Consider the following 72,089-nt stretch of genomic DNA (forward strand, 5'->3'; position numbering starts at 1 on the left):
CTCTCCCTCACTCTATCTGCATCTCTCCCTTATCACCCTCTCTCTCTCCAAATTTCTCTCTTTATGTATTTCTTCTTCCCTTCCTCTCTCTCCCTCCCTCTCTCCTTATCTCTAAGTCCTCTCTCTTTTCCTTCCTCTTTCTCCCTTTCTCTCCCACCTCCCTATGTCTCTCTTCCCTCCAACTCTATCACTATATCCCTCCCTATCTCTTTCTTTCTCTCCCCTTCTCTCCCCCCTCCAACTCTATCACTATATCCCTCCCTATCTCTTTCTTTCTCTCCCCTTCTCTCCCCCCTCCATCTTTGTGTCTCCCTCTCTCTCTCTTTTCCTTCTCTCCCACTCTCTCTCCTCTTATTCTCTCTCTCTTCCCTCCTCTTCTTTCCCACTCACTCTCTCTCGATCTCTCCTTTGTCACTCCTTCTCTCTCTCCACCTCTATCTCTATGTCTTTGTTCTTCCCTCTCTCTCTCTCTCCCCTTTAACTCCATATCTCTCTCCCTCACTATCTCCTTCTCTCTCTCAAGTTCTATTTCTTTTTATCTCCCACCTCGCTCTATCTTTCCCTGCATCTCTCTCTCTCTCTACCCTCCAACTCTATCACTATCTTCCTCCCTATCTCCTTATCTTTCTTCCCCCCTCTCCCCCTCCATCTCTATTTCCATCTCTCTTCCCTTTCTCTCCTTCTCTCTCCCCTCTCCTTCTCTATGCCTTCCTCTTCTCCTCTCTCCCTCCCTCTCTCTCGATCTCTCCCTTGTCACTCCCTCTCTCTATATATCTATCTCTTTATGTATTTGTTCTTCCCTCCCTATCTCCCCCTCTCCAACTCCATCTCTCTCTCCCTCCCTCTCTCATTCTCTCCCTCCCTTCCTCTCTCTCCCCATTCCCCTCTCTCTCTCCACCCTCCACTCTGTCACTATCTCCCCCTTCTCACCTTCTCTCTCTCTTTCTCTCCCTCTCTCCATATGATCTAGAATTGTCACTCTATCTACTCAATGATATGTAATGTCTAATATATTTTACATTTTAACTTTTTATTGTGATATTAGTTATGATTTTTGGGCATGTGGTATTGATAAGCCATGGTATTGTAACAAAACCTACTTACAAATTACTAATATTCATGATAAAGGGAAGATGGATTCCATGGTTAAGAAACTTATTATATTGTAATTTTATTGTAAGTATTAATTTTTTACATGCTCATTAATAAAACTTAAATATGGTTATGGAACCATTATTAGTCCCTGTCAAGGCAGGACTCTAACAATCGATTTGTCTATTGACCATTATTAATTTAGAATTGACCAATAAAGTATAATATTTAATTTTGAAATATATATATAAAATATTTAAAAAAAAACATTTGAATGGGCCATAACTTATTGCAACCTTTGCACAATATAATGCCACGTGGATAACTAACTTGCATATTTTATGCCATAATTTATGGATATGGTTGCAATTATATTCATGCATGATTTTTAGATATTTGTGTAGTGATTTTTTATTCTTAAGCTTTGTAAGAAAACCATCAAAAAATAAAATACTCAAGCAAATAACATATTTACCATTCTCCTCTAAGGGAGCAGAGAATGGCTGCTGATTTCTGTGGTCGCCTAAACAAACTCAGAACACTTACTATGGACTGGTCAAAAAGGAAAAAAGTGAGAGATGAACAGACCCTGAAGGATATAGAAGAATAGATTGCCTACCTAACGGATGAAAAGGGGCTTGGGTTCCTCTCAAATGATACAAAGCTTCAACTTGTAAATCTAGAAACACAGAAAGCAAAGATCTTATTAGAAAAAGAAGAACTTTGGAGGCTTAGAAGCAGAGCTATTTGGCTCCAAGCTGGCGATGGAAACACAAAGTTTTTTCATAATTTTGCCAATGGTAGAAAGGCTACAAATACCATTTGGCAGTTGCCAAGGGATCAGGATGGATGGGCCTCCACTCACCCCCAGTTAGCTAGGCTGGGGATATCACATTTCAAAAATCAGTTTACAGCTCCCGCTGCCATCACCCTCCCTGATATAATTAATCTGGCTGGCCATTTCCCTAGTTTTGTGGATCCTGATGAATCTGAAGATCTTCTAAAACCGGTCACTATGGGGGAGCTTGAGAGCACCCTAAAATGGTTTAAGAAGGACAAAAGTCCAGGCCCGGATGGATGGCCTGTCGAATTCTACACTGCATTTCTTGATATTCTGGGGCAGGACCTACTGGCGGTCATTGAAGAAAGTAGGATTTCTGGCCATATCTATCCCCCTCTAAACTTCACCTACTTAGCTCTGATCCCTAAATCAGACTCCCCTGCCTCTTTCAATGACTTCCGGCCAATCTCTCTTTGCAACTGTCTATACAAAATTATATCCAAAATCATCGCCAATCGTTTAAAGCCCATCTTATCCAATCACATATCCCAGGAGCAATTTGCTTTTCTTCACCATAGACATATCCAGGATGCTATTGGCTCAGCCCAGGAAGCCCTTCACTCAATAAAACTCAAGAAGCTCAAAGGACTGACTCTCAAAATAGATTTATCAAAAGCTTTCGACAAAGTCAGTTGGTTATACATAAGAATGATCATTACTCATTTGGGCTTTCCCCCGGCTTTCTCAAACTGGATAATGGGATGCATCTCCTCTGTATCATTTGCTATCCTCATCAATGGGTCAGCCACTCCCTCCTTTCATGTTAATAGGGGCATAAGACAAGGTTTCCCTCTATCCCCTTTACTCTTTCTCCTAGTCATGGAAGGACTGAGTAGGTTGATTGATACTGAAAAAAGAAGGGGGAGACTCAGGGGACTAAAGATCACTGAACATTTCAATCTGACTCATCTCCTCTTTGTGGACGACATTCTAATTTTCCTGAGTGGAAGTGTTCAGGACACCACATCCATGAATGAGGTACTAAATCTCTTCAACAGAGCCACGGGGATGGAAATCAATAGGGGAAAATCTACCATCTCATTCTCGGAATGCACACAGCAGGAAATTCAACTTTCACTTCAAAAATTTCCTTTTCAAGTCACTGAACTAAAGGATGGACTGAAGTATCTAGGCTTTAGGCTCAAGCCTGATGGATACAAAATTGCTGACTAGACCTGGCTCATCACCAAAGTGGAGAAAAGAATAAATTGTTGGTGTCACAGATTCCTATCTAGGGCTGGAAGATTAATTCTTATCAAATCAGTTTTGGAAGCCACTCCAGTGTTTTGGATGTCTTTGGCTTGGATCCCAAGAGGGATTCTTCACAGAATACAACAAGCTTGCTGTCAATTTCTTTGGAAAGGAAGAAAGGAAGGGAAACCTTTTGCCTGGGTTAAATGGATCAGAATAGCCACTCCCAAAAAATGGGGAGGATGGGGACTCAAGCAACTCCCTGCTTTTGCACAAGCTTTAGCTGCAAAACAAGGCTGGCTATTACTAAAGCAAAATAGCCTCTGGTCGGAGGTAATCACCCATAAATACATTTGGCCTTTATCTATCATTGACTGGATAAGGCAACCCTCCTGGAACAGAAAGGGCATCTCGGTTATCTGGAGGGCCATCCTAAATACGCTTCCCATTATAAAGGATGGACTCCTATGGAAAATTGGAAATGGAGCTTCAGTTCGTATTGGGATTGATCCCTGGACCGGAAGTGGGAACTCTTATCAACTCCCACCCGAGCTTATAAATTACTTAAACAGCAGAGGCATAAAATATATAGAACAGCTCGGTGATCATCAAAACTCCACATTTCTTTCACAAGCTTGGCTCTCTGGACAAAACTGGAACATTCCCATTGAATGGGACAGGACATGGCAAAATTTTCTCCAAGCACTCACAGAATCACATGTCAGATTAAAAAATGAAGATGATGAACTTATCTGGGGTCACTCCAAAAAGGGCCAATATTCCTCTAAACAGGGCTACGACATCATTATCGCTGAGTCTAAACCGGAAAGCACAAGAAGCTGGTGGAAGTCCCTTTGGAAACTGAAAGCCCCCATGCGCACAAGACTTCTGATGTGGAGCATACTTGAAAATAAAATTCCCACTGGAACCTATCTTAAAAAAAGGGCTTTCACGGGTCCTACCTGGTGTGTACTCTGCCATCAGGAGGAGGAATCGACACAACATCTCTTCCTCACCTGTCCCATTACAACTACAATATGGACACAAGTTCTCTCAACTCTCAATCTGAACATGAGATGGCATGGAGCTGATATACTATCTGCATGGGACACTTGGTGGGGAGTAGCAGCGGAAAAAACAAGAAATTTGCCCCTGCTGGTCTCATGGCATATCTGGCTCAAGCGAAATCTCATAATCTTTCAAGACAAGCCTGTAATTTAGAATCTGATCCCTCCGAAAATCTGCTCAGCATTTGAGGAGCTACCTGCAGAGGAAAATTACAACAGACCCAGGATTATAAGACAAGAGCAGATAGACAAATCAACCCCTTGGGCCTATTTTGATGGGGCTACTCAGCCACATGGTTGTGGGGGTGGCATCATCTTCCATCTCACAGAATCACACTTTTTTCAGATTAGCATGGGATTAGGCCATGGTACAAATAATCATGCAGAACTGATATCTCTCTGACACCTGATTTACTTTGCCATCCTTCAACATTGCAGGAAAATACAAATATTTGGGGACTCAAAGATTGTGATTGATTGGTTTAACAACACTGCTTCTTGTAATGCATACACTCTGAGATCTATAATGGACGAAATTGTTTTTTTTTAAACATATTTTGATCAGATTTCTTGCTCTCACATCTACAGGGAGCGAAATGAAAGCATGGACAAGCTTTCGAAAGAAGTGACGAATCGTCCTCTAGGAGAATGGATGATCATAGAACACACACCAGCAAGAACATATCAGTACTTCCACAGGCCATACATTGACAGGGATCTACAGAGGGGGAACAACCCCTAATTTTCAGAATATTTTGCTTATAAATTTTGTTCATATGCAGTTTTTTGTTGAAAAACCGATGTAAATAATATATATATATATATATATATATATATATATATATATATATATATATATATATATATATTACAGTCATCACCTTCTGAGGTGACATTTTTTATCTCTATTTTGGTCATGGACCAGCATAGTACCCCTCGGGATTTTCGGCCACAGTACAACATATGCCCATAGGCATCTACAGCATGTAATTTCACCTTATGAATTTTCTTTCAGGGAAAAAAAAACATATTTACCATTAATTACTTCCAAGTTCCCACCATATTTAAGCAAGTCTTTGCATAAAAAATGGATAAGAATAAGATGTAAAAAATATACTTACATGAGTTACTTCCCACCATTATGTATGTTTTCTTCAGCGGTTATGTATTGTAAATGTGTAGACTTAGTAGTGGTTACTACCCACCAAAATTTATGCAAGTTCTTCTTGTGTAAATAATTTACTTATCCACCTCACATATGAATTTATTAGTTCCTGCGAAAGCTTTCGCAAAACTGTAGGATGATTATCTATCAATCATTATTAATTTAACATTGATCAATGTAACTTATAATTATTTATGCAATTTTTCCTAGAGCATAATTTGCAAGTTGGAGTGACTAAGCTACTTTTTCTATTTTTTTGATTGAACCAAAATAGAAATTTTAAATATTAATTTTATCTACACATCCATCTTTATAGTGAATTATAAAGCACCTCTAACATAATAATACTATATAAATGGCCAATTAAACTACCCTCTATACTGGACTTTAAATAATTAGACATTTGAAAAACATCATTATTTAACAAATTTTGATTATTCCATTTATAATAAAAAAATTATTTAAAAATTTAAATTAGAATAAAAAAACTCACTTTAGTGATAAATCGCATCTTTACTGAATTAAACCGCAATCAACACAATATTATCAACCTCCTTAACCAACAAATAAAATCCTCAATAAAACTTATTCCTCTCTGCTAAAACTTACTTACCTTGTATAAAGATTGATGATGACGTAAATATGACAATATTCTATTAGTGATATAAAGTTTGATTAACGATAAGGCTTTTTTTAAGTCCTATAATTTCATATTCAGAATAGGCGAACTTATATTCAGAGATGATGTAAATTTTTGGTCGTTATATATCTTATATAATAATATTGAGCTTTTTCTTCCGAAAAAAAGGTCCTATAATTTCATATTTTAAGTCAAGCGGAGAGGAAATGGTGGTTGCGAAAGCGTAGGTTTTGCACGGTAAGTACAGCTATCTAATACTCTGACCATTGCATGAAAGCCACGGTACTCACCCAAGCAAGTAATCATATCAGGATGACTTTGTTTACCTAGGCTACAAAATTTTTATTAAGATTAAGCAATATTAATAATAATAAAAAATTATAAAAGTGTTTAAATAATTTTTAATGATAAAAATGGATTTAACGCCATTAAAAAAATTCAATACACCTAAAATCTTAGAGTTTCTACTAAATTTTAACAAAAATCATACTTGATTTTTCATTATTTCTAACTTTAGACTACTCTTATGGATATAGATGTCAGCAGATTGCAATGGTGGGTTAATATTGTAGAAGGTGCCACAAGTGATGGAACCTTCCATGAAATTAACCAGTATGCCCAACAGAATGCAGCTTGAAATGAAAACCCTGTTAATAGGCGAAGGTTTCTCCCTATTAAAGGTTTTTTTTGAACAGCCAGCAAATAAAGTGGATCAAAAGAGCCAGCGCAGAAGATAAGTGGATCAATAAGATAAAATTATTTTAAAAGAGCGCACAATGGAAGGCATTAAGGCTGCGTTTTAGAGATTTTGGAAGATTTTGACAGCAGAAATGAATGCCACGAGGATTACTAACCTGAAATCGCTCGATTGAGAATCCAAGATTACAAATATCACAGGCCAATGGTGAAGGGAGCTTTTTGCGGCACAAATTGGTGAATTTAATTGGATTGCAGATTATAAAATGTTTTGGAAATCATATGGATAGGATCGAAATCAATTCTCTGTCAAATTTATTTTTAAGTTGGTTAAAAAGTTCTTGTTAAATGTTTGGTTCTTTGTCATGAAACCCATGTTTAATTTTCTTTAGATCTATTAAGATCAAACTCTATCTCATAATTTAGATGGTTTTGCGGATTTTTCATTTAAAAAAACCAAACCAACCAACAATTACTATAGTAGCCAGGCCCAAACCAACAAACACTTACTAGAGTGGCCCAGCCCACTTTAGGGCAAGACCCTCTTGGTATTATTATATATACCCCTCTTCCATAACTCGGGAAGAGAACAGAAATCTCATCTGATTACTATTATTTTGAGGCGTTTCGTATCTGAGGAAAAGCAAGAATGGCCCAGGGAGGAGGCAATGCAATGGCAGTTAACAAGAATGTGGTGGTGGTGGGAGGTATGCTCCTCTTCCTCCTCTGTGTTCTTCAATGTGTGCATCTTGTTGAAGGGGCTGTCCACGTCGTTGGGGGTAGCAAGGGCTGGAATTTGGAGGCCAGGACATGGCCTGATGGGAAAAAATTCAGGGCCGGTGACATTCTGGGTAAATTCTAATCTCTACTTTCATTTCTTTTCTTTTTATTGTTGGTTATTACAGGTATATGAGTGTGTATGAATATTTGATAACGAGGGCATGGGTCAAATGGGCGCAGTGTTTAATTACAATACGACAGTGCACAACGTGGTGGTAGTGTGCGCCGAAGCGTACCAGAACTGTAGCACTGCAGGAATTACTCTCACTTCTGGTAGCGATAAAGTTCCTCTGTGGAAGGGCGTCAATTACTTCATCTGTGGTAAGCCTGGTCACTGCGCTGCCGGAATGAAGATTGCAGTTGTCGCAACTTAAGTCCCACCTCTGCTGATACACATACTATATATATATATAAATAATTCTGCGCTATAATCCGCGGTTTCCCCTCCATGCTTCTCTGTATATAAAATGTGTTTATCTCCATTTAGCAAAATTGGAGCTCAGTGTGTGTCATGTAGTGTGAATTCTGATCGATTAGTGAGAATGATATAGACCGTTTAACAAATCTTGTTGGGTTCAAATCTGTCATTGTTTTTGTGTGACGTCTGACAGGGACAGGCTGCACCATAATCGATATTGAAATTTGTGGCATACAGATTGAATTCCATTCCATTGTTTCCGTACCTTTCAATGAGTTAAATTAGTACCATTCCTTACTTTAAGGAGGGCTGTTAATTTCTTTACCGCTGGGTTTAATTTTTTGAAATGGTATGTTTGTATTGATTAAGTTCAAGGAGTTGTGTTGTTCAGAGAGTTTTGGAGGTTAGTCATTTGTTTAATTTTTTGAAATGGTATGTTTGTATTGATTAAGTTCAAGGAGTTGTGTGGTTCAGAGAGTTTTGGAGGTTAGTCATTGGGTTATTAATAGAAATATTAAAACCATTCATATGATTAAAAGTAAGCATTTTTAAATTCTCTTTTATACAAGATATTGTTTGTTTCTACTCTTGTTTAGTCCTAAATCATTACTATTCCAAAAATACATATATGTTATAGAAAGTAAGCACGCATGAATGTCTTTACTCTGGTTTAGTTATTAAATTATTAATTATAAATAATAAAAAAATAAAAATTAAAAATTATCAATAAAACTTTTTTGACCGCCCTTAGTCCTTAAATCATTAATTATAAAAAAAATTAAAACTATTAACGTGATAAGAAGTAAGCACCTTTATATTATGCCCGATAACAGGGGACTCTCTGCTCTTGCTTAATAATTAAGTCATTACTGTCCCAAAAAAAAAATAAGACCATTCACATGATAAAAAGTAACGTTCATAAATTGCTTAATAATTAAGTCATTACTGTCCCAAAAAAAAATAAGACCATTCACATGATAAAAAGTAACGCTCATAAATTCTGCCCCATAAAAGGGGGGTCACTGCTCTTGCTTAATCATTTAAGTCATTACTATCTCCAAAAAAAAAAATTAAACCCATTCATGGGGGTCACTGCTCTTGCTTAATCATTTAAGTCATTACTATCTCCAAAAAAAAAAAATTAAACCCATTCATGTGATAAAAAATAAGCACTCATAAATTCTGCCCCATCACAAGGGGCATCTCTTACTTAGTCATTGAATTATTACTGTACCAAAAAAAATGAAGACCAATCATGTGATAAAAAGTAAGCACCAATAAATTCTGTCCCATAACAAGGGATGTCTCTGCTTTTGCGTAGTCATCAAGTCATTACTGTACCCTAAAAAAATTAAGACCATTCATGTGAAAAAAAAATAAGTACCCATAAATTTGACCCGGTTTCTTGCAGGAAATTTTAGTGGTGTTGGGGTCACAGAAAATGGCCACAAATTTTAGTAATGTCAGGTCACAGAAAATGGCCACAAATTTAAGCAATGTCAGGTCACAGAAAATTACTACAATTCACACTATAAAAAGTAAACACCCATAATTTCTGTTATGAAGTCTCATAACAGGGAATGAATATCTAGGCTTTTGCTGAGTCATCAAATCATTACCATCAAAAAAAATTAAGACCATTCTGACAGCTTCTAGCAGAAAATTTTAGTGGTGTCGCCGTCACAGAAAATTACAGAAAATTTTAGTGGCGTCGGTTCACATAAAATTACGACTTGAGTTAATAAAGTGATAGATTCAAGGAGTCTGATTGAATAAATATCATTTTGATTTATTTCTTTTTCAGTAATATTTATTGATTTAAGTTACTTTCATATCATAAACAAATCCATTCAATAAAAATATAATTTTAATTCGAAAATAAACTTCAGTCATTTATTAAAAATTATCCGCAGGATAAACGGTTGATATTTGAATTAATCTGCATCAAGTAACGTGATCATTATACATTACATAAACCAAAAAGAATTTCAATATTTTAGTGAAACAGGCTACCGAAAGTCCAAAACCATCCATGAACAACAACATTGATGGTTGTAATAATATATATTAGTGCCACAAATTTCATTGTCGCTATATATAATATATATATATATATATATAAAAATGAAATTCCCTAATATACAATGAAATTCGCTTATGAATGGCAATGGATGTTTTTGGACTTTGTAATATGTCATGCTTACAATCATATCACGTCACAATTCTTTGATATTAGTGAAGAGTGGAGCCTTTTCAACGGACAGTGATTTTGGATAGTGCAGGTTGGAGTATCTATGTTGTGGATTTAGTGGGGTTATCAAATGCTTCTGTTTTATTGAAATATATTTTTGGTGATAGTTACTTAAACATTTAAGTTTTCATGATTTGAGTTTAGTTTTAATTTTAATTATTATTTTTTTTTATTTTTTTTTTCATATTTTGTCGAAATTTGGTATGAATGGTGAAAATTATAATTTTGGGTTGCATAGCTTATATAACTTAAATATTTTAGAAGTTTTATTATTTTAGGGTTTTTTTAAAGTTTTTTAAGATGTACAATTTATTCATGCATTCAAAATTTTTTGGATCATTTGAATTATGTAAAAGGCATAACTCAAATTTGTGGTTCTAACAAATCTCTATTAGATTTTGGGAAAATTTGATAGAAAATATGTTAAAAAAGGAGTCAAAAAATAAAAGAATTAGAGTACAAAGTATAAGCATTGTCTAACAAGTTTTGATATTTTTGGTTGGGATCAGATTGATAATTTTGAGCTAGATCATGATCTTTCATTGTTTAAAAGACAAATTTAACATGTCTTTTTATAGTGCTCAAGGCAAGTTTTTCAAAATTTTAAATAAACTTCACAACTTTTTGATGATCACTAGCATGCACATCCACATTCAACAAGGAAATACACATTTGAGCCACTTGCAACTCAATCCCTCCTAACATGTCTTAGTATATTATCACTATCTCTATTCACGACTTTATCCTTTTGCTCTTCATACCATTGTTGACCATTGTTGTATTTTAGTATCTCCTTTCATTCCTAAGTTTATATACTCTAACTTAAGCACATATGCTTCCTACTACTTTAACTTTCATATAGACTAGTACTCCCATTGCTCCATAGGTACATTAAATTCAAAATCATTGTTAAATTTAGACAACATCTGTAATTAATTTTCCCTATAACTAAAGATATTTATAATTGTGCAAATCATTTCATAGATCATGTTCCTTCAATCAATGTCTCTTTTGTTCCTTTGTGGGCATTTTGAATAAAGCTAGCAACTTCAAACCATGGTTGAACCAAGGTATGAAAGAAATAATGCTCCTTTAAATATTCTTTCCAATCAAAATATTATTTAAAAGCAGGCTACCAAAACCCATCTAATTGGGCCTAATTTCAATCTCTTTGCTTCCCATATAATCTAGTTTCTATTACTTTCCACCTAATCTAAAGCTTTAAAATATTGATTAATCTTTCTTTGTATTTCCTCTTCAAGTGGGGAAAGTAGTCGGACTATTAGTTTTTTGCTCCACTTCAATCCTAGTTTGTAAATACATAGCCAATCGAACTATTGGCATGTTGATGCATGGCACAAAGTTCATGTGGAAAGATTGAAAAGTTGAATGATGAATCATGTAGAAGCCATGATTATGTACACCATTACACATGATCAAAATCATCCCTTGTGAATTCTTACATACCCATATTACAGAGACAATATGGGTAAAGATAAATTCCAATGGATAATTATAATTTCCATGAACATTCTTGAGATAAACTAGCATTGCATCTATGGTCTTCTTTTTCATTTCAATACATATCTATATACCTTTCGACGACATTTTCAAACTTCATAGAATGTGGTGCCTCCTACATGGTGTAATGATAGCTTAATCAATTGCTTGTTTGACTATAGTGGTTGTAATTCTTTATGATGGTGTGCCTAGCAAGTGCTATCTAGTTCAGAATTGGAAAATATTACTCTAGAGTTCCATTTAGTACAAAGCACAAAAATTATTCAATGTTTGCAATGTTACCAAGCCTATCATACCTCAATATCCTTAAACATAACTTTTAATTATGTTTGAAGTTTCATTCCAAAGCAGTTTCTAAGTTGAGGGTTCAAGTCAAACGGTTTACTTGAAGAATAAAATTGTTTGTTTTAACAAGCACAAAATTTTTCCTAATATGCGTGGAACTTTTAAAAGCTTGAATAGAATCATTAGGAAGCTTTTTGACATTGTTCAAAGGTATATATCAACTAAGAGGTAATGTAGGGACTACTAGAAAGAAAAACCAATTATACTTGATAACAACATGTCAGAGGTGTCAAAGCACACTCTAGAAGTGAGTGGCTTGAAATATATCACCTAACCAACTTGGATACATGGGTGACCAAGCTTCCCCACAAGCCAAGACTTCTTGAATTGATAATGTGAGAAATTCTTGTTAATGATTGTATATTGCTGTTTTTTAATGAATAAATTCATTTAGATTTTCTCTATTGTACAAATGCATAGATCTCTTTATAGGTACCATGATGCTATGTGGACTCTAAACGAGCTTGTGACACCCCCATGAGCATATTGTGTAAGTGTATGGTATGTATGTAGTAATTTCAATTTAGTTATTATTGGAGTCAAATTCAATCTAGTAAATTAATTAATATATGGACTCATTGTTATATGTCCTTAAGAGCACCATTGGGGCAATGAAACAACAAATGGGGAAGTAGAGAGTCATGAATTAGTATGGATTACCTAGGTTGTAATAATTTAATGAATTTCACAATGTAATATATTATGATGCTTTCACAAGCCACAAAGAAATACACCCAACACTTTGCAAAAATGTAACGAGCACAATTCTTAATCAAAATTACAGGAAAATAACTTCACACTTGTAGAAAGTAAATCACACAAGCATCAAGGGTTGCACCAGTATTAAGATGATCTTGTTTGTAGTAACAAAAATGAAATTGCACATGCGATGTAATGCAATAGATCATAAACTATCAAACCACTTTTTGTTTAAGAAGGAAATAGAACCATGAATAAGATTTTGTAAACTAAATAATTAAACCGAACCAAATAGAAAACAAAGCAATCATAATTATGGAAAATAGAGTATTTTATTGTTAGTGTGGAGTTGCGGAAATGACCTAAGTCATGAATTAATGTATAAATCACACAACAACAATTAGTTTGTAAATAATAACAATATCAATAACTTGTTTGCATCAATAAACTTATGATACAAAGTTGCACAATGCGGAATATCAGAGTTGCAACAATTAGAATTCAAAGTTGTAGCAATAGGTAAAACAGAGTAATTGCATAAATAACCTAAAGTGTAAATAACACTAGAGCTATGATATGAGTATAGATAGTAGCTAGCTAAGGAGGGGGCCTACCTCCTTAGACAAGGAAGTGATTTATGAAAGTAGTAAAATGTTAGATGTTAAGCACACCATCAATCGAACATGAATGGAATGGAACTTTATATTGCAGAAAATTGGAAATATAATTATAATAAATGATTGATTAACTAATGAATTAGTTTGTTTTGATTACCCAACTCAAGGAGAGGAGGGGTTTCTATACATAATGCAAGGAAGTTGATGGAAAACCATAAGAATAAATTTGTTCCATCCTCTTACATTGATTACCCAAAAGATAGAAAAATGTGTGCATAAGCTTACTCAATCGGCTATGTGACAAGTGGAAGTTAAGCCATCATCCTTTTCTCAATTCTTATTTTCCTTTGTCATTTTTGGTGTGAGGAGTTTTGGTTGTTGATTACCTAGCTAAGCCATAGATGATAGTTTTTCAATTGATCGGTGCATTAGCACAGCTAATCCAAATGGGAAAGTCACATCCACCCATGGTAGTGACCCATGGTATTTACCCATGGTATCTTACCATGGTAATTACCATGGTATTGTAACTCAAAAAAGGCTATAAATAATAGGCCTCACTGTTTAAGAAGACAGAGTGGTCCACCAGGGTGTAGTTGATAAAGTTTCCATGATTTAATATAGATTTATGTTTTAGTTTATGTGGATATATATTTAGTGTATTTTTAATCAATGTTTTTGAGAATAGTTTAAAGGAATATTGGATGTCTTCTATCACCTCTATGTGTTTAAATCTCTAGGATCTTGGCCCCCAAAATTTGGATCATTGGTATCATAGCGGGGTTAGCTCCATGGAAATGATAACTCATTACTATGTTAACTCTTATAGTTTGTGCACAAGTTCACCAACAAAGACAGAAATACACCTATGGGCACAATTATGAAATTGAATGGTAACAGGAAGGCTTCTCGGCGTAGACATGGTAAATGATAAGAGACTTCATGAGAATATATGGGCACTATTGTTGTTGGGGTTGTTTATTATCCCAATCTACCATGATGGATCAATCATCCATTTTCTTCCAAGTTTTCACTATTACAATTCTGGCACTACGTATTTTCGAGAGCGGGTGGCCACAAAGGATGGGGGACTCGGGGTCAAAGAGGAGGAGGGATATGAATGCTCAACTGAGCTGCAGCTTCCTCAAATTGTCTATGTTCTCTCCTATACCCTCTAGTGGTTGGTCAAATAGAATGACCAGTTCATTCTTCTTGCTAATGGAAAGATCACAGTGTTCCACGACATACGCAAGCCCGGCCATCACCATAGCCAAGTATCTGGAGTGGATTTACAAGTACACTAGTTGTAGCCCCTCCTGCTTCACTGTAGGCTATGTCTACATCAACTGTCTCGTTCACAAGCAACCAGATTTCCTAGTCATTTCTCTTAATATCCATCACCTTCTCTTCACCGGCGTCATGATCGCTCTAAAGATGCTTGATGATGCACACTATAACAATGCTTTCCATGCCATAGTGGGTGGCATTAGAAATTCCGAGCTTAACTGGCTAAAAATTGATTCTCTAATGTCTCACTCTTCGATTGAAGGTCAAAAGTAAAGTATATGAAAGCTATTGTTTGCATTTGGAGAAGGTGTTATGTAATTAATTAACATGTAATTAGGGCATGATCAAATACCATGCCTCTTCCTGAAAAGGTGCCCAAGGTCTTATCTAAGCCAGTGCCTTGCTTGTAAAAAACATCATTCAATCATTAATATATAAATTTATAATTGTTTCAGAGTTTAAATCCTCCTGGTGGTATCAGAGCCAGTCATTTTTGTAGCTTCTATGCACTTTTCAACCATTGTTCATTTCTTGTACAATTCTACATTGTCCGGTCAACTCCATCTTTGTCAACATCATTCCTCTACTACACTCTCTTCTCTCTGTCCATTCATCTGTCCCCTCGTCTCTGTCTTCAAACCCTCCCAGCCAACATCAATTCGTATCATTTTCCACATCATCAAAAAATTGAAATTGAAATATTAGTCCAGGATCTTTTAAAATGTGGCATTATCACAAAAAGTAAAAGTTTGTACGTTTCTCTAGTTGTATTAGTTCGAAAGAAATATAGATCATTCATATTATGTTTCGATTATTGAGGACTAAACAAAATAAAAAATAAAAACAATTTTCCAATCCCTTTCATCGATAATATGTTGGATGAACTACATGGCGCTAAATACATTTCAAAATTGGACTGAAGGTCAGGGTATTACCAAATCAGAATAAGGTTGGAAGACATAGAAAAATTATGTTTTGAACACATGAAGGTCATTATGCTTTTAAGGTAATGCCTTTTGGTTTCAACAATGCACCAGCAACATTCCAAGCTACTATGAACGAGCTATTCTACCCTTATCTAGGAAGTTTGCATTAGTATTCTTTGATGGCATTCTAATTTATAATAAAACATAGAAGGAGCACCTACAACATTTGGATCAAGTTCTTACGGTATTATAAAAACATCAGTGCTATGCCAAGAAGTCCAAATGCACTTCTGAGAAAGAAGAAGTAGAGTATATCAGACATATAATATCCAAGGAAGGAGTAAAATTGGAACCTAATAAGATCAAGGCTATAAGGGAATGGCCCAAACTAGTTAATATCTCTAAGCTAAGAGGATTCTTAGGATTGACTAGGTATTATCAGAGATTTATGAAAAAATATGCCCATATACCCACACCCCTAATGAACCTTCTAAAGAAGAACTCATTTTGATGGAATGATTATGCAGAAAAGTGTTTTGAAGACTTGAAGAAAGTTATGTCTAATGCCCCTATATTAGCAACTCCAGGCTTCTCAAAACCATTTGTAACTGAGTTCGATGCTCTAGGTTTTGGAATAGGAGCAGTACTAATGCAGGATGGCCACCCAATCATGTTTGAAAGCAGGAAACTCAATAAGAAAAAACGTATCAAGTCTACGTACAACAAGGAAATGATTGCTATTATGCACGCATTAGCCAAACAGATACAATATATATTGAGAAGTAAGTTCTTAATACAAACAGATTATAATAGTCTTGAGCATCTCCTCCAACAAAAAATGTTATATATAGAAAAACAAAAATGGTTTGAAAAAATCGTTGCCTTCGACATGGATATATTACATAAGAAAGGGAAAGATAATGTAGTAGTTGATGCTCTATCTAGGAAAGACGAAGAACCTTCATTACTTGCAGTTTCAGTTGTTTTTCTTGAATGGCTTAATGAGATTTGAAGTGAATATGTAAAAAATCTAGAAACAAGTGTTATAATCAATAATCTTCCTCAGAATTCAAAAATTTGAATGGAAAAATGATTTTTTATGGTACAAGGGAAGAATTTATCTAGTTTCAAATTCCAAATTTAAAGCCAACATTCTCAAAGAGTTGCATGGTTCACTGTCAGTCGCACATGTAGGATCCTTTAAAACCTACTATAATGCATGCCAATCATTCTTTTGGAAGGGAATGAATAGTGATATTCAAAAATATGTAGCAGAATGTGATCAATGTCAGGGGAATAAAAGTGAGAACATTAGGACCCCAGGGTTTCTCCACCCCTTAAATATCCTAAACCAAAAATGTGAAGAAATATCAATGGATTTTATTGAAGGATTACCCATGTCAGATGGGAAAGATAAAATCATTGTAGTATTAGACAGACTCACAAAGTATGCACACTGAATATGAATGAAGAAATCATATTCAATAAAAGAGGTCGTCGAGATATTTTCCAAGAATGTCTACAAATTACATGGATTCCGTAAAGTCATTGTTAGTGATAGAGATCCCAAGTTTAAAGGGAACTTTTGGAAGGATCTTTTCAAACATATTGGAACATACCTCAACATGAGTTCTGCATATCATCCTCAAACAGACGGTCAAACAGAAACTGTCAATAAGTGCTTAGAATCTTACCTTCATTGTTATGCAGCAGACACGCAAATTAAGTGGTCTCAATGGTTACATCTCGTTGAATGGTGGTACAATTCAACTTATAACACTTCTACAAAGATGACCCCATTTCAAGATCAGTATGGATATGAACCTCCCAAATGGAAGGATTTGGTCATTTCTGAGACAAAAGTTCTAGCAGTAAAGGAGAAATTAGAAGAAACTCGAAAAAAAAAACAAATATTAAAAGAAAATCTAAGTATTTCAAGAAATCACATGAAGCAGCAGGACAACCGACAAAGAACAGAGAGAGAACTTGAAGTTGGAGAATGGGTATTTGTTAAACTTGAGCCTCACAAGAAATTATCCCTAAAACAAAAAGGGAAAAACAAATTGGCACCAAAGTTTTATGGACCATATCAGATTAACAAAAAGATCAACCAAGTAGTATATAGCTTAAGCCTTCCAGATAAAAGTTGAGTTCACAACGTTTTCCATGTATCTTGTCTTAAAAAGGCATTGGGAAGACACCAATCAGCATAGGCAATGCTTCCTATATTAGATGATGAAGACAAGTTCATCTTAGAACCAAAAGGAATTGTTACCACCAAGGAAAGGAATTTGCGATCTTAATTAATTAAAGAATACCTTATCAAGTGCAAGAATCTACCAGAAGAAGAAGCCTCATGGGAGACAGAAGCTTTTTTCCAAAAACACCCTCGTTGTGTGTTCTTTGAGGACAAAGCATATTTTCAAGAGGAATAAAATGTTATGTAATTGGGGCACGATCAAAGATCATGCCCCTTCCCAAAAAGGTGCCTAAGGGCTTATTTAAGCTAGGGCCCTGCTTGTAAAAAACATCATTCAATCATTAATATATAAATTTATAATTGTTTCAGAGTTTAAATGCTTCATAAGGCCTTGTTTCTCAACATAGCTTGTGCACCCATGGTACTCTTGGACAACGGAAGAGGATACTATAAAGCAGGATTCGAAGGCCACAAAAATCATGTGGTGGTTATTCCCAATTGCATGTGGCTTCCTCAATCCATGAAGAAATGGGTGATAGTATACCAGCTACAACAGTGTAATGACATAGCCAGCGTTACCCTACACCACCCTTTCGACAGAGGTTACCTCATAAACATAGGCCTACAGAAAGATATTTGGGATTGAATCTTCAAAAACCTCCTCAAAATTCACCTCTCAGACTCGTCGCGTTTACTCTTGATGGAGCCTCTCTTCAATCTTCCCTCCATTCAAAGGGAAGGGCCACAGATGAGCTTGTCTTCGAAGATCTAGGGTTCCAGTCCCTGCACGTGATATATCCACCCTCATTGGTTCATTTATATGAGGTAATCAGGTTGCAAATCATCCTTTTATCCCACACACAATGCACCCTCATGGTGGATTGTGGCTTGTCCTTCACCCATGCTGCTCCTGTGTACTAGATATTTACTATTGATTATGGGGTTAAAAGAATTGACCTCGAAGGAAACACACTCACTCATTATTTCAAGGAGATTGTTTGTTACCATGTTATTAATATGATAGATGAGGAAAATATTTTCTTCATTTCCTTCAATGTCACCTGTGACCTTGAAGGGGCCAGGAAACCAGGAAATGAAAATCTTATTCGAAGTACAAATGTTCTTCCTGATGGTATCAATCATAAGCAAGGTTATGTGAAAGATCCAGAAGAGTTCGGGAGATCTCTGTCTCTACAAGATAAAGGAGCATTGCCAGCATGTTCACAAGAGAATTCAAGAGAGCATGATATTTCTCAAATTGTTGTAGAAGATAAAAAGGATGATGCTTCCATTAGAAATGGAGAATTGAAGTTGATTAATGAACAACTTCTTGCTCCAGAAATGCTTTTTCATCCTGGTAATCTTGGAATGAACCAGTTTGCCCAAAATTTCACTTGTGCGAGTAAATTTGATGATCAGAGCCATGATCGGACGTCACAATACTTGCCTAATTATAATTTCCTAGAAGAGGAGGATTGGATTGCAAGAAATAATGACAAAGCCACTAAATTTAGTATTCTTGGGGAAATTTCCTCCATAAACAATAACCATGTGATGTATCATCATCGAGATAACTTCTTCTCATCAAATGGGTAGATGGATGATTGTCATTTCAAGGATGTCGGTGAACCCTATGCAAAGTATGATTGTTGGGAGAGACCAAAGGAGATGGATATGCCCATAATAATTTACAATATTACCAAATAAAATTATGGCTCAAAATTTTTCATTGAAACAACTGCAACATTGGTTGTTGCGTCCATTGTGCCTAGAACTTCAGATATCCAATATTTCCAGCTGCTTCTCCAAATTATAGTTTGTTTTTTCTTGTTTACAAAAAAACACAAGGGAGCATACAGTGTGATCCAGATATTTTACTTTATGGATGCATACAAAATTGCATTTAAAAGAGCATGTAACCAAGTAATATAAACACATGGAAAGAATCATAAATAAAAAGCAACCATGAGATCAAAGGCACAAGACGATTTGATTATGGAGTTCACAAAATGTGGGCTACGCCTCTGGGCCCTACTAAATGTGGGGAGGCCTCTTTCATTAAATGACAGCAAAAATCAAATTACATAAATGATCCTTCTACCTCCATTTTCTAACATGGACTGAAAATGCAAAGCTCAGCTGCAAAAACAGACATCGCCATTGGATTCATGGCACGAAATCGTGTCAAACAACTATAAATTTGTCCCTTTCTAATACCTTCAAAATCTGGACCCTCAAGAATCTTGAAGATTCCCCTAAAGATTCCTACCTAGAGATGGGCAAAAAATTTATCGCTCAGATGTAAATTCTAAGCACACCACTGCGCTTCTTGCGAAATTTTGAGAAAAATGACCATAAAGTTAGCATCATTCTGCCTTTGTAAAAAATCAATCTCCAAGAGAATCTAAAGATTCCTCAAGCATCAAAGAATATTCCTGCAAGATTTTGTCTTGAAAAATGTGCTAGTCCTAGTTCTGCCTCGGCCATTGTGTCAAGGTTTTTGCTACATTGAACTTTGTGCTCCTTTGTTGCTCTCCCCGAGTGAATGAATAATCTCGGTTTAAATGTTGTTAAGGAGGTGAATTTTATAAGACATAGGCTATTGACCTATTGCTTGGTCGTACTGAGTTTAGCATAAATTGTTGGTGGTTCAAAACCGGCCGCACCCTTATTTTATTTGACATGTTTTTTTTTTAAATAGGGTTGGTGGTCGATAATGGAATTTAACATGTTGTGTGAGGTTTGGTGCTTCATTTGTTGGGCCACCGCATTAGGAGGTTCAGCCTCCTAGTTGGCACGGGTTCAAACCCTATCGGCCCATATATATATGGTGTTGTTACAATGTGATGGGGGTGGTGGGATTTGACCACCTGCCACCCATATTTAATATGTTGGTTTTGGGGGTTGGTGGGGGTGGTGGCTTGCCTATATATATATATATATATATATATATATATATATATATATATATATATATATATATATATATATATATATATATATATATACACACACACATATATTAAAATTACTATTAAAAAAAATTGACCAATTTTTGGGGTTTACCAGACAAATTAATGAGGTGACAAATTCTCTCATTCCAGCAGCAAGAATCCATGCACCGATAAATGCCAAATTGTTGCCTCGTTAGTGGCTCGCATTGGGCCTAGTTTGACCAAAAGTTTGACTGCGAATATCTTGAGCATAAGAACTTGGATTTGAGTGTCATTCACATCGTTGGAATCAGCATGACAAGCACTACGATATGGTCCTAGTTTAACATTAATCCAGAAACTTTGATTTTTGAGCTTTTCCAAAGCCACTTCTGAATTCTGAGCATTTGTGGAGCCACTTGGATATTTCCTCCCCATTGAGGAGCTTTTGGTCCTCCAAAAGCATGAATATAATCTGCAACTTTTGTGTTACATTATATGCACAACAAGTGCCCTAACAAATCACACTTCCTTCTCCTTCACCCTTGTTCTTCGGAGCCATAAGTGATGAACCGACACCTACATCCTTTGCAACCTGTAGTACAACCTTTGCAAAATATATGTGTCCTTGTCAAGCCATACTTTCAACATCTGCATTCCATGAAAATATGGCACATTCTTTGCAATCACATACAAAACCAAACATGACTCAAACAACCCCATATTTTCCAAGACTTTATAACACACACTCTCTGGTCAATTTTACATCAACATAGAAACCAATACTCAAACTATCAATAAAAAGGCCAAAAGTATCATTGTTGCTTTAATAAATGATGGAAAACACATCATCACTTTTATAATTGCAACACATGATTTACAAAATGCAGCCATGACAAGCTACTATATCTAATAAAACCATCTCCTACTTAACAAAGTGAATGGGTCATTTCCTTATGGCGGATTCGTCTATTGAACATATTCACTAGTTGGTTCCTTCATAGGTCCTTTCTGGGCATGGAGTATCTGACATGTGGCTCTCTAGTCTGCATCATCGTTGTAGTGACCACAATGATTTTTCCTCCTCCAAACTTTCTGGATCATCTTGGAACACTTACTCCTGGTGCACCTCATATAAGTGCTCGTGGAATCCTCATTATCACTGGAAGGTGGTGAACTTCTCACGAAATCCTCACTATCACTAGAAGGTGATGAAGTTCTCTCATCATTTGTCGTTGGTTCGACATTGGTTGTCTTGGGGCATTCCCCAACCTCTTTTCTGACATATCCAAGTCCTGCATAATGAGGATTTTTCCTCCACTTTGATGGGATTCACAATGCCTTGGCCATTAATGTTGAGGCCCTTTCCTTGAGACCCCATTTTCTTCAATAATTTTGATCCAATTCTTGTAGTATGTTTCTCAAAAGTAGCGAAATCATCATCATAAAAACAACATGAAATTGAAGAATCACTTTTTACCTCAGGCTTGTTATGCTGAAACTTTTTCAAGGCCTCCCCCTTGGCTTGTAACTAATGTTGCAACCTTTGTTTCTCCTTCTCTACTTCTTTTAGGAGTTTCCTTAGTTCAACATTCTCCACCTGAATGATTTGGTTTATTTCTTCGAGTTCTTGGAGCCATGTCGCATTTGGTACCCTTTTCATTTTTGCACAAAATCTGCTGAAATATTTATCTCATCACCCGAATCGGAACCCAAGTCGATGGGTCCATATTATGGAATCCCAGGAGTGAAAATATTCATTTTGTCACCTAAGTCTGATCCCAGGTCAATTACTCCAACACCTGAAAATCCTGCAACTATGATCATCTCGTCATCCTCTAATTCATATTATTGGTCTTGTTGCATAGTTGAAACTGTCTTACGATTCTCCTTTTTGTCATTCCTCTTTGACCTCAATTCTGGATGCAGTTTCCAGCAATGTTCCTCATCATGCCCTTCTTTCTCATAATGAGTACAAGAGGGATTTTCTTCCCTTCCCTTCCCTTATCTATTGTTGTCCTCTTTGGGTGGTCATCTTGTTCATGCTTCTCCCTGGTTTCAATATGTACAAACTTCACACTAGCTTCATCAAGAGTTTTAGGCTCAAATAATAACAATGAATGATGCAAATAACTATGCAAAGAGCCAATGTATTTCATCAATGTCTCAGAAGTGTCTAGTGGAACATTCAATGTTAATGCTTGTTTCCTAAACTCCTTTATAAAATTCTGAACATTTTTACCTTTACTTTGTTTCAAATGTTTTCATTTCATCATGGCTTTCTGTTTGTAACCAGATGTGTAAAATTATCCTCTTAAAGTGTAAAATTAGACCAAGATGAAAGAAGTTTACAACTACTCTTAACACCTTTTCTCAATTTGCCTTCCCACCAGACAAGAGCAATGTCACTCATTCGAAGGGATGCTACCTAGATCTTGGCTTCATCCTCTTTGATTCTTTGTATGCGGAAATATATCTCAACCGGTCTGATCTAGCTATCTAGCTTTTATACATTAGATTCTCCACTAAACATAGGTAAATCAAATTTGACATCCAACTTTAAAAAAGGCTTTCTATATGCATTCCTATGATTCTTCTTAGAATGACAAGAAGAGGAATAAGAATAACTTTCACTGGAGGATGGAGAGTGGGGAGGCTCTTTTCCTCCACCTTCATGATTTACCGAGGCATGATCATCTGGTTCTTTCTTCTCAGGCTTGATTGTCTTCTCATATTCTACAAACAACTTATCAACTTTCTCTGCCATGGTGAAGAATATCTTGAGATAATTTCGCTCTTCCTTTATTTGAGCTTCCTCATTTGCCATGTTCCATCTTCCTGTTGCACGCCCCGCTTCAGGATCAAAGGATTTGAGTTTTCCTTCTCCTCTTTGGAGTTTATCCCTGGTTAGCATTCACTCATGCCACTCACATCAAGAAGACTTGCTCTAATACCAAACTTGATCCAGATTTTTTACTTCATGGATGCATACAAAATTGCATTTAAAAGAGCATGTAACCAAGTAACATAAACACATGGAAAAAGGCAGAAATCAAAAGAAACCATGAGATCAAAGGCACAATATGATTTGATTACGAGTTCAGCAAGCGTGGGCTATGTCTTTGAGCCCTCCTCAATGTGGGGAGGACTCTTTCATTAAATGGCAGCAGAAATCAAATTACATAAATGACCCTTATACCTCCATTTTTCGACATGGACTGAAAATACAAATCTCAGCTACAGAAATGGACATCACCATTGGATTTGTGGCATGAAATCATGTTAAACAACTACAAACTTGGCCCCTTTTGACACCAGCAAAATCTGAACCCTTAGGAATCTTGAAGATTCCCCAAAGATTCCTTCCTGGAGATGGACGAAAAATCCATTGCTCAAATGTAAATTTTGAGCACACCACTGTGCTTCTTGTAAAATTCTAAGAAAAATGTGTTGGAATATGTAATTCCTACTTATCTCAGTTGTCATTCTTTCTATCTAGAGGAGTTTGTTCCTATTTTGTTTCCTAGATTTGTGTATGGTTGAGATATTCTCTCAACCAACAGATTGCATGTCCAAGATATTTTCCCTATCTTGAGACAACATTTCATATACTTATTTGTAACATTATTTGATTAATGATAACATATATATTTCCTTATGGAAATTTAACATGGTATCAGAGCTTACACCAACAAGTACACATCTACAAGGATTGTCGTGAGCTGAAATCCATGGCTCCACCATGGAACCTCCAAAGGAATTGACAACCTTGCATCATTAAAGTGGCCCCTCTTTAAAATTCAGTCAAACATCTTGCCACTGGCGTAGAGCTCCATGACTCCTCAACCAGCTTTACAGATCTGGACTTTGGATCCCAATCAGTCATCACTAACCCTAACACAACCAAAACTGCACACATAGGAAACACCAAACTCTTTATTTCCCTCAGACCACGAGGGGCCAAGGACCAATCCCTCACGGGCTCTGTTACCATGTTAAATTTCCATAAGGAAATCTGTATATTATCATTAATCAAATAATGTTACAAATAAGTATATGAACTATTGTCTCAAGATATGTTGTGTCGATTGTGTATAGTGTTGAGTGGTTGGAGGGAGATTGATGGGATCTCTTTTTCTATAATAGATTACATTGTCTCTGCAATAATCGCTCTTTCTATTTATGGTGGCCAAGTGGTAAAGGCAGTGAAATTCGTTAAGGATTCGTTGGATGAGTTGCATTGAGGTTGTAGAGCCGATGGTGGAGAGTCTATAAGTGGTTTTGCGAATTAAATTGGCGGATGGTGGATCACAGCTTGTGGTGCACCGATTGCGGTGCGTTGAGGGTTTATTGTGCTTATATTATTTGGTATTGTATTTTTTTTGGTATGGGTAAAGGTAAATTAGTCTTGGAAATTTGTATACATATTGAGATTCGTGACCTCAATATGAAGTCATTTTGTTAGAATTTTCAACTCTAACTGATGACAGGTAAAACATGGAGACCAAGACATGTATGCCAAAGTTAAAAATGAAGATACCGAAGACTAGAAGTATAAAGCTTATGACATTCAAGTGGGAAAGCAGTGGTGTGTTCTAGCATATCAATGGTATGGTGTATCCAAGATGAGTGGCAAAGGATCCAAATGGGCTTGAAAGTTTGTTGGGTTTTTGGAATAGACTCTATTATGTTGTAATGTGAATCACATATGTATTAGTAAGCAAGTCTATGTAATATTTTATAGCGGTCTTTGTAGAATATGTACCTGGTAACTCCAAGGGTTGGAGTGTGTATTGTAAGTACCCCCATAAAGTTCATGGTAATCTTAAAACCACTTTCTAATTGTAGGTTTTTGGTCAACCAGAAACTCATCAAACATCCCCAGGGTGAAAAAATCAGAAGCTCATCAGACATCCCCAGGGTGAAAAAATCTAGTTCTAGCACCCTCCCATACTACTTCAGGTGAGACCTCAGTCCGCACTCTGCGGACTGTTGACGAAAGGGCCAATAGTACCAGGATTTGTTTGGCTAAAGCACCTCTAAACTTGGGTCAGGCCCATACAAGCCAACAAATGGTTTCATTTCCGGGACCGAGATCTGCATAAGGGATGTCTAATGTCATGACACTGGAATCCAACAAAGAAAGAAATTGAAGGGTGGTTGGACGAGAAGATTCACGAGTTTGCGGTGCTGGAAAACAGAAATTCGCAAGTATCTAAGGAACAGTGGTTGGAGCGCTACTTGTATATGGAAATCCATGAAATTTTCTTTTCATCCTTTCCTTCTGAACTGTATGAGTGGATCGCGAAGCTAGCAGACATTCAGGGAAGGTGTATGCTCGACAAACCAATTATGTGGACTTCGGAATTAGTGCGCAGACTAGAAGCATCAGGAGATAAGATCAAGCGAGCTGTGGACCATTGTCTCGACCGAATTATAGGAGGATTTATCACTGAGTTCGTGGTAGACATGACCGTCAGCTACAGTGAGGCAGAGCGACATTTCCTCAAAGGGCTGTGAGGTAAGTATATCAAATCTTTGAACACTTGGATTAAGATGCTATTGTGTGAAAAGTGGGTTATGTGAATAAATTAATGTTTGGGACTACGTGAAGTGAGAAGATTTACAGAAGCGGAAGTAGGGAATAATTATAAACCAGTCCCTTAATTTCCCCCTTCGGGGAAAGCAAGGAGGACCTTGTGATTTCTCCAAGAAGCGTGGTCAGTCTGATAAGGCAGCGAATTCCGCACTTACCACCTTTACCTACACTGCCACCCGTCTCACCCTCCTCACCTCCATCTCCACCCACCCCACCTCCGCCACTGCCACAGTTCAGTATGGCGAGTGCGATCAAACTACCAGTATTTAGAGGAGTAGGGAATGAAGATTCAGACCAATTCTAGTTCGTGGTAAGAGCGGTAGGGGAAGCACAAGGAGTCGTGGATGACAATATCAAAAAGGCTATGCTGGTAATCGCATTACAGGATCACGCATTAATGACCATCTAAACGCAGGAATTGCAGAAATCCAGACCATGCTAAACAGGGAATTTAGCAGGCCAAATTTGGAAACACAATCAATCATTAGTTTTAAGAAGATCATGATGCTCCCAGGCAAGACCCCCTGGGATTTGGACCAAAGACTGAAGGGCATGATTTTCGAAGCCAACATGATGTTGACGGATGGACAGCACTGCGCATGGTTTGTAGCATCACTAACACCACACTTAGGGACGACACTGTCACAACAAACACTTTCCACCCAGGCCGAAGCTTTGGAGATGGCAATAAGATTGCATGAGACCCCTATATAAGACCCTGGTTTGGGAGTCCAACAAATCCACGCGCAACAGCAAAATCTGTGTCTAGAGATGCAGAGTTTGATACAGGACAGGACACGCCGGCCAAAGGCGCGCAAGGAGGTATGGTGCATAAAATGCAAAGGCCAGGGGCATGACAAGGACCACTGTCCAGGCGAATTACTTGGCGGAGGAGGGCCGATGTTGTTAATACCTAAGGCACAGGTAGGACCACGCGTGGCGCTTGCATTATGGTGCACGATCTGTCAGATAGGAGGAAAGCACACTATGGATAATTGTCATCTTTTGCAGAAGTATATGCAGATGTCTCAGCAATTGTTTTGTAATTTCTGTAGGTCGGTAGGCCATGATGAACGCACTTGCAGAAGCTACGAACTAATGATGGATCAGACTCTTGCCTACAAGGTGCAGACAGAAACGTGAGCCCTCGATCCAGATGCAAGAATGGTGTGCGCTGGATTTCAAGGGTGCAATCGAGGTCGAGGTGGAATGGGACGAGGAAAGGGTCACAAACAACTAATTTGTTACAATTGTAGAGGGCCAGGGCACTATGCCCATGATTGTACAAACCCAACGAGGACATCATGTTTGTATTGTACTCAGTTTGACCATGCGAAAGAAGATTTCCCTACATTGATAGCGAGACTACGTGAGAAAGGGGTACTTCAGCCCCCTCCGACTCAGAATTTACAAATGATGAGGTCTGAGCCGCGCGAAGAAGACCCGAATGTAAACATGATGCTCATGAGCAGTATGACCATTGGCAATGATAAAGGGAAGCAGTCAAAATAAAGTGCATGGGTTCGCAAGGCTCCTACAAAGGAACCTGAATTTGATGTAGAACGCATGAAAGAGACATTCATGGAAGCTAAGAAAAGCTTCACAGAGGCCTCCACTTTAGGTAGTAAGGATCAACTAGAACTAGGGATGGATCCTTCAATGCTCACTACCTTTCTAGAGGCATGCATGAAACTTCTATGTGACAGCAAGGCAGTAAAAGGACTACAGGAACTTATCACTAGGTGCACAGGGTCAGCAAAATCGTGCGTGGTCCAGAAACTTGGAAAGCATGCATTGCACACAGGAAGGGAAATGAGTTTGATTGCGCAAACCGGCGAATATGAAATGGATCAGGTAATCCTGGATCTCGGATCGAACGCGAATGTACTGCCAAAATAAACATGGGAATGCATGGGCAGACCCACGCTATAGTGGTCTCCTATTCAGTTACGAATGGTGAACTAACAGAAGATCTTTCCCATGGGAATATTGCAAGGGGTAACAGTAGATATTGAAGGTGCGAGCACGCAGGCAGATTTTGAAGTGATAGAGATTTTCGATGACATTAATCCCTATCCTGCGCTACTAGGAATATACTGGGCCACCGATATGAACGGAGTCAAAAATCTGAAGAAGCGCAAAATGATCTTTGAAAAAAAGCCACTACGCGTAGTAGTACTACTAGATCTAGTTGAAGGAGCACGATGCACTGAATTGGTGCGTGACGATGATAGTGATGATGATCTTGATTGTATTTACAAGATAACAGCGTGAGAAGAGGAATGGGTGAATCTAACTGTAGATGGAAGGATTTCGTGGGAGCACGAAAGCTCTTGCACTTCGGATTCAGACGAAGAGATAGAGTGATCATGGTAGAATCGGCTTCACGAAGTAACAACGATTAATTGCAACATGATGGTTAGATCACTACATTGTGTGACAATAGAGGCAAGGGATCTACCTACATATGATGGGTTGACAGCAGTGGATGAATTCTTGAACAAATTTGAAATCACAGTGCTAGAACAGCAACAGTTCAATGCTCTGAAGTGGGCATTACGCGCAACGCCCGCACGATGGTGGGGTATGCATCAAGGAAGTTTTGAGGACTGGCGTGGATGCAAAAGTATGATGCGCCTACGCTTTGGAAAACCCTAGCTCAGAACGAGATTCAGTCAGTAGGGGCGGAACAACTTGCGTGCCCACCTTTCCTGATGGGTACGGACATATGTTGCACAGCCCGCACAAGCACACACCACTCCCAGAATAGAGAATCGGAACAAAACACAGCAGCAGGAAAGGCGACGCACGCTACCAATTATCCACGGAGAAGCATTTGATAGGGTGTGCAAAGGACTGAACAGGGTTCACCAAGCGAGACGCACTGATTTGGGAACTGCGCGTACTAGTGGTTCGATGGGCCTATAAGACCATGTGCAAAACCCTGACCGCGAAAATGATTCCAAAGGTGTGGAACAGAGTAGAGACCGTAATTTCTGAAGAGAATGCAAAGAGGAGTCCACACATAATAGCTCCCGCAGATGTGACAGTGCACGAACCCCGGGATGGACAAATCACCCAGTTATGCGAACTCAAACACATAAGGCTTCAGGAAGCCATTCGGCGAGGGAACCTTAGACTTCGCAAACTCGAAAAATACCAGGTACAACTAAGGAAGAAAACATTTTGATGAATGCAGAGGTCGAGAGGCTGGAAAATGAGATCAAGCAAGCATGTCTCGTCGATAAACCAAGGATGACATTGCAAGGTGTGAATGATCATACCACTGAATTAGAATATTGTTGCCGAGAATTTATGGCTCTACTGCCATGGCTACGACCACATCTCACCAAATGCAATAACCAGGGGAGCGCACTACATACAATAGAATGAGCGGTGCCAGTTGTCGCGAGGGAAATTGAGGATTTTCTGCGGACTATACTAAAAGTCGAGTTGAAGTCTCACACAGGTGGTCTGACCACCTGACTAGTCGTAGGAAGCACAGTCTCAGTGCTCCAGGCAGTTGAAATAAAGCGCAGGACAATAAAAGAGTCTGGTTGGGAGCTACGCGATAAGGGAGATGCGCACAGAATCAGCATGTCACAAGGTTCGCGCCCATGCACGAGGGGTTGCGCTGCGACGCGGGTAGGCTGGGAAGTGACATTGGTGTCACTATTTATGACATGATGTTTGATTTGAGGCCAAATGGAGCGAGCGGTGGGCATTTAAGACATGAATTAAGGGCAAGATTTGATACAATCTGCCACCAAGAAAGAATTGATGGCCCAGAATTAGGGGGAGCTGTTGAATTTGAGTTCAAAAGGCGCAACTCCAAGGGCTAGCCACGAGACAACACTTGCTCACTTGAGATTTGAGCAGTTGATTAGAGCATAGAGTGTTGAGTGTCGAGCGATATTCGAGCCCCTAAGTTCGCGAAAGACTGCATACAGTTCAAACAAGATGGCGGCTGCCAGGAGAGGTTTGGGCTTTGTAGAAGGAACCGCCAACGAGGCTGCGCAGAACCCCATGGTACACGATGTTCCCAAAGATACGGGGGATGCACCAGAAATCCCGAAATCACCTCGGACGTCGAGACCGAAAAAAGATAAGCAGGCAGCAGGACCAGTCTGCATGTCCTCGAGGAATCCGCAATTCGGTAAGATCTCAATGGAATAAAAGGGCAAGGTTGTCACCATTGAGACAAATGACGAGGAGGGCTTAGAGGTTCTCATTGCTGATGTAGAGAAAGAAGAGGACATGGAAGAGGATATCTAGTTGGTGCGCTCTACAACGAAATTGCCCAAGTACATCCCTCCACAAAAAGGGAAAACTAAGATACCAAAGGATCTGGATGCCAAAAAGAGTGCACTCCAGACCCCGCTCCTCCCTAATGGAATTGTGTTTGAGGGCTCGCACCTGGGCCATGTGCCCACAATGAAGTTCAAAGATTGGGACCTTGTGGACAGTGAGAAGTTCCCACACTTAAAGACGGAGAGCCTCATGAAGCAGAGCATGGAGGGGCTAGTCATAACATTGGAGCCGCGAAAATGGTTGTACGGTGTGGAGAAGGCTGGATTGCTTCATCTACTATGGATACCACACTTTCATTGCACACCCATCACTATTTTTATCATCAGGCAACTGCTTTGCCTGGTGCATGATGGGTACTTATGGATGGAGGAGCTTATTCCCATCACGGCAGATCTCATCCATAGAATTTCTCGACTTCCCTGTAAGGGAAAGGACCCCACGATGATAGCAGGAAAGAGCGGCAATTTGGATCTCACAGAAGCCATGAAGAAAAAATATAATCTCAAGAAGAAAAAGAGGGGTTACACCATCAACAGTATCGAGGATAAAGGGGTGCACGTAGCCACCCAACTCCTAGTCGGGAAGGTAATGAGAAAATGTTGGGGCGATGAAGTACCAATGCCGGTAGTTGTGTTGGCCGAACAATGCGCAGAGGGGGTCCAATTCAACTAGGCTGCGAGGAATTCTTGATCAACTGCAAGGAAGCCCAGGAGCAAGGTAAGACATTCCACTACGCGTGGTTGTTCTTGTCCATTTTGCTGGTAGCGGGAGAACTATCGAAGGACAGTCAGTTCTCGAGCATTGAGCGTGACTTACCAGAGGTCGTGAAGTACACGTCACTCTGGGCTACCAAGGATGTGAAGCGGATTCGCGAGACAAAGATCTTCTGGGTGCTCATGGAGGCAAGTGTCCGTATGTGGATTAATAGGAGGTCGCACCTGTCCCCTACAATGCACAACAGTCTGCGGAGCTTTGCAGACTTTAAGGCGGACATGCACAATATTTACATCAAGGCACAAAAGTATACACCACAGCAGTGGACCAAGCTCCCCTTCATCACCACTGATGATGAAATTTTTACAGTGTTAGAATTGTGGCCTCCTGAGTGGCGTGCCCTAGATTTAGCGGATTTGGATAGGGCAGCAGCACAGAAATAAAAGGATGAGGCCAAGCTACGCATCACGTAGCTGGCCGAGAAGAGGCACAATGAAAAAGTGGCAGCAGAGGTAAGGGTAGTCCGCGAGGCAGCACAGGTAGCCGCAGAGCAGGCAAAGGCCATCGAAGTAGTAGCAGCAGTGCAGACAACAGGGGCCACAACAACGCAGGAAGAGGAGGGCCAGGAATTGTCTATAGGACAGGAGGTAGAGGACACAGACCTTGCAGAAGAAGGTGCGGACCCGGGCACAACTTCCACCCAACTTAAAAGGTCACGTGTCATAGAGAGATTGGGTCCACGGAAGAAGGTCAAGGCCTCCAAATTTACCATCAACCTGATCACGTTAACGGAAGCTGACCTCTACGACATCGGCAAGATGGTTCATGATGTCACCAAGGAAGCGCTCCAAGAAGTCATGTCGGAGCAACAGACTATGTTGGGGGCCCTGGGCGCAACTGCAGGAACTGCAGGTATGGCCCCAAAGGAAGGAACCGTAACCACCTACATCGCAAAAAGCACATCAGCAACCGAGCAGATGCTACGTGCAAGGATGGCCAATACCATAGTGCTACCAGAAGGGGCGCTAGCAGCAGAGAATGAGATTGACAGAGCTACGGTTGGTAGGATCAAGGGACTTGGCCTTTATTTGGCTGCCCTTCCACGAGACACACTGTACCAACTGTAGGATGGAATAACAGTAGAGCTCCGCACTAGGTAGGGTCACGTGATTTAGGTGATGAGTAAGAAAAATATCAACATCAAACAGCTCAGCCTACAGCGTGATGAACTGGTGTCACAAAACCAGTAGTTAGTACAGACAGTGGATGAAGCATGCCAGCATGTCCCATAGTTGTCCATTGCCGCGGACCTGCCAACAGAAGTATGAATCCACTATTTGGCAAGTGGAGTCTGAAATGCGTGCGAGGACGCAATGTGGGTGCAGCTAGAGCTGAATCTCTAGATTGTTAGGATACAGCTGAAGGCGCAGCCTTCCACTTCCCCAGAAGTTAGAGAGTAGCGCATTAGCGCTATCCAAACAGGGTTGGAAGAAATTGGACAGGAAATGCAGGACTGTTCCGGTATGTTGGACCAAGCCTTTGGCATCCTCACATCCTTGCAGGAGGACCCCAACATACAGCGCCTCAAAACAGAGGTGTGCAAACTTCAGGAGCAGTACGATAGTATCCAAGGAACTACGCAAATAGCCGTCCTCACTCAACGGCTCGCAAAGATGCAGCAAGCAAGGGCACTGAAAGAGCAGGTAGATGTTGCAAGACAAAAAGAGGCACTTCTCAAAGCGTGCGTCCAGCCATGGATTGACGAGGCCTTCACCATTATGCTAGATATCGAGGGCAAGCCCGCACAAATGCAGGGGGCTCTACGCATTAAGGCAGGGATTTGATCCTCACAAAGAAGCATCAGAAGAGCACATATAGCAGGTCCATCAAACCACAGAACAATGCATTGGGGACCTCTGAGCAGTGCAGGACTAGTTGGAGGGACTCCACGCCAAGATCGTCGCACCGACAGAGTGACTTGAGGGCGAGTCACAATGTTTTGTTGGGGGCATGTTGGGCATGGAATCCCCCCCACAGTATGTTTTGGGGCTCAATGCCCAAGTTTTGGTCAAATGGATTGTAAGACTCCGCAAATTGCAGGCGTGGAGTGCGAAGTATAGGTTGAGTCATAGGTTTTCTACCCTAAGTTTTGTAATGTAATGTAATGTCATGTCGGCCTACCCATGGTCTGCGGACCATGGGATTGTATAAATAGAGCGAGGCTCTAAGTTGTAAAGATGGTGAAGGAGCGAATTAGAGATAGAGCATAGAGTAAGAATCTAAGTGTATTGGGTCGTAGTAGTAGGAAGAGGCTCTGCAGCTCAGTGCGTAGAGGCCTAATAGAGTCTGCAGCTGAGTGCGTGGACCCCTGCAGCTAAGTGTGCAAGGTAGTGTCGAGTCTGTAACCTTAAACGAAGAATAATAAAGCGAAATTAATTCCAAATATTTTACATCTGCTTGTGTATTTCATTCTATACATTTATACTGTTTTATTTATCGCGTGCACTTATATGATTGTTGTATATACTGTTAATTATCACTAGTATTACACAGATAAGTTAATTAATCGGGTAATAACAGGTTAACTAGTAAGGAACTTGGGTATAATACGGATCACGCCCCGAGTAGGGCTGTGCGAAGGCAGCACCACAGGTTGCGAGGGACTAATAGATGCGCGTAGCGACGTGCGCGCGGGGTCAAACCTCGGACCGCTAGAAGCTCATCAGACATCCCCAGGGTGTGGAAACCTGGTTCTAGCACCCTCCCATAGTACTTCGAGTGAGACCTCAGTCTGTGCTCCGCGAACTATTGCCGAAAGGGCCAGTAGTATCGGGATTTGTTTGGCTAAATCACCTCTGAACCTAGGTCAGGCCCATACAAGCCATCATCCCTGGACATTGGCATTCCTTGTCATGAGAGTGTCCAGAGCCTCCTGGATGTTGTCAGGCCCATAGCATGGGAGCGTCTTGGGTTCAATTGGTCTAAAATATCAGTGGGGCCCAGGGGCTGATTGGCAGAAAGGTTGGGATGGTTCTTTAGGGTCCTAATGTTGAGTTTGAAGGTCTATATGGTGTGTTTTCGTTGGTTCCACTTCCTTAACGTGGCTTAGGAGGTCGAATCATATCATAGTGGCCTCTCGTCGCATGTTTACCCCGGTTGGTCGATTACTTGGTTAGATGTGGTAGGAGGGTGTTACAAAGTGGTATCAAAGCATGGTTCAACCCTCGGACTGGATGGGAAGTGTGTTGATCATGCATTCATGTCAACTTCATATGTGTTCCTTATGCTTGTAGTCCATGTGCTTGTTTCATTTGCATGGTGTTGATCATGGTTGTAGTGATGTCGCCATGTGAAGGTTGATGGTGTTGTTGTGGGATGTGTCTTCATGAGTGTATGGTTGTATATGCATTTGTTATGCATGTCAATGTTTGTATGTTGTTATGCATGCATTGTCATGGTGAAGTTTCTTGTGCATGAGGTAATTGTATGCAATTATGTCATCATGATTATATTGTATGTTATGAGGCTAATGTGTTGGCTAAGATAGAGCAAGAGATGCAAATCATTAGAATGAGGTTGTGACATTAGACTTTGGGGTAAGAGGATATCGTCATATAGGTATTGTATGTTTGGCATGTAGGTAGCTATGTTAAGGGTTGTTATATGCATTATGGTTATGTGTATGCCTTCATTTTATTGTTATTATGGTTGCACATATGATAAGGCTAGTTGATTAATGCAGTCATAAGAACATGTGTCGGATAGTCATGAATGATCGTAACATGTGGTTGTATGTATTGCTATTGTTGTTTTATGTTATATAACTTGATGATTATGTTATATGTTGTTGATGAGTATGTTATAGGTTAACTTGTTATGATTATGTTATATGTTATATGTTTTTTATGAGTATGTTATAGGTTAACTTGTTGTTGTTATATGATGGTTAGTTTGATGATTAGGTTATATGTTGCTGATGAACATGATATATAACTTATTGTTGTTATATGATAGTTAGCTTGATGGTTAGGTTATATGTTGTTGATGAGCATGATACATAACTTGTTGTTGTTATATGCTTGTAACTTGATGATTAGGGTTATTACATTAAAACCTTGATGTTATATGTATCATACTAAGTTGGATCAATCTATGCGAATGGTTAGGGTTATGACATTCAGGTATGAGTTAATATGTTGTGATATTATGGCATACTAATCTAGACTGATTGTGTAGATGTGATTATTATGTATGAATGATAAATGTTTAGGAGCTTATGATATAGACATGTTAGCTAGTGACTATTATGGATATCATGACCTTATTTGTGGTTGAGTTGATATACTGTGAAGTTATATTGTGCTAATCTGGATTAATTGTGCAAATAAGATTGCCTCCCCTGAGAAACATTAAGGTATGAACTTGCTTATGTCGTCTATTTTGTGCTTCATTGTTTGATTATGTCATCTAGTTGGTGTTTGAGTGTTTGGTTTCTATTATGTCATCTAATTGATTTATCTAACTTGGTAAGTTTTTAGTTTGGTTAATGTTTGATTTATTGCATGATATGAGTATGAATCTATAGGATTGCATCAAGGAATGATCTTTATTTAAGATGATTGTACTAACACATACATGTTGAGAGAGTTGATATGTACTTGAGTGTAGTAGGTGATAGTTGTAGCATTATGTCTAATGACATTGAGTTGACTATGGATTATTACATGATTGTTAGTCTGGGTAAAGGTTGATTTCAAATTCATAGATATGATTGTATTGATATTTGGAACATGTGGTTGACATGTGTAAACAGTTGCAGGAAACATGCTTGGTCTTAGCGTGACAAGGTAACAATTGATGTGTTTACATAATTAACAGTTGGGTGATGTGAGAGTACATAGTAAGCCTCAACTACAACAAGGTAAAAAGGTAAAAGAAAGGAATTGGGAAGGAATTCCTTTGGCTATGTTTGGAAACCCTAATTCCAAACGAATGAGTGCTTTACATACCGGAAGTCTTCTTAACCTTGACTTTGTCTAACATTATGTGGGTATGTTCTATATTCATGGACAGGTATTTGACAGGTATAATAGTTGGTGTCTAGTTATAGCTAGATCTGTCAAAGGAATTGGATTCCTTTGAGAGATGGCATGGATGTGTTCAGATCTGTTCATTTGCAAGACAGTGTGCTTGACACAACAAGGTAAGGTAACAATTGTATTGTTATGTTTATTTATGCACTGACAGTTACGTGTTTATGGAAGTATGATGCAGAGGATTGCATGGAAAAGAGACTGCCATGAAATCTTGGAGAAGGCCCAAGATGAGCTTTCCTTTGGAATCAATGGGAAACATGGGGATTGAGTCATGGTGTTTGTTGTCAGTCTTGTGCTTTTGGTCTTTTGGTGATTTGTTGTGCTTGATTGTAGTTTTTCTTTCGTCTTGTGCATGTCCATGCCATGTTGTTTGTGGCATCGTATTGTTATTGGTTTTCTCTTACTTTCTTCTTGGTATTGCCTTTTAATGTTTTGAGATTCTTGGGAATTGGTTGGGAAAAGAGAAAAGTTAGTGGAGATCAGGGAGGGCTAAATGAAACCTAGTAGGTAATGTAAGACTTGAATGAAGCTTGGTGCATGAGTAAAGGGAAGTTGAAGGAAAGAGTATGAAATCTAGTTGGATTGGTTGAGTCCATTGGTGTAAATGGACGATGACGGGACAACAATGGGAAAGGTAATCAAGAAAGGTAAGGTGAATGGATTTGAGGCATCATATGCCTTGGCTATGTTGGGAATTGTTGTTCTCAACGTTGTGCATGCATTACACACATAAAGGGAGTTTTCTTAACCTTGACCTTATGATATCTGGTAATTACATTGTGATCAAGATTATGTTGATGTTATATGTGTATACATGTATGTATGTATGTACATCATTCCTGACAGGGTCATCATGGATCATGATTATGCTAATGTTTATATGTACATATGTGTGTATGCATGTCATTGTCTGACATGATCATGATTGTTTTATGCTAATGTTTATGTATATGTGTGTATGTATCCCTGTATCTATGTCACTGTCTGACAGGTTTGCGAGGGATCATTCTTGTAGAGGAATGATTGCTTATGCATTTGATGGCATGATGAGGTTTTTGGTCTTATGGGGAGTCAAGTGGGGAGAGTAGTCGTGACAAATATACGAGGTCAGTATCATATGGATATGAGTTGATATGGTATGCTTGTATTATGCTATGTTTATGTTATGACATGTAACGTTGAAGGATACATCAGCGAAATGAAAACAATTTTCTTTGTGGCATGCTAGGATAAGCATGGATGACAAAGAGACACTGGAAGTAATGTTGCTTGGTAGAGACAATAAAGTTTTGGATGTGTGGTACTACTAATGTGCATATGTTTTATATGTTGTACATGTTTCATCTGTGATGTTGTGCGCATGTGGTGTTGTGCATATATAGTGTGTGTACATGTTGTTTATGCAATGTTATGTACAGGGTGGTATAGATAGTGTTGTGCAAATGTTTCATATGCAGTGTTGGGTATATATGGTTTTATATACATGTTGGATATGCAGTGTTCTGTACATATTGTACTGTGTGCATGATGGATATGTGGTGTTGTGTACATATTGTACTGTGCACATGATGGATATGCGATGTTGTGTGCCTATGGTGTTGTGCGCATGTTGGATATGTAGTGTTGTGTACATTGGTTGTTATGTACATGTTGTATATGCAGTGATATGTACATATGGTGTTATGTGCATGTTGTACATATGCTGTGATGTACATATGGTGTTGTGTGCATGATTGTACAAGTGGTGTTGTGAGCATGTGGTGTCATGTACATGTTGTACATGTGGTGTTATGTGCATGTGGTGTTGTGTACATGTTGTGCATGTGATGTTTTGTGCATGTCGTGCATGTGGTATTGTGTACACATTGTACAAGTGGTATGATGTTCATGTGGCATTGTGTACACATTGTGCAAGTGGTGTCGTGAACACGTGATGTTGTGTATGTGGTGCTTTGTACAGGTGGTATTGTGTACATGTTGTACATATGGCACTAGTGTACATGTGGTTTTGTATGCACGTCGAACATGTTGTGTTGTGTACATGTGGTTTTGTGTGCATGTCGACATTGTTGTGTTGTGTACATGCGGTACTATGTATGTGCATAGTGTAGTCGTGGCATCGTGACATGTGTATTCATTATGTTGTACGTTGTGTACGTATATGTATTGTGTTTTACATCATGTATAAGTGAATGCATTGTGTGGTGGTGTACACTGGATGTAGGCATATGTATTGTGTTGCGTTGTACACTGGGTGTAGGTGTATGTGTTGTATGTCAGGTGTAGATGCATGTATTTCATGGTGTTGTATCTAGTGTGTGATGCACACTATGTGTATGTGCACATGGTTGAGGAGAAGGCACTGGGTGTTTGTCATGGGTGGCAACCGATCTGGAGTGTGTACGGAATAAAGACGAAGGTAGAAGCTAATTATTGATTAAAAAATAAGTATCAACATTTCATTTTAGTTTTATTATGCATGTGATTTATGATTTTGGTTTATGCTCATTACATGTGATCTATGATTCTGGTTTATGATGATTGCATATGATTCATGATTTTGATCTATGATGGTTGTATTTTGAACTAACCTGGTTTGATATTTTTATACATGTTTATTTAGTCAAAGATGCTAGTTTGACTTGTTGTGACATGAAATAAACAGGATTGCTAGTGTACCTTATTGACGAGATACCAATGAGTTATGATGTGAATTTATTTCAATTTATTTTAAATCTAATGGAAATTATTTGCTTGGTATAGAAATGCATGAACATACCCAGTTGGGTGGTTGAAATTGACTACAAGAATTAGCAACAGCAGCAAAAGGAATTGGAAAATGCAGCAGTATGTCGGTAAATCACTTCAGGAGCAGGGCCATTGTGGGACATTGGTACCCAATAGTGTCCACTAATTTCCATGAGCGTGCTATGACCATTATGATGGTTTGAGGCAGGGATATGCCTTGGTTTTTGTATCTTCCTATGCGAGGAAGACTTGCCAAGGGATGGACTTCCCGGGATGGTGGTGCCAGTGAAACTTGGAAGGTGAGTGACTGCACGGAAGGGGTGACTTTTTTTCCCGAGGGACTATGTAGTAGAGAAGCGAATGTCGAGGATGGATTTGTTTTGGTCATTAGCATTACCAGATGGAACCATACGCACATTGGGAGTGCGATGTGGAAAAATGAGTCAGTAACTATTCACTAAGAAGACAAGTGGCATTGGATTGTAGCACTGGACATTGGACGCATATTTGACCTTGCTATGGATGTTGGACTTCCTGGGAAGGAGGTGAATCCTGGTACTACTTTTGAGGGTGGAAGTGTGAGCCTCTAGATTCCCCTGTTGATTGATACGGGCATCATATCCTTTTATTTATTGGTTGAGAAAATGTGCATATGTATATATGTGTGTATTACTGTAAATACTATATCAAGCTAGATTTATAAAGCTCCATAGATAGTGTGGTTAATTATTGGTTGAATAAAATGTGAATGAGTTATGTGGCTATTATTGTAAATACTGCAATGAGTTGTGTTATAAAGATCGAGTAAGCGGTATGATTGTCATGTTTTAGTAGTGCTCATTGTAAATACTCCAATGAGTTGTGTTATAAAGCTCCATGGGCAGTATGTTTTGTTTTCAGCAGTCTTGCTGGTTATAGGTGTCATTGAACACCGAGGAAGGTGTTCCCCCAAGAGGGAGGATTCTGTAATAGCCCTAGTTAAAAATCCATGTAAAAATATATAATACCACAGTCATGGGACATGTATTCCAAGTTGAATGTTGGGAAAGACATCCTATTGTGGGTGTTCATTCGGTTTATTACGGCTAAGGAAATTGGAAAAGGCAATGGAAAAGGAGCTGGAAAGACATGAGACACCTATTGGAATTCTATTTATGAAAATAAAGGAAAATAGGAGAAAATGAAGGTGAAAGGTCACAGGTTGCATGTGAGGAGGAAATTGAAGGAAAATAATGGAAAATGAAGAAAATAGAGGCCTCATTAATAAAATACTTCTGAGGATCCATTGGTAAAATTTTGACAGGTTTTGGTGGAGCTCTCTTCTATTCTCTCTCTCTCATACTCTTGGACACTTATATTTTTCTTGGACCACTCTTAGAGAGTGTGGCATACTTGGAGTTTTGCAGCAAGAAGGCAATGGAAGAACAGGAAAGTGCAAGAGGACATCAAGATCAACAACTACAGTGGGTTTTGATTGCAGGTACTGAGTTGCATGTATGTTTTCTTCACTAGTTTTGGCATGAATGGTGCATGCATGTGGTTTATTGGTCATGATCTGTCATTGGCATGGAGGATTGCCTAGATTGATAGTGGATTTTCCTAGCCTTGCCATTTCCTGGATAGTCATGGTGTTGTGGGTTCATTTCTTTGTTTTTCTGGTTAGTTCTCATGTTTCCTTCATCTTGGTTTGAGTTATTAGTTCTTGAAGCCTTGGTTGGACAAACGCTCTATAGCCCTTGGTGGGTTGAGTTACTAGTCCTAGAGCCTTCATCGGATAAACTCTCTAGAGCCCAGAAGTAGTTGTGTGCTAAGTTACTAGTCTTGGAGCCTTGGTTGGACAAATGCTCTGGAGCCCGGCAGCAGTCGTGGGTTGAGTTACTAGTCCTGCAAGTTGGGTTGGAACAAATGCTTTGGAACCCTGGAAGGCTTGGGTAGATACCAATTTGATGATGGTTTTATGATGTCTGACCATGAGTTGGAATCATTGTTTGATGGGTTAACGTGGTTTGGCCTCTAGAAGCCCTGGATGGTTTTGATTGATGTTTTTTATGAGATCCCACATTCATGCTTGGAATATGGCATGGGGGTGAATGGATGAAGAGAGATTTGGCTAAGCCATGTCTACGGTCGGGTAGAATGTGGTACTCCCATATTGGGTTGGCTTTTGCATCATTAATATGAGGTTATTTATCCTTGTTATTCCATGAGTATTGTAAGTCTAGTTTATATGTGGATGATATGGTTGTGATTTCCATTGTATTTCCATTATTATTATGTTGGTTATGAACATGCATTATGACAGTATCTATGTATGAATATCATCATGTTTTTACTTGTAAATTAATGAAAAAAGTATCTATGACCTAATGGGTGAAACTGCAACTAATGTGTTAACGAAATAATGCCTCATAGAAAATCTTAGATATCTATGAGACCCCTAGCTTATATATGTTATTTACACTTGTAGATTACATATGTGTGATATGTTTGAAGAAATGCATGTCATGGCTAATAGGGGTCCATTCAAGGTCTTATTCAAGTAATTTCTTTGTATTTCCATTTCCTTGTTATCTTGTTGTTCTGAGAGTTTCATTCAATTCTGGGCAGTGACCTGGGCTCTAGGCTTGAAAAAGTGGCTCAAAACCTGGGAACATTATCACAACACTGTACAATTTAGTCCCTGTACACTGGCATGCCTTGTCATGAGAGCGTCCAAAGCCTCCTAGACGTTGTCAGACCCATAACATGGGAGAATCCCGAGTTCAAGTGGTCTAAAATCTCAGTGGGACCTAGGGGCTGATTGGAAGAAAGGCTGGATGGTTGTTGAGGGTCCTAATGTTGATGTTGAAGGTCTGTATGGTGTGTTTCCATCAGTTCCATTTCCTTAACATGACTTAGGAGGTCGAATCATATCATAGTGGTCTCTCATTAAATGTTTACCTCGATTGGTTGGTTACTTGGGTAGATGTGGGAGGATGGTGTTACAAATACCCATAGACAAGATTCCATGCCTGGTAATGGATGACACTTGAGGATATAACCATCTTGACATTTGATAATATTATCTTATGAAGAAGTATGGTCTTTGATAGTTTATTGTTTGTTTGTTCACTCCTTTTGTCTCCTACACTTTGCTAGAAGTGCTTCTTTGTTGCTTCTCTTTTGAAGGTGAAGTGTTAATCAACTTCTTGTTCTCAAACTGATGTGAAATTTCATTGTCTCCCTTAACAACTTTTACAAAAGTAATTTTATTTTTGTCCTTTGTCTTAATTTCACTGGATTCTCCTTAATAGCCTAACCCAACCTTCATAAGTGGAGACCTCTAAGCATTTAATATCACATCCAAATTTTCACATCCTTTTATGTGTTATTCATGTTCAAATCAGTTTGTTCCTTCTCCATATTTTTCTTCAGGGTTACCACTTCTTCTTCCAATCTTTCAAAATCCTGGATTTTCTCTATTATTTTCTGCAACAAAATATCTTCCACCTTCTTTGCTTCTTCAAGTTCAACCTTCAACTTAATAATTTCCTCTGAATTTGATTCTTCTTTTACATATTTTAACAAAATCTCTTTCTGCTTCTTATGCTTGTATTTAAGTCTATTAATTTCCTCCAGGGCACTAATCAACTCTCCCTAAAGATCTACCTCGCCTTCTTATTCTTAGTCTTCTTCATATTCCTTGCATTCTTTTTCATGATCTTCTATGGCCATCAACATTAATTCACTAGTTCCATATTCACTAGAGGATTTATTAGAGCTTTTAGATACACAGCTATCTTCTTGAGCATATAAGATTTTCCTTTTAAACTTTTTCTCTTTCTGCAGTTTATTGGACTTGTTATTTCCTTTCCTTCTAGATTAATTTTCTTCTTTCCTATAAGAAAATTTTGAGGCATAATGGCCCATTCCTCCATAATTGAAACACTTAAATTGGAGTTTTCCATTGTACTTACTTGTACTTTTATTCAATCTTCTAACAAATTTTGCCTCTTTTTCATCAAAGTATGAGCATGAACATTCCTTGTCTTCTATAGGCTTGTCTGCTTTAAAAGTCGCATCTCTAGTAGTTGAATTTCCTTTTGAAATTCTCATCCCATGTGTTGTCAAGAACCAAGTAGTTGATCCATGTTTAGAGTCTCTAAGTTGGTTGTCTCTTTTATAACTGAAACCTTAGGATAAAACTTTGAAGTTAATGACCTCAACGTTTTTTTGGGATATTACACTCTCTTTGATTATTTCTCCTAGACCCATCGTGACATTAACAACTTCAGCTAATCTTAGAAATAACATAGAAATGTCCTCATCTTCATTCATTTTTAATGTCTCAAACTACATTCCGTATACTTGTAATTTGGTCATCTTTACTTTATTATCTCCTTCATGAATATTTTGCAGTTTATCCCATATTTCATTAGTTATTTTACAATGCATTAATTTAATAAATTTTGATTCACTTATTCCACTAAGAATTGCATTCATAGCTTTTGCATTTGTTGTGAATTCTAATTTTTCATCTTTATCGCTACTCATTTTATTTGGTTCTTCATACCCCACCAACAGAGCAACCACAACTTCTACTCCAAGAGATATTAAATATGTCTTCATTCTCACTTTCCAGAATCCATAATTTTTGTCAGTAAACAAAGTGGCTTTATTTGTTGAGCATCCTTCCCGACTAGACATTCTAATGATTAAGGACCTCCTTATAGTTGTTAAATTTATATTGAAGGAACCCACTCTGATACCCATTGACATATTCTTGACAATTACTGAGAGGGGGGCAAATCGATAATTGTATCTTTCTAATTATTTAGCTCAACTTAATTTCCTTTTTCTATTATTATCTTATGCAACTTATGACTTATGTATATGTTCAGTTATTGATGTTTTCTTTGCAATAACCAGAGAGAGACATTTGCATATATATTTATTCAAAATTCAAGAGCATTCACACAACATTCAACAAGCAACACATGAAGACACTAGATTTAACTAGAAACCCATATGGAAGAAAACCACGAACTTTTGGCTGAAAGTGATGAGAAGGAAAGCTCCTACTCCCCTATTACATCAAATTTTTTGTAGGCTCCAACTTACATGCGGTTGCTACCTTAAGGAAGATCCAACTCCCACAAATATTTATGCATCCTACCACCCATAGGAGGCTCCTACCTCAACAAGCTACAACATGTTCTTTATCAATCTACAACTTGAAAGGAGACCGCAATCTCCCAATCACGATACAAGGTCAAGTTTTATGGTTACCTAATATTAATTTATACTCTCAAGTCTATTACTCATCTTCTATGCTTCTTTGCTTCAATTTTGTTCCTCTTCTGCTACTTTTCTCTTCTTTTCCTCGGTAGAATGTTTCTCATGAACCCTCTCATATAAACTTCTTATCACCAAAAAGTTCTTTAATCATTCAACAATGTATATTTTATAAGCATAGCTTATTTCCTATTTGTATTCTATGCAAGAATACGAAGTGAGGAGTTGTCTCTTGGTCTTTTAAGGTTGTTCACAATCTTCCTCTTCATTTTCAAATTTGAAATTCAAAATTTTGTAATATAAAATAGAGCTGAAATAATATAGGCTAGAAACAATGATTGCAAAAGATAGATCTTGAAAATTTTTCAGATTTGTATTAGCTACATGTTAATGCCTTTGAGGATTCATGTTTAATAAAAGCATACATTTTCCAACTTATGTCTCAAGATATCATGTGTCATTTTTCATTTTAATTGTAGTTCATACATTAAGATAACCAATCAACATATTTAGAAATTATCACCTCGATATAGTTAACAATAATCAACCTTGGCACTTCACATCGCTTATCAACACTTTCCCTTCAAACAATCTTGCAACAAGGACAGTGTAGCAATCAACATAAATCATCCTTAACACACTCAGCAACAATCAACCTTAATGACCTCAAGCATCCTTAACATGATCATTTGAAATCAATGCCAACATTACCAACATTAGAGGAGAGTGGGATACCCTAAGGAACTGTTTAGTAGTGAAGGGTTTCCATTCCTTGTGTTGTGTGTGGTTGAGAGGGAATGAGAGGTTGGTGAGTGATATGGTTGTTGTGAAATTAGAATAAGTTATTATTCTCTTGGTTGTAATATTTCAGAATTTAGCTAAGTAATGAAAACCAAATCCATAGCAAGTAAATTCACCCTTGTTGTTTCATTGCTTAGCATAGAATCAACACCTATTTGAGTTGGTGCATATTGCTAGGATGTAAAACACTCCCATGGAACTATTTCCCTGGGTAAAACTAAAAACAAATAAGTATTATATACTTTAATTTTTAATGTCTTGATGCCTAATGATGTTGTTGCCATTGTATAGGAGAATTATGTACTTATCTCCTAAAGATAAAAGATTAGTTAAAGAATAAATTTTGAGATGTCTTATACATATTTGTATGAAGACTTAAAGTCATTAAAACCATATTTATAAAGAAGGATGACATAATTCTACTTATATTACATAAATTGATTTCTAACCATTTCAATTAGTTATTATTAACCTTGTGGATATTTCAAAGAAATGACATAAATTAATTATGTATTGACAAAAAAATTGACATATTTTGTTGTGATTTCTTTTATAATAATTATAAACAAATTTAATATGCAGTGTTGCTACTTAGTACCTATTTCTTATGCAAAAAGTAATAACATAGCTCATTGTAACTAGGATAAAAAGAATACTACTACTATGTAAAAAAATTAGATATTTATAACTATTTTTTAACATATTTTTTTGGGTAGATTACTATGCTGGTTGACAAAGGTACTTTTATATCGATTATGTTAAATGGAGTGAGAAGCAAATCAACTTTTATATTCATAAAACTATTGTTATAGAAGTAGATGAAGTGGTTTGTAAATGTTGAAATCTATATGCTATAAATAAATTAAATTGTAGTAGAACATTTTTAAATTAATTTTGTAACTATAAATATTATTATGAAACTTATTTAAATTAATTTCTTAAATATTTCAGACATAAGTTTTATACTTAAAAAAAGTATAAAGTGAAAGTTAACTATTCAAACCATGGGGCTTTGGATTGACTGTGAATGGGTGCATTGTTAAAACACTTGTTGCCATAGGTCACTGGTTCAAATCCCTTGTGGTGCTTATCTACCAAATAAAGAAAGTTAAGTATTCAAACTTATAAATTATTTTACTATAAAATTAAAATTTACTTTTAAAACACATATTTAGTAAATCTTAAAAATTTAGAAAAATGGAATGTTTTTTTTTTTAAATGTAAATATGTATGTTAAAATACGTAATTGAAATTTATTAATGAGTTAATAATACGTGGATGAAGGAATCAAAGTGTCATATTGTAAATTGGAACTTGATTAGAAAATATGTTTTAGAAGTATATCAACCTATATCTATTTTAACTACGGGTTTAATAAAGATGTAAATTTACATTTTTAAGATATTACTTTATTTTTTATATATAAAAATTGAAGATATATATATATATATATAGCATGGATTATAATTAATTAATTATGTAGTGTTTGTGGTATGTTTTTTTAGAATTTATTAGTTATATTCTGAGGTATAATGGTTATTAATAATATGAGTTACATTATTTAAATTTATTTTAATGTAACATGTATATTATTAATTTTGTATAGAAAATATTGTTTATAATTTTTTTAATAAAAAGACATTACAATATGGAGTTGTCTATAACGCGACTTTTTGAAAGCCTTTCCGGCGGATTTTTCCGGTCGAAATCCGGCAGGAATTATTGGAATCGCAAGTTTGATAGCTAGTTTCTGCACAATGAAAGCGTCCCAGGGGTTTTTCAGGGTGCTGAATCCAAATATGCAGTTAAAAAACCATTTTAACTGCAAGAAATCAAGATTTGACCTCAATTTCTTCGCCGGATTCCGTCACCGGAATCTTCAAAAAGTCGCATTATAGACAACTCCTTACAATATCACAAATTTTATTTATTATATATTATTTAATATGTAATTATAATATTTTTTCATGTTAGCTTATATTAATATTTTTTGAATTTAAGATTGTTCTTTCGATTAACCACACCATATTAAATACATATTACCTTGTAATATATTTTTTGAAAAAAAAAATTGAAAATTGCATTTTATAACAAGGTTTTTATATCAAAATAAATAAAATAAACTTTAAATAAAAGTTTACAAATTAATAGGCGGAAAAAGGCGAGGGGAAACTGCTAGTGGTACGGGGTACTACTGCAATCCGTAACCTGACCTGCAGCTACCCTAATCACCCTAGCATTAACCCGATCCCTAGTATATTATCACTTTATTTCGTTGGGTTTATTATTACTTTGGTTTCACCGTGAGGGTTTTGTGCTCACAGGTCTCTTTGCCTCCGTTTCACATTTACCTGAATGCCTTTGAATATTACTATTTCCCTATTCTGAATCCTACTCCCCGGGGGTTTTGCACTGTGAACCATTTCTGTTTCTTTCTTGTCGATGCCATTTTTCGTCGGCCAGCTTGTTTCGAGGTAGTTAACCCTCATTTTCGGTGCAGCTGTCAATATGGATATTGATGTAGTGGATTATTCGGAGGATTCGCTGGAGGAAGGCTCCATCTCGCAGTCCATGTATGCAGCCTCAGAAGGTATGTTAAACTTCAGTGAAGGATTTTCTGGAAATTTTGAAGGTTACCCCCAGCTCTCTGAACCTGCCCATACTGTTTTTGTGCTACCGGAGGAACCCCCTATTTGGCCGGCTTTCTCTCCGCCGTCCCCAACTACCTTAGGGTTTGTTACGGACTATATAAACCCCTCCCCGGATCTGGCTGGCCCATCATCGAACCCGTTTCCCCTCCCATCCAAGCTTATTGCTAATGTCCCCTCCATTGATCCTCCGCTCGCTGACCCTAACCCTTCCTCCTCTTGTGCCCTCCCCTCCGGTAGCTTTACCTTTGTTCCCCCTCTATCAGAGGCCATCCCTGATAACCCTATAAACCCTAAACCCTCGTTTGAGGTCCCTGATTCAGCGAAGGTTTCTGAGCCTCCCAATATCCCGATAAGCAGGCCACAGAAGAAACAGAAGTGCTTCAAGTCGAGGGCAAAAGACGTGATTTTAAGACTCGAAGAGGATATTCAGTGGGGTGATACGATGGATTATGCAGATAGGGTTTTGGTTGGCAGAATCAAAGGCGGGAACTACTTGGCAGCTCGATTGAAGACCTGGGCTACAGAAATTTGGGGACAGCACCTGGCGAACATCCCCTTTGTTTTGTGAGGGGATGGTTCACGCTGAGATTCACGAGGGCAGACCATACGAGCTAGGTCCTTTCCTCCTTTTGGCATTTTGAACATGCACCTGTGTTACTAAAGCGTTGGACGCCTCTTTTTGATCCAGAGACTGAGCAAATTGGTGTTGGCCCTATTTGGATCAGGCTACCAGGCCTGCCACTGCAGTATTGGTCCGAGGACATATTCAGAAGGATCGGGAACTCTTTAGGCACATACATGGAATATGAAAAATCCTACCAGACTACAGGCATGATGGCTTACGCGAGGATTTTGGTTCATTTGGACACCAAAGGAGGTTTACAGGAGCATATTACGATTCAGTGGAGAGCCTCCTCACGCAAACAACTGCTTGATTATGAAGGAATTCCATACCACTATAGAAGATGGCATCAGGTGGGACATCTCTTCAGGGCCTGCCCCCTTAACAGGAAAAATAAATTGGGTACTCAAGCAATGGATTTGGATCCCCCAATGGAACAACCTACACAACTTGTTGTTGAGACCCGTACGGACGAGCAAATCAAGACCTCGGATACTGTTGAGGCCCCTGTTGTTCAAGTTCAGAAGAAGCGAGGCAAGACTCCTATTCAACTTCCCTCTCCTCATATGACGCGGTCTAGGGCAGCCAAGGGTGATGTATTCTCATCGGGGAATGCAACACAGTGGCAGACTTCCTATCAAATGAGGCAGTGCATAGGTAGGATGACGATTGGTTAATTCAAGAAGAAATCGATGGATTTTTCCACTAGCATTATCATAGACCTTTCATCAATTTGCATGTTCATCAGGAGCCATAAGCTCATTATGTTTTTTTGGAACATTTGTATATATCAAGTATGTTGTTTTTTTTTCATTGAAGTAACACATGAACATATAGTACAGTAAAGATCTCTTGACAAAGAAACAGACTCCATTTTTGGAGGTTTACAGTTTCACTGTGAAAGGATAGTCACCTTTTTTTTTGGATATTCTCGCAAGTGCTCCCTGTGTGGAGACCATGTTTTCTGGTTTTTTGATAACACTCAAAGAATAGGCTATTTAGCCACAATACGCATATGTTATGGCATCTACAGAATGTAATTTCTTATGATTAATAAAAATTACGACTTTTTCCAAGGAAAAAAAAAAGAAAGAGAAGAAGAAGAAAGAAAGAAAAAAGTAAGTTTACAAATTAATAATCATGTACTTTTAATTAAAAAAATATTTGAAAAATATACCATTTAAAATCAAAGTTATAAAAAATGTCATTTACATGAATGAAAAACATATAATACCAACTTCTAAGACAATATGTTTAAAAAAATAAGATTAAAGAAATAATAGTGAAGTGGGTATCATATTGTCCTATAAAAAATAAAAGTGAAGAAATAATAATAAAGTAAGTATCATATTGTCCAATAAAAAAAATAAAAGTAAATAAATAATAATAAAGTGGGTATCATATTGTCTTATATAAAAATTTGATATACACATAAATAATGGTTTGTCTAAATTCAAATTATATTATCATGAAAGATTTTATGATACACATTTTGTGATAATAGAATTTTTTTGTTTTGTTTTAATATAGTTTACAATTCTATTTAAAACCACATAAAAATATTAATTTATTTTACATTTATAATTAAAAATAAATAAATAAAAAATTTTATTTTTATTTTTTCACATTAACTTTATTTTTCAAAATATTTAATTTAAAGAAATCAAAATATATTTTTTAATTTTAAATGTTTTTGCTAAAAATTTAAGTATAATAATAAAGGGAAGTCTCGATATAAACAGTCTCGCATATAAACAGTGGAAGTCTCGGTTCGGTTATATATAAAGTCTCAGTGCGGATATATATAAAGTCTCGCATATAAACAGTCTCGGTTCGGTTATATATAAAGTCTCGCATATAAACAGTCTCGGTTCGGTTATATATAAAGTCTCGCATATAAACAGTCTCGGTCCGGTTATTAGTGCGGATATATATAAAGTCTCGCATATAAACAGTCTCGGTTCGGTTATATATAAAGTCTCTCGATATAAACAGTGCGAACTCTCGCATATATAAATAGTCTCGCATATATAAACCGTGCGAACTCTCGCATATAAACAGTGCAGTCTTCGATATATATAAACAAGTGCAGTCTCGCATATATAAACAGTCTCGCATATATAAACAGTTCGGTTATATAAACAGTGGAAGTCTCTCGCATATAAACAGTGCAGTCTTCGATAAAACGGGTGCGGAGTTGGGTTATATAAACAGTGGAAGTCTCTCGCATATATAAAACGGGTGCGGAGTTCGGTTATATAAACAGTGGAAGTCTCTCGCATATATAAACAGTGCAGTCTTCGATAAAACGGGTGCGGAGTTCGGTTATCAGTGCGGATATATATTGAACAATTCTCTTAAATCCTCGCATCCGGTGATTTTGGCATATATAAATCCGAAGCTCGGTACCCTCGTTCCGGTTCTAAGGCTCCGGTTTTTGAAATATATATAAACCCTCGCATTCGGTGATCTTGGCTCGCATATATAATTTGAGCTCTCGGTGATCTTGGTTCTGGGGCTCGCATTTATAAACGCATTCGGTGATCTTGGTTTTAAAGCTCGCATACATAAATCCAAAGCTTGGAGATCTTGGCTCGCACATCAGGTTCGGATATCAGGTGCACATTCCTTACCTTTTTCTTTTCTAATACATATTTGCTCATATAATTTCAAGTATGAATATTTCACCACAGTTACCAAAGATTACCAAGGGCAAACCTAGCACAGTTACTCTACAAGGCCTCTATGAGTATATAGAGTCTTTAGAGAAAAGTAGAGAAGAAAGAGAAGCCAAGTTACAAAAAGAGTTAGAAGCCGTGCTGGAAAATAAATTTGCATCTCTTGAAAACACTATCCAAAAACAAATAGAAAATAAAATAGAACTACTGGAGAATAAAATGGAGGCAATGGAGACTAGATTGCATGTTATAGAAAAACAAAACCAAGATACTAACCAACCATCCCAGCAAGGAGACGCTGATACCTTAGAGGGTCTTAAAATGAAAGACATGATTAAAGAATTAGAAGAAAAAGTTAATAGCCGCCTCACCCTAAATAGTGTGGTAGATAAGTTAGATATTAAACCAATTAAAGACAAAATGAAAAAATTAATAGAATTAGACCACGAACGTAACAAAAGGACCTTAAACCTTATAATCTTCGGTTTAAAAGAGGAAGAAGATGAGGATACTTTAGCCTTAGTCCAGACAGAATTACATAATAGATTACAAATTGAAACAGTGTGTCTCACAGAAGCAACAAGGTTGGGGAAATTAACCGAGAATAAAGGAAGATTAATCTGCATAAAGGTGAGCTCTACTGATCATAAGCACAACATACTTAGTAAAACCTCAAGTCTAAAAGGAACGGGAATATTCATAAATGAAGATCTCATTGCAGAAGATCAAGCAGAATTAAGAAAGGAGGTTCAAAAGGTAAAAGAAGCTAGAAAGGAAGGAAAATGGGCAATAATCAGAAATAGAAAAGCCTTTATTCAAGACAAAAACCAAAAAGATAGTAATCAATAGCAATTAAACATGCTCTGGATCCTTTCTTGGAACTGTCGGGGCTTCCCATGGAACAAAGGCCCCAAGCTAAGTTGGATTTCAAATGATGTTGATATTATTTTGCTTGTTGAAACTTGGGAGCACGAAGAATCTAAGGTCCCTAACATAGATGGCTTTACGCTATGGTCTACGTGGAACAAGCAATCCTCCCGTAGAGGCATTGGGGGAATAGCTTGTTACATTAAGAAGAACATCTCCCCCTATGTTAGGATTTATAAAAAAGACCCTTACAACCAATTTAGTTGGATAGAGATCAGAGACATTAATAATAAAAAGTCCTACATAGCAATATGTTATTTCCCCCCCCATTAATTCTAACTCCTATAAGAAGAAGAATCTAGATAAAACTAACCCTTACAATAGTTTAGAGAACGATATTTCTAGCCTAAGGAATGATGGTAATATCCTTTTAATAGGTGACTTCAATGCTCGAACTTCAAACAACCAAGATATTATTTTAAGCAATCGTTCCAACCCTAATCCTCTTTGGTTAGACGAAGACCCTACCCTGGCTAGTAGGTACAAAAGGAGCTCTGAAGACCTCAGGGAAAATTTGTTTGGGTCAGAGCTAGTCAAGCTCTGTAGTGCTCAGGATCTCATAATTTGCAACGGTCTAAAAAAGTGGCCCAATTCCAGCAAGATGACCTGCATCCATGGACTTGGTAGCAGCGTGGTAGACTACGTTATTTCCAATCTTCCATTATACAACGAAGTGATAAACTTTGACATCTTAAACGACCACGAGCCTGACTCCGATCATAGGCCTTTACTTATAACCCTCAATTTTGTCATGCATAGAGTTCCCATAGAAAATAATACTTACAACCAAAAGAACTTAATATTTGATAAAAATAAAAAGGACCTCTTTCTAAATGAATTAAAAACTAATTTGCCTCCTTTATCTAGTATAGACAACATAGAAGACCTATGTCATAATTTTACTACAACCCTCTCATATTCTATTAAAAAGTTCTCAATTGAAGTCTCAAATAATAAAAGAAATAGCAAAACCAATCCTTGGTATGAAAAAGATTGTAAAAATGCGAGGAGAGCAATTAAGGAAGCTGTTGATGATTCTCTTAAAATGGACAAGATAAGAATATACAAAGCCCTAATTAAAAGGAAAAAGAGGCAGTACATTGTCAAAGACAGGAGAATCTCTTCCACCTCTCTAAGGTAGCTCCTAAGAAATTTTGGAGGCAGATTCTGACTAGGAAGACTAAGGATAATAATACAATTGCTCTTCACGATTGGAATTCTTATCTTAAAAAGCTTTATGAATCTCCTAATGTCATGGATAATTTGGAAACCCTGCTCACAACGAAAGAAGTCTTCTCTTTAGAAGACATTAAGTTTGGGGTTAATCGCCTCGCGAATGGGAAAGCTAAGGACATTGAAGGTTACCAGGCAGAAATCTTAAAAATTGGAGGCCCTGTCCTCATCCCCCACATCCACAAGCTTTTCAATCAAGCTGTTAAGCAAGGGTTCCCTCAACCTTGGACTGAGAGCCTCATTATCCCTATTTTTAAAAGTGGTGATACAAATAACCCCTCTAAGCATATGGCTTGAAAGTGAAGGTAAGCGGGCTAAAGGCCAAGTAGGTTTCAGAAGGCATCACTCAACAACAGACCACCTTGTTACGCTTAGGATCATTGCGGAGGAATGTCGTAATGATAAATCCAATTTATTTTGCTGCTTTGTAGACTTTAGAAAGGCTTTCGATACGGTTCCTAGATACAACCTTTGGAATAGGTTAGAAGAGCTAAAGGTTCCTCTTGAGTTGAGAGCTGCTGCTATAAGGCTATACGAGAATGTAATTGCCAAGCTAAAGAACAATGAGGGGTGTTCAAAAGATATTAAGTGTAACATCGGAGTTAAACAAGGTTGCCCCCTCTCCCCTACCCTATTTGGCATTTACATCGATAAGCTCGAAGGTTATTTAGAAGAAGCAGGATGTGGTGGAACAATCTTAGCTGGGATAGTCGTTATCCTTCTTCTCTATGCTGACGATATTGTTCTTTTGGCAAGGTGCCCTTCTGATCTTGATAAGCAACTCAAGCTTCTTAAGGATTTCTGCTCTACCATGGGTATGACTGTTAACACTGACAAAACAAAAGTTATGATTATCAAATCCAAGAAGGACACTTGCGCTAATTTTATGTATGACAATAATAACTTGGAGGAAGTATATTCTTACAAGTACCTAGGAATTGATATCCATCACAAGCTCAACTGGAACCATAGCATTGAGAAAAGGATCAATGGGGGATGGAAAGCTTATTTTGGTCTTGAAAATAATTTTAAAACAGCAAACCTCGTAATGTGGGATAAAAAGAAGTTCCTCTTTGAAACTTTAGTCACTCCTGTTATCTTATATGGCTGTGAAGTTTGGGGCTGCAGCATCTCCAAAGAATCATGGAGAAAGATTGAGCAAATCCAGAAGCGTTTTATAACTTATAACCTGAAAATTAAAAGTAATACACCCTATCCTATTCTCCTTATAGAAGCAGGTCTTTCTCCTATTGAGAGCCTAGCTATGCTCAGGTTTCTGTTGTACAAGCACAAGCTCAATAACATAGACAATCATAGACTTCCTAAGCTAGCTTTAAATTCCAGCCAAAACCACCTAAGGCTTAACCGAGGATGGCATAAGGACACAAGGGCCTGGTTAAACTATTGGGAGATCAATGAGAATGATGCTTTGCAAAACATAAATAACATTAAAGACATTGTTACTTCTAAGTTCAAAGAAAAATTGTGGTGTGAGAAAGATTTAGCGTCTAAAAGAAAATTAAGTTATTATAAGAAGGTCATCAACCCCACCCTTGAAGATCAAAAGTATCTCTCTATTTTAACTAGCTCAAAGAAGAAAATTAATATAGCAAAGATTAGAACGAATTCTCATGAGCTCCATAGTGAAACTGGCCGTTGGGCAGTTCCTAAAATGCCATGGATGGAAAGGATCTGCCATATTTGTGAGAATAGGAGCATCGAAGATGAAAACCACTTCCTCTTAGAGTGCCCTGCATACAACCACATTAGATCTCAATTTCACAACCTTTGTTACAATACTGACCTTCCTAGCCTTCTACAATGCCAAAATTATAATGAACTTGGGAGGCTTCTCTCCAAGCTTTTTGAGCATAGGAATAAAATCTTAAATCAAAATAAATAATTTGTCTTTTTAGGTCCGATAGATCATTATTTGGTCTTAGCGGACGTTAATCATCATCATCATCATCAATAATTGAATTCAATTTGACTTACAAATAATAAATGTAATATCAAAATTCAATTCAATTCGACTTACAATCAATTACAAACACGGGTATAATAATAATACATCTAACATCAAAATATAAATATTGAATTGCTATAATTACAAATTGTGTTGTTCACTTTCTCTAAGATTTATTTTTTTCAAAAATAAAATCCTTTATTTATACAAAGTGATGCCCAGCTTGCTCTCACATGCAATTTGCACTAGTTTTACATAGAAAAATATTTTATATAATTATTATGATTTTTAATATTATATAATTTGTTAAATTTTGTAAGTCTTAAGAGGATTTTATATTTAATTTTTTGTTTAAGAAATTATAATTCAATATTTAAAAAGTCAAAATCATTTTTGGATTATATTTGATTTCTGCTACACCAATAATTTAGTATGGTTAAATATTTTTCCACAAAATTTCCAATTTATGCCGTGTTCTAACAATACACCTCATCACCATATATTCTACTCTTTTTTCAGAGAAATAATACCAACACCATATATTCTACTCTACATGAATATAATTTTAATATATACTAAAATTAGTATAATTATATAAATTAAATAATTTGGAAATGTTGATAAACAATAATTATTAATAAGCATCATAAGATTAACTTAATAATACATTTCAAATTGTTGAATTTACAAAAAAAAAAAAAAAATTAAATTAACTAAATTATAAGTTTATTTTAAAGTAATATATAAATTAAACATGTATACATTTGAAAAAGCATCGAACAATTTTTTTATCCAAGGAAATTTAATATCACTTTACCATGGAGATTCTTAATACTATGGACAATACCATGACTTATCAATACCACATGGCCAAAAAATCATAACTCACTTTATATGACACTTGTTCATATGACATTCTTTTAATTAATCAATTTATTTAAAAAAACATAATTATTGTAAAGATAAATCTTAACTTTTAATTTTATGTATACTACTAAAAATATTGTAAAATATTAAATCCCTACTATTAATAATTATTGATGATTAAATTAAAATTTTAAAAATCCATTTCAAAATAAATAAACCTATAATTATTTATTTATTTCATTAAAATCATAAACCTTAACTAATTTTATATATCTTCGCTATCATTGACAACACTCAATTCATTGTAGGGTTGAATGCAATGATGGAGAGATAGCTTGTGTAACACTAGATTACAGAGTTGCAGAGGATCGTTGTCTTATAATGTCGGCTTACTGGCATAAATTCCATTTTGTAAGAAATGATGCAATACACAATTTGTTCCACATTCGGCCACATACAATCTCAGAGTTGCAGAGGATCGTGGTCTTATAATGTCGGTTTACTGGCATAAATCCCATCTTGTAAAAAATAATGGAATATACAATTTATTTCACACTCGGCCACATACAGTCTCTAGAACATACCAAGAAATTGTTCTTGAATGTGTATTTGCTGGTGGGATTCTATAACGGTGTGGTCACACACAAGTACAAGAGCAAGATGGTGATGATCGAAGCTTAACAATATGCCATCCCTTCGCCATTGCAGGCCCTTAAGATGATGATGATTCAGTCTTGCCATCCTATCTCTGTTATGGATGTGTCTGTTGTCGTTGGTACTAACCCTAGCCACATCACTGTAGGTTTCAAGTCGGCCTATGGTGCTGCAGTTACCACCTCCACCGCGGCCAAACCTCGATCTCACACTGAGACTCTTGTTCCAGCCGTCGTCAATGGGGTTGTTGAAGATTTGCAGGGTTATGGCAAAGGAAATGTTCTTGGAGGGTTTTCAATCTCTTTTTCCACTTTGTTAACAGATTTACACTTTTAGTGGGCATTAGTTTTCTTTCTCATCATGGTTCGAAGAAACCCATCCTAACTTCAATATCTAGCCAGCCAATCATATGATTCATTATTCTCTTCATAATATTTCCTTATAGCTCAAATGATGGTTTATCCCATATCGAGTGAAATTTTTTATCTTTGTACAATCACTCTCAAGTAGTTCCTTTTGCATGTTGGTCTAAGCCTCAGAACTCATTTTTTCGCTCACTACTAAAATCCAAGATGTGGAAGATATATTCAGGAATGGAAATCCCTATAGTCAACGATGCCTTTATTTCTCTAATCACTATATTGAGAGATGGAGCCAATGATGCCTTTATTTCTCTAATCACTATATTGAGACATGGAGCCAAAGGATGGGGGTGCCTTCCTCCTCCCAACCCAATACTTTTAAGGAAGTTCTAAAGTTAGCACATTCATCCTTCGAACCTGAAGGATCTATCAGGGTCAACATTCATTATGGATCAAGCAATGGATAACCCATCTCTTGAAGTGAAAAACGTTTTACCGAACTTCATGTTACAGATTATGAATGATAAGCAATTTTTTGTCATTTTAATGGATTTTGGACCTCGACACCTGATCTTCGAGAATGGGTGCACCAAAAATATTTACAGAGCACAGAGCTATTATTCTACTCAAAAGGATTCTTTGTGGTGTTCTTCACAAATTTAGAGGACTAGTACACCAAAAATATTTACAGAGCACAGAGCTATTATTCTACTCAAAAGGATTCTTTGGGGTGTTCTTCACAAATTTAGAGGACTAGCAGAAGTTTTTTGACAAGGGACCCTATTTTTTGGGTCGTTTTGGCCTCTCAATGCAACCATGGTTTCTTGACTTTAATCCTTGTTAAGTGTGAAGCCAATTTCACAGAGGATTCTATATTATATCTTTCTAGATCTCCATGATCCTAGATCTTTCTACACTGCCATTAGTTTCTAGAAACACATGCAGGATTCTAGATCCTCCTACACCGCCAATGGTTTCTAGGTCATTCGAGATCTCCTTCTGAATCACATACATGATTCTAGATCCTTCTTCTGCCTCTATAAATTTGTAATTTCTTTGGCCAAGGAAAGCAAGCCAAGGCCCAAGCATGTTATGTAATGCAAAGTGATTTCTGTTTTCCAGTGATTGTTTTATCTATTCCACTGTTTTTGACTAAGTAATCTTGTTGTTTCTCCATTTGTCTGTCTCTGTGAATTATTCTTTGCTATTGTCGTCTATGTCTCTGAGTATAAATCTGTTGTGTGTTATGTATGCTCTGGTCTAACAACTGGTATTAGAGCTAGGTTCGAATATCCATCGTGCAAGCCGCTTAGTGCCATCACCTTGCTCTAGCAGTGTTCGTTAAAACGTTGGTTGTTACCCCTAGAGTTGTTGAAGGATCTGTTCAGGAAATAGCTGAGGAACGCTAGAACTAAAAGACAGTTGCTGCAAGAAAAACAAGGTCGTGGACCTATGTTGAAACATGTTGCTAGAGTTTGAAAAGTGGAGATCCGTGGAGATTGGAGTTGAAACGTGGTGTTCGTAAGTTTTTTTTTACATCAAGCTTGCATGTATACGTCAAGTTTTTTTTCTCAAACCAACATATGTATGTGTGAAATGTGAAAAGATTAAAACATTATATATGTTTTTATATTTTTTATGAAACATATATAATTATATGTTGGAATTTTGAAAAGTATATTTTTAAAAAAGGAGCAAGAATTTTGAAAAAGGTCTTAAAAGGAGGAAGGTCATTATTACTAAATTTTAAAGAGTAATAATTAAAGTTTTATTTTTAAGTGGAGTTTTTGTGTTTTGGGGGGTGAATTTGATTGAAAATGGAGACAACAGTTACAGATATGGAGAAGTTAAGCGAGGCTAATTTTTCCCTATGGAAATCACAGATGGAGGATACACTGATTTTAAAGGATCAGTGTTTGCCGATTGAGGGCACAACAAAGAAACCCTCATCGATGACAAATGAAGAGTGGAATAAACTAGATAGAAAGGCAATTGCAACAATCCGCCAATATTTAGTAAAGAATGTGTATTTCAATGTGTCCAGAGAAAAGACCGTTGAAGGATTATGGAAGAAGCTCCATGATCTATATGAGAAGAACATTGCATCAAACAAAGTGCTCTTGATGAAGAAGCTTTATAATCTCAAAACGAAGGAGGGTGCTTCAGTTGTTGAGCACTTGAATGCATTTAACATTATTACTAATCAGCTTGCCTCTGTTAAAATCATTTTAGATGATGAAATTAGAGCTATTTTTCTAATGTGTTCCATGCCAGATAGCTGGGAAAATTTAATTTTAGCTATGAGCACTTCAGCAACTACAGGGACCTTGAAGTTTGATGATGTCAGCAGCAATTTAATGAATGAGGAGCTGCGACGCAAGTCAATTGCAGAAAACCAGGGAGGAGAGGCTCTAGCTCTAGCTGATCGTGGTAGGAGAATGGATCGAGGCTGGCAAGGGTGATCAAGATCGAGAGGCCGATCAAAATCAAGGAGAGGAAGGATCATCTGCTTTCATTGTGGCAAACCTAGGCACATGAAGAAAGAATGTCGATTCTGGAAGAAAGGACAAAAGGATCAGAGACTGTCCAGTACAAATCACAAGTCATCCAGCACAAATGAAGGTGAGACTACTGTTGTAGCCATAGATGGTGATGTGTTGTTTACTGTTTCAGTAGATGATGCATGTGTATATACATCTAGCAGTGGCTTTGATTGGATCCTTGACTCTGGGGCATCTCACCATGTAACCCCATGCAAAGATAGTTTTGTTTCATATAATCCCGGTGATTATGGTAGAGTGCATTTGGGGAATCATAATTTTTGTAGTATTGTTGGAGTGGGAGATGTCCAGATCAAGATGAAATATGGACAAGATATATTGTTGAAATAGGTCAGGCATGTACCAGAAATGCGCATGAGTTTAATCTCTATGGGACGACTAGATGATGAAGGCTATTCGACAAGCTTTGGAAAAGGAGGCTGGAAAATTAGCAAAGGTGAATTGGTCGTGGCCAAAGGACCCAAGACAGGAATAGTATACACATTGAAGACACTGATAGGAAAATCAGATTTGGTTGTTGTCACAAAAGAAGGAAATTCAGTAGATCTGTGGCATAAGTGTTTGGGTCACGTGAGTGAGAAGGGCTTAAAAATCCTTGTTGATAAAAATTTATTACCAGTTTTGAAATCCTACAGTCTTGATCTTTGTGAGCATTGTATATATGGTAGACAAAAAAGGGTTTCATTCCTTAGAGGTGGCCATGACAGAAAGAAAAATGTGTTAGAATTGGTACACTCGGATGTGTTTAGGCCTGATAACATGAAATCATTAGGAGGAGAATCATATTTTGTAACATTTACAGATGATGCATCCAGGAAAGTTTGGGCATATCCTATGAAAAATAAAAGTGAAGTGTTTGGAATATTTCAAAAATTCCATGTTGTTGTTGAAAGAGAGACTAACAAATTGCTGAAGTGTTTAAGAACAGATAATGGTGGAGAATATTGCTCAAATGCACTTAAAGAATATTGTAACAGGTTTGGCATAAAGCATGAGAAGATTGTGCCTAGCACTCCTCAACAGAATGGTGTTGTAGAAAGGATGAATCACACCATTATGGAAAAGGTGCGAAGTATGTTGTCCAATTCTGGTTTGGAGAAGAATTTTTGGGCTGAAGTAGTCAGGACCGCTTGCTACCTCATAAATAGATCTCCAACTATAGCCTTGGATGGTGGTATCCCTGAAGAAGTTTGGACTGGTAATAATTTGAATTATTCTCACTTGAAAATCTTTGGATGTGAAGCATTTGTACATATTCCCAAAGAAAATAGAACTAAGCTAGATGATAAATCTATGAAACGCATTTTTTTGGTATGCGCGGATGAAGATCTTGGTTATCGTCTATGGGATCCAGTCAAACATAAAATTAATAGAAGCGGGGATGTTATATTTAATGAGTCAGAAATGTTCAAGAGGACTGTAGGTGAGTTGGAGGTTAAGAAGGTTATTGATAGGTTTGAAGAGCAGCAGGAAAACATACAACCAATACAAGAAAATGAACAACAAATTCAGGAGCACGAAGAACAACAAGTGGAAAATAATGAACAACAAGAAGAAGGAATATTTCAGGAACCTTTACAGGAGATTCAACCTGATAATGCACCACCACAGTTGGTTCGCAGATCTTCTAGGCCTCATAAGCCTTCACAAAGGTATCCTCCTTCAAACTATATTTTTTTGACTGATGAAGGTGAACCTAATTGTTTTCAAGAAGCTTGTAAAGTCGAGCACAGTAAAGAATGGAAGAAGAAATGAACTCTTTGCAGGAAAATAAAACTTGGGAGTTGGTAAACCTCCCAAAAGGTAGAAAGGATCTACAAAACAAATGGGTGTATAGGATTAAGCATGAAGGTGATGAAAAGAAGAAGAGGTATAAAGCAAGACTGGTGGTGAAAGGTTTTGCCCAAAAAGAAGGTATTGACTTCACTGAAATTTTCTCACTTGTTGTTAAAATGTCATCCATTGGAGTCATTCTTGGTCTAGTTGCTTCTTTAGACCTAGAATGTGAATAGTTAGATGTAAAAACTGCTTTCCTTCATGGTGAATTGGAGGAAGAAATTTATATGGAGCAGCCAGAAGGTTTCATAGAAAAAGGAAAAGAAGGCCTTGGTTGTAGGTTGAAGAAGAGTCTCTATGGGTTTGAAACAGGCACCTCGACAATGGTACAAGAAATTTGATTCATTCATGTTGGAACATGGTTTTCAAAGGTTGGAAGCTGACCATTGTGTCTATATCAAGAGGTATGATCAAGGAAAGTATATCATACTATTGTTATATGTGGATGACATTTTGATTGTTGGGCATGATAAGAAGAAGATCAATAGGTTGAAGAAAGATTTGGGTAGCAAATTTGCAATGAAGGATTTGGGACCAGCACAACAGATATTGGGCATGTGGATTATGCGTGACAGGAAAAACAAAAGGTTGTGGCTATCACAAGAAAAATATATCAAGAAGGTGCTTGACAGGTTTAATATGAAGGATGCCAAGCCAGTTGGTACACCCCTTGCAGCCCACTTCAAGATGAGTACTGAATTATGTCCTAGTGATGACAAGGAGAAAGAAGAGATGAGCAGAATTCCTTATGCTTCAGCAGTTGGCAGCTTAATGTATGCCATCGTATGCACACGACCAGACATTTCATATTCAGTGGGAGTAGTGAGCAGGTTCCTTACCAATCCAGGCAAACAACATTGGCAAGCAGCAAAATGGATTTTAAGGTATCTCAAGGGTACTAGTCATTATTGTTTATGTTTTGGTCATGATGAGACTGTGCTTGAAGGATTTATAGATGTAGATATGGCTGAAGATATGGATACCAGAAAGTCCACTACATGTTATTTGTATACATTTGTAGGAGCAGCAGTATCTTGGGTGTCAAGGCTACAAAGAATAGTAGCCCTCTCTACAACAGAAGCAGAGTACGTAGCTGCAACAGAAGCTTGTGAAGAGATGTTGTGGATGTAGTGATTCCTAGGAGAGATAAGAATAAAGCAGGACAAGTATGTGTTATATTGTGATAGTTAGAGTGCCATTCACTTGGCGAAAAACCCAGCATTTCATTCAAAAACCAAGCACATTGACTTAAGGTACCATTGGATCCGGCATGTGTTGGAGGAAGAATAGTTATCCTTGGAAAAGATCCATACAGATAGGAACCCTGTTGATATGCTCACTAAGATTCTACCATGAAATAAACATGAGTTATGTAGAGGCATGGTAGGACTCGGTGTGACTTGATGACTCTTATTTGGCTTCAAGTGGGGAAATGTTAAGTGTGATTCCAAATTCACGGAGGATTCTAGATTAGATATTTCTACACTGCCATTAGTTTCTAGAATCACATGCAGGATTCTAGATCCTCCTACACCGCCAGTGGTTTCTAGGTCATTCCAGATCTCCATCTGAATCACATATAGGATTCTAGATCCTTCTTCTGCCTCTATAAATTTGTAATTTCTCTGGCCAAGGAAAGCAAGCCAAGGCCCAAGCCTGTTATGTAATGCAAAGTGATTTCTGTTCTCCAGTGATTGTTTTATCTATTCCGTTGTTTCTGACTAAGTAATCTTGTTGTTTCTCCATTTGTCTGTCTCTGTGAATTATTCTCTGCTATTGTCATCTATGTCTCTGAGTATAAATCCGTTGTGTGTTATGTATGCTCTGGTCTAACAATCCTCTTTCCATGACGTATCTCGCAACTCTAATATAGGTAAGACTTCTTAACTTTCCAATCCATTTGACACATCTGAATATCTTAGAAGACATGGGAAATTTAATAGGTCACTTAATCAAAATAGACATTGAAGGGATTTCAAAATTAATTCTCACATATGTTCACATGTGTGTCGAAGTGGACCTGAATAAAGGATTTCCAAATAAAATCTTACTCAAGTAGAGGGGTAAGGTTTTCATGCAACTGTTGGATTATGCAAATATTATTTGCCGCAACAAATTTTTCAATAGCCCGTACGTCTTCAAAATGTATGCCCCTTTATGCAAGGGGCCTTTTCCCTTAGGATTCGAAGAAAATGAGTCGTGGATGGCAAGATACGAAGGGAGAAAAAGGGTCCAATAATACTTCAGATCAAAGGGAGGACAACCCTCAGCAACAGAAGACATCTACTCCCAAATCAAACCTTCCAGACTTAGTTCAGCCATAGGAGGCACCATCTCATCCGTCAATAAAGGATAACCATCTTTTAAATGAAAATTAAATAGACTTAGCCATAATTGTGGCTTCTGCAATGAGTTTGCAAAATCGTAACCATGAGTCAGATCAATTGGATAGCAACAAAAAAATGATAAATACGGTAGAATCTTCAACAATAGAATTATCTCAAAGAAATGATGTCAATGTCATTATCTCAAAGAAATGATGTCAATGTTCCCCGTGATTGTTCCTGATAATTTTGTGGAATGAATTGGCGTTTGTAAAAGAGGAGGGAAAAAAATCCATGATGTATCTTAGAATCTAATACCAAAATTGTAGTAAATATAGTTTGTTAAACTATGAATAATAGTGATGAATGATAGGTTATAATATGATATTTTGAGGCAATATAAATTAACTAAAAAAGCCTAACTGGGTTCATTGTAATATAACTCATATTAAAATTAATCTTGTTCAAATCATAATAATTTAACATAGTACAAAGGTGTTTTGTTGATGCCATACATGCCTACATTTGATAGTGATTAACATTCAAAATATATTTATCCCTTGGTATTCAAAATATTTTGAAAATGGTCCATGGGGTCTTGGATAGACTATGATTGGGTGCTCTATAAAGACACTCATTAATATGAAATAACATGTTCAATTCTAAAAATAATATATTAAACATGATAAAGATATATATATATATATATATATATATATATATATATATATATATATATCCTTTTGCTTATCTTCAATTTCATTAATATATAATAAATATTAATCCCTTGCACCTTATATTTAACCTAATAAACCTAGTAATAATTATCTCATTTTTATTTTTACTTATATACCATCAAATATAATCGTATCCCTTCTAAAATAATTTTATCTTAAATACAATTTAAGATAGAAAATGTATCTATCCGATTATGATCTTATCTCCAATATCTTTAATTGTAAAAATTTTATAAGTAATAAGACTCACTAAATTTCTTATTCATTTTTATTTACAAGTTTTCCTTCGCCTTACTAATTTTTCATTGGTTTGGTAAATAGTTTATTCTATTAGTAGAAATTCATATAAGTACATAGACATATAGGTATTGAGTTTTGTTATGTTTCAAAAAGTTCTTGTTCTTATATTTATAGTTTAAGAGTATGTTCTAGGTGGAATTTTAGAATATGTTTAGGATAAAATGCAAATAAAAAATAATTGTTAAGATCTTAGAAGCTTACTTTAAGGGAAACTAGGTTATACATGGTTGAGTAGTATTAAGAATGTCTCCATCATGCAGGTTTCAGCAACGTCTGTGACAAAAAAAATTCAAAACTAAAAGAGCCGGTGTCAGAATAGAAAAAACGATCAGCCTCTATATTTATAGCTTCGGAGTGATGGCAAAGTCACATCGCCCCAACTGTTACCATGGGCAAAAACTGTTAATTTGTTTGATGGTATTTTACAGGAATATCTTATAACTAATATAGATTAGATAATAGATGATGAATCAGAAGCTGAAGAGGAAGATACTACCAAAGAGACAGTTGAGGTCCCCCAAGAAACGGGGAATCAGAAGGAAAACACAACAGATACCAAGGCTTCACAACTCCACCAAAATCAGGCAGAGAAGACAAACGATGAACAGAACATGGGAGGGAATAAGCGGCACCACCAATCAGACACATCAGACTCAGATAAGGAATTAGGCATGCAGAAAGCAGAAACACAGTTAGTCATAGCCTCGATCGAGCCCACTCATGGAGGATGGCGCAAGGTCGAAAAGTAAAAAGGAAGGAAAACCTGAAGCGTGAGTCACACTCACATATGTAATTCAGTTTTTGCCTTCACTTCTCTTCCCTCTCTCCCTCTCTCTTTTCTCCCTTTCTCTCTCTTCTTTTCTCATCATTTTTTGCACGTTACTCCAGTAACGTTGCGTAGGGTGCCATGGCACTCGAGCCCACTGGGCAGCGTACGGAAATGCATCATGCATCTGCAATTGTAACTTTTCATTTTTTAAATAAAAGGTTACAGATTTTTTCCTCGGAAAAAAAAATATAGATTAGATAAAAATATTTATAATTATTTTAATCGTATTAATAAGGATTATATAGTAGTTAGTATTTGTTACATAGTTTAAATATAATTTAATTAAATAAATAATAATCACAAAAATAAAATAGTTTGCAAAAAATAAGAAATATGATTAATTAATATTGTTTATATTAACATGTATATATTTGTGCGTTTTATATATATATATATATATATATATATATATATATATATATATATATATATAATTGTTTATAATTAAATTTATTAAAATATCTTTTTAATATAATAACGAGTCATTTTAAATTGAAAATATTGTGAAAAATTATAATTCATAAAAATATAAAAAATATAAAAAATTAAAAAGTTAAATAAAAATGAAATAAAACTAAAAGCAAAAAATTAGTAACTAATAAAAATAGAAGTTACTAAACAATCCATAATAAGACCTCAACCAATCACTTTTAAATAATAATAATGAAATAACAAAAATTGAATTCTCAATGTTAAACTCTAGATAAGTGCCATAAATTGTTGGTCAAAGACAAACTAATACCAAGTCAAAAGCAAAACTAAATGTGGTATACCATGCCTATGGCACATATAATAATATTTAACTATGGTCCACGTTCTTTGAACACTAATGCAATTAAATAGAATGCCCAGGGAAATGACCAAATCAAAAACTAGAATAAATGCATTCAACTCTTCCACGGACCAAATTAATGGACGTGACCAAATTAATTTCCATGGAGGACCATTTTCATTTATTATCAATGGGCAGTGTGCACCCCTTGGACCATTTCCATCAATGCATTTATACTTTCTTGGACGTCATCAAGTAACAACAAACCATGGCTTTAATAATAATTGTATTTATACCATGAAAGATTGAGTCAAACCATCAATCAATGCAGAGGTTAACCATGATCTAACAAATATTAAACTCATTCCATATAACGACTTAAATTGACCAGATCAACAATATTTTACCAACCACATTATGATATGAGACAACTCCGCAACTTTTCCACAACAATAATGCACCCTCACCCACCAACAACAATCAATAGCGATCACATCATCATCAAGAGATGTCAACTTGTCATAATGCCAACATTCTCCCCCTTTGGCATTGATGTCAACCTATAGCCTTAACCACCAACCTGAACTTCTTCTTTGCAAGCTCATTGATCAATTCTCCACTTTTTGATATTGGTTGTGTCACTCTCCCCCTTTGACATCAAGGGAAAAGGGTGGTCCTATCACCACTGACAAACACCATGTTGAATACACCATGCTAAGTCCAATTGGGAAGGTTGAGCCAAAGGTTGTGAGAGTAGCTACTATTACCTACAAGATAGATATGAGAGACCAAAGAATTTTTTGCCAACACCATACTTTAGTTTTTATGGAATAAGCTCTTTGTGAACATGTAGTGGAGCTACTATAGCCTACAAACATCTTCATCATTTTGTTGTGCAAGACTTTTGTTGTTGCTTTTGTCTTGTTTCCACATGCAAGAGGCCACAAACTAATCAATGACTTCATACAACCAACAAACAAATGATATGCAATAAAGTACATGGCTTCATACAAGGCAATATCAATGAGATGCATACATGAGTAAGCCCACACATGGTTGAAGTATGACTCGTGATTACATGTTCAAGACCTAATGATGACATCAATAGTGATACAAGGCTAAAAGATTGCACAAATGTGTTTTACAGATATAGATATATATAGAATAACTTACAAATCAAAGACTATCCAATCACAATGTGAATAAGATATATATGAAGCTACTATACACTAGAAGGAATGAAAGCAAAGACTAGTATGCATGATAACTCATCATAGAATTATCTCCCTCTGAGTTCATTATACCTTGTCACCTTTTGTTGATGTGTCTTCTGTTACAACCGCCATCTTTTCCCCCTTAGATAATGTACCGAAGGTCTACTGGATTTAATTAGGAAAGAGAAGAGGAAGTGATCATCCCCAAGTGTTTTCGAAGATATTCAAAGGAATCTCAAGGAACATGTTTGGTAAATAGATCCGCAATTTGCTCAAATGAAGGGACATACTCCAATTTTACTTTATAATCCAAAACTTTCTCTTAGAGAAAATGATATTTAATGGGAATGTGCTTGGTCTTCAAATGCATGATTGGATTTTTTAATATGCTTATGGCACTGATGTTGTCACAAAAAATAGAAAGCAAAGACTAGTATGCATGATAACTCATCATACAACTGTCTCCCCATGAGTTCATTATACCTTGTCGCCTTTTTTTGATGTGTCTTTTGTTACAACTTCCTTCTTTTCTGCTACCATGTACTCCCGTGAGACAATGTATCGAAGGTTTGCTGGAGTTAATTAGGAAAGAGAAGAGGAAGAGATCATCCCCAAGTGTTGTCAAAGATATTCAAAGGAATATTGGGGAAGAGGTTTGGTAAATAGATCTGCAATTTGCTCAAATGAAGGGACATACTCCAATTTTACTTTATAATCCAAAACATGCTCTCGTAGAAAATGATATTTAATGGGAATGTGTTTGGTCTCTGAATGGGTGATTAGATTTTTGAATATGCTCATGGCACTAGTATTGTCGCATAAAAAAATATCTGACAAATTTTGAATCATCCAAAGTAGTTTTGTGCAACATGTTGTAGTTGCAATGTACTCTACTTCAGCATTAGACAAGGAACTAGAGCTCTGCTTTTTATTGAACCAAGAAACAAAGCATTACCCTAGATTAAGGCTCCATTGCTGGTGCTTTTTCGATCATCAATGCTTCCAGCCCAATCTACATAAGTACATGCTTAAAGTGTAAAATCAGTATTATTTGGATACCATAGTCCAATGTAAAAATTTCCCTACAGATACTTGAATATTATTTTGACTACTTTAAGATAAGTCTCCTTAGGATTTTCTTGAAAGCGTCCCACTATGTCAATTTCATGCATAATATATGGTCGTGTTCCTGTAAGACAAGAGTAAAATACCAATCATAGATCGCTATTCAGATTGATTAACTGTTAGGGATTCATCGAATTTACTGAGATTACACCCTGATACCATGGGTGTACCTATAAGTTTACAATCCTCTATCCCAAATTTCCTTAAGATCTCCTTGAGATATTTTATTTGAGAAAGAAAGATGCCACACTTTGTTTGATGTACATATAATCCAAAAAAGAAGGTTATTTCACAAAGTAAGGACATTTCAAATTCCTACAGCATGGTTGTTGTAAACTCTATACTCATTAAGTCTAAATTGCTACCAAATATGATATCATCAACATAAACAACTACCACCAAGATATTATCCCTTTCTGCTTTGATATACAAGTTGTTATATGTTGATCCTTTCTTAAATCCCTGCTACTAAATATATTTTTGAAGATGGTAGTACCAAACTCAAGGAGCTTTCTTTAACCCATATAAGGCTTTCTTGAGTTTACATATGAGATCCTTGTCATTGCCAAGAATAAATCCTCCAGTTTTCTCAATGTATACCTCCTCTTCTAGATCCCTATTCAAGAAGGTGTACTTAACATCCATCTGATATACTTTAAATTTGCAAAAGCTGGAAAATGATAAGAACATTCTGATGGCTTCGAGTCGGGCAACTGACATAAAGGTTTCTTCAAAATCTATCCCTTCCTGTTGTGCATACCCTTTGCAGACAAGACGAATCGTACCATATTCATTTAGCTTATTCTTGAATATCCATTTGGTACATATTACATTTTTTTGTGGCCTTAAAACAGGATCCCAAGTATGGTTTTTCTTGATTTGGTTAAGTTCTTCTTGCATGGTTTTAAGCCAACATTCATCTTGACTTATTTGATGCACATTTTGAGGTTCAATTGTAGATAAAAAAATCTAGATGACTAGATGAAACAATGAACTTCCTTCTAGTTTATACACCATCCTCTTTGCTGCAAAGTATTTGACTTTCAAGATGATTTTTCTTCACAAACCTGGATGGAGTCTTCTCTTGATGAGTTTCTTCTTTGTCTTATTTCTTTGATGCTTCATCTTCTTATTCCCCTATGATTTCATTGATTTTATGCTCTATAGGTTCATCATCAGATTATATTTTTCTTTTGGGTCATATAGATCCTTCATCTATTGTACCATATATAAATTCAACAATTTTGTGAAGTATTTTATTGTAACATTTGTAACCCTTACTTCTGGAAGAGTATCCAAAAAGAATGCATTCATCTTCCCTTGGTTCAAATTTATTAAGTTTATCATCATTTCTTTTGATATAAAATGTACTTCCTCCCCCACTGTGGGTGTTTAAATCTGACATCGGCCATCAGGCACTTAAGGATAGGTGGAAGAGAAGGAAACCTGGTTATTCATTCAATTCTCAAGCATGATTGGTTAATTTTCCCAATGATGTTTACATCAATTCAGCCATGGTCATCATACACCAGATCCTGCTTGCCTCATTGGCTAATGATGGCACTACATAATTATTTGGAGAGGTTTATTGTATCTATGGATGAAAGTGGCGTCATGGAGAGTCTGGGTCCTTCCTCCAATCTATTTTTATTTTTAGTGTGCTGACCTACAAGGCATTCATCACAGGACTCGATGCACTCTATTTAATCTATGCAAATACATCATGCTCCTAATGCTCATACTCTCTTCTCATTCTCTAATTGGACCACTCATGTGCATATTTTGGTACTCTCAATAATGGAGGGTCAGTTTTACAATTTGCATAGTGTCTCCCATGTTAACAGAGTAGCTCTAGAATCTCAATTGGCCTCCCAGTTTCACCATCATGATTTGGCCTTCTCGGAGGATTCGTTGCTTCGTCACAATTCGCGGGCTATTCTAGCACAGTCTCAGGCTCAATGCAATACCATGGTTAGTCCTCTATGGCTCAGCTCCTCGACTTTGAAGCTCGACTCCTTTTTGCTAGTCATGGGCTTAGGGGTCGTCCAAGCTCATCGGGGTCTTCTCTATACTTTTTTTGTTGTGAGCTTCATGGTCCTGGTAAACTCAGAGTGGTGGGCACAGGTTCATGGTGTTTATAAACTCAGGCTGGAAGGAATTAGTGGTTCAAGGTGTGACTCTTTGTTGTTGGTCGTAGGCCTAGACATTGTAAAGTCCATTCTTTATCCCATTATTTTTGTGGCCTTCATAGTGTGGGCAAATTCAGGGTGGTGGCAAGGGCTCTTGGGACAGGAAAGTTCAAGTTAGTGGACATTTTTGGCTCATGGTTTGGGGTTCTTGGCTCTTGTGTTCACATATCCACTTCTCAGTGGCTCGTGGTTTGTGGCTCATGGTTCGTGGTTCGTGGCTTTTCAGTGGCTTGTGGTTCGTGGTTCATGGTTCATGGTTCGTGGTCTGTGTCCCTTGCATTAGTGCTCAACCAATGCAGTCCTTCTAGGTCATGCACTGGTTTGATATTCTATTTTAATTAACTATGGGTAGCCTCTTTTAGTTTTGGCTCAATTTAGATGGCTCTATAGAACATAGCCAGTATCTACGTAACTCCTTGAAGTGTAGTATGGGCTCAAGCCAATCTTTCTTTTTGTTTCTTGAGATTATTAAGCGAGACACATGTAATCTTAAGCACCTCCATCTGTGTTACTGGGGTGGTTTCCCTTCGGGCAAGCCAGTAATGTAGAGACTTGTCTCATGTAATGCTCTTCCTCAGTAATACAATGTTGAATTTTATACACAAAAAAACATTTGCTTCCAAAGATCTTAAAATATTTTACTGATGCAGGTCTTCCATAGCATAATTCATATGGATTCTTGTCACTATTAACCCTTACATGAGCTTTATTGAGTATGTTGATTGTTGTTTGCATTGCTTCTCCCCAAAAGGTATGAGGCACTCCTAACTCATCAAGCATCACATGAGCCATTTGTTGAATAGGTATATTCATTCTTCCAACAACTTTGTTTTGCTAAGGAGTTTTGGCTATAGAGAATTGTCTCTTGGTTCCATTTTGATCATAGAAATCAAAGAATTCATCTAATATGAATTCACCCCCTCTATTAGACTTGAGGCATTTAATTTTTAGATCCATTTGATTTTCAACCAAAGCCTTAAAAATCTTAAATTTTTCAAAAGCCTCGTCTTTGAATTTTAACAAGCTAACC

The 72,089-nt window shown here is 37.0% G+C and overlaps 1 protein-coding gene and 2 pseudogenes across 1 annotated transcript; all 3 read left to right on the forward strand.

Annotated features, from left to right (window-relative positions):
• Nucleotides 1-7,190: 7,190 nt before the first annotated feature.
• LOC149239073 (basic blue protein-like) lies at nucleotides 7,191-8,214 on the forward strand. Its single transcript, XM_089367061.1, has 2 exons — nucleotides 7,191-7,543; nucleotides 7,653-8,214. The coding sequence occupies exons 1-2, from the start codon at nucleotides 7,342-7,344 to the stop codon at nucleotides 7,844-7,846; spliced, it is 396 nt and encodes a 131-aa protein (XP_089223187.1). The 5' UTR covers nucleotides 7,191-7,341; the 3' UTR covers nucleotides 7,847-8,214.
• Nucleotides 8,215-14,243: 6,029 nt separating this feature from the next.
• LOC149239074 (cyclin-U1-1 pseudogene) lies at nucleotides 14,244-14,932 on the forward strand (annotated as a pseudogene).
• Nucleotides 14,933-18,112: 3,180 nt separating this feature from the next.
• Nucleotides 18,113-19,332, forward strand: LOC149239075 (actin-related protein 6 pseudogene; annotated as a pseudogene).
• The last annotated feature ends 52,757 nt before the right edge of the window (nucleotides 19,333-72,089 follow it).

Source organism: Pinus tabuliformis, chromosome 8 (genome assembly GCF_031772625.1).
Source record: "Pinus tabuliformis cultivar Carrire ecotype Pingquan chromosome 8, CPIR1, whole genome shotgun sequence".
NCBI classification, from domain to species: Eukaryota; Viridiplantae; Streptophyta; class Pinopsida; order Pinales; family Pinaceae; genus Pinus; species Pinus tabuliformis.

Bases quoted from the DNA above. Each gene is read 5' to 3' on its own strand.
- LOC149239073 (XM_089367061.1), top strand. From the start codon at position 7,342: ATGGCCCAGGGAGGAGGCAATGCAATGGCAGTTAACAAGAATGTGGTG. The intron at 7,544-7,652 runs GTAAATTCTAAT...AAATGGGCGCAG, and splicing joins CAGGGCCGGTGACATTCTGG to TGTTTAATTACAATACGACA.